Source organism: Semicossyphus pulcher, unplaced genomic scaffold (genome assembly GCF_022749685.1).
Source record: "Semicossyphus pulcher isolate SPU_LCO1_2020_fin unplaced genomic scaffold, fSemPul1.0.p SCAF_5, whole genome shotgun sequence".
NCBI classification, from domain to species: Eukaryota; Metazoa; Chordata; class Actinopteri; order Labriformes; family Labridae; genus Semicossyphus; species Semicossyphus pulcher.
Window position 1 is genome coordinate 28514527 of NW_027211726.1, and position 72089 is coordinate 28586615.

Sequence of the window (72089 nt, forward strand, 5' to 3'; positions counted from 1 at the left end):
TAAAATATAAACATATATCTTAACCCTCCTGTCGTGTTCAGGTCAAATCTGACCGATTTACAACTTTTATCAGTCATAAATATTGTGTTTTACATTTGATTGCCTCAAGGCCTCATGATATCCTCCACACGAGGCATTTGAACATATAAAATTGCTGATCACCATTTTCATTGATATTTCAGTGGTTTAGTCAACTTTGTAACACCTGTGGTGTTCCCGGTCAAACATGACCGCCATATAGGAAATGAATGTGTAACACTAGATTATGTTCATCCATCAGATGGAAAACATCCCATTCACACTCACACAACCCCCCACATGAACCACATATTTCAGACTGAACAACTGAACCAACTTTTTGAACCAGAGATTGAGGAGGATGTCTCAGACATGGAAGACAACAGCGATGGATTTTGGAAAACATTTATCTATTCTTTGTACATTCACTGCAGTTATTCATGTTAAACACCAGTCTGAAACATTATTTACAGCTTTAAAAGGTGTTTGGTGATGATTAATGGTTTTTGTGTTAATGTAAGAAAAGTTAAAACAGACCGGTCAAATTTGACCGGGAACACCGAAGTAAGGGGGAGGAACGAACATGACAGTAGGGATACATGTAAACAAACATTGCAGTGAGGTAGCGGTGTTAATGTATCACAGTCTTGTTTATAATGTAATGTAATGTGTACCATTACAATCACAGATGTAAATGTGCAATTACAGTGTATAAAGGTTGTTAATGTGCAGGTACAGTGATTCAAGGTTTTAATGTGCCATTACAGTGTACAGAGATATTAATTTGCAAATACAATGATGAAGTGGTACTAAATGTTCAAGATGAATATCGAGGTAACTTCAGGGTTAACTCCGGGTTTTCAGTACAACGATGGTGGTTCAGTTCTTACTGGAGTAGATCACCATGGTAACTTATGCTGAACACCTAACCTGCTCAGCAGCAGGTAATGTTTGAGATAAATGGTCAGTGGTAAAAATGGTAAATGGACTGTGCTTAGATAGCACTTTTCTAGTCTTGCGACCACTCAAAGCTGCTTTTACACTACATGTCACATTCACCCTTTTATACCCACATGTAAAAGGCTTAAGTGCCAATATCCAACCAGCTCCCATCCATACCCGATGGCTAAGAACGATTTGACATGTGACTGTAGCAGTCAGGGATCAAACCCCAACCTTCCAATTGAGAGATGACCGACTCTACCACTGGGCCACAGCCGCCTTGCTTATCCGCTGATGTCTTATCTCAAAGGACCACCTGCTGACCGATCAAAAAACTAAGAATGCTTCAAAAATATAAATAATAATTGTTTATTTTTAAGTGAGCGAAGAAAAGAAAAATCTAAAACAAATCAATATTTGGTGTTTCTACCCTTTGCTTTCAAACCAGCATCAATTCTTATAGGTACACACACAAGTCAGGGATTTTATAGGATTATAGTCAGGTGTATGATCAATCAATTATACCAAACAGGTGCTAATGATCATCAATTTCACATGCAGGTTGAAACACAGTCATTAACTGAAACAGAAACAGCTGTGTAGGAGGCTTAAAACTGGGTGAGGAACAGCCGAACTCTGCTACCAAGGTGAGGCTGTGGAAGACAGTTTCATGTCACAGGTCATACACCATGGCAAGACTGAGCACAGCAACAAGACACAAGGTAGTTATACTTCATCAGCAAGGTCTCTCCCAGACAAAGATTTCAAAGCAGACTGGGGTTTCAAGATGTACTGTTCAAGCTCTTTTGAAGAAGCACAAAGAAACGGCCAACATTGAGGATCCTAGACGCAGTCTCCAGCCAAGGAACCTTAGTGCAGCAGATGAAAAACACATCTTTTTTCCCTTCGAAATCCAGATCTCCACCTGTGCCATCAGCTCAGAACAGGCAGAAACCAGTGGGACCCAGGAACACCCATCTACTGTCCGGAGAAGTCTGGACAGAAGTGTTCTTCATGGAAGAGTTGCAGCCAAAAAGCCATACCTCCGACATGGAAACAAGGCCAAACGACTCAACTATGCACGAAAACATAGGAACGGGGGTGCAGAAAAATGACAGCAGGTGCTCTGGACTGATGAGTCAAAATCTAAAATTGAGTCTGTCTGGGATTACGTGAAGAGACAGAAGGATTTGAGGAAGCCTACATCCACAGAAGATCTGTGGTTAGTTCTCCAAGATGTTTGGAACAACCTACCAGCCGAGTTCCTTCAAAAACTGTGTGCAAGTGTACCTAGTGTACCGTCCCGGATGAGGCTGATGACCGTTGCGTGGTCATCAAACTTCAGTAGTTTAACAGAGGGGTCCCCTGAGGTGCAGTCAGTGGTGTAGGGTGAGAAGAGCAGTGGGGAGAGCACACACCCCTGGGAGGCGGTAGTTATGATTTTTTGGGTTCTGGATGTGATTTCCCCAGCCTCACATGCTGCCTACTGTGAGCCAAGAAGTTGGTAATCCACTGACAGGTGGGGCTGACACAGTGAGCTGGGTGAGTTTGTGGTGAAGGATTTCAGGGATGATGGTGTTGAGCGCCAAGCTAAAGTCCACAAACCTTGCGAAGGTCCCTGGAGAGTCGAGGTGATGCAGGATGTAGTGCAGTCCCATGTTGACCACATCCTCCAGCAACCTGTTTGCCCAGTAGCAAACCTGATTCTGTCCCCCCACACAGTTTAGTTTTTATTTTTTTGTTACGATTACTTTTATTATCATATAATTTATTCATTTATTTCTTCTCTTCACTCAGTTTCATTGTTTGGGAATACACCCATAGTGTCATTGTCCTGGCCTCTTTTAGTGTGCTCTGGTTCTCAGGGATAGCAGTGAGGGATGAGGGGTGGGTACAATGTAAATCAGTGTCTATTTTGTACCTTTGTACATGTGTGTATATAAATGCAGCAACTCCTGAAAGTTTTACAGTATGCAATGGTTTCCTGGTACTCCATAAGAGCTGGATTCTACTCCCCATCTCCATAACTGTTTGTCATTGGACCCTCCATGTCTCCATATCAAATAGAAGTAACCAATGTGATGTTACCCATTGGTTTCTCAACTGTGGGAATGAAGCCTTGAGTTCTGCATACCGGTCACCACGATATATTAGTTTTATGTCTATTAAAGCTAAACACTGTACGAGCTAACAAGCCAGGTATGGTGAGGGCCATACCTATAGGGAACAAAACCGGCTCCAAACATGTTTATTTCTGCTTTAAAAATTGACATTTTAATACGTATGTTATATTTGTTGCCACTATATTTGAACCACTTTAAAGTAATTTTAAATGTATTTATTGTAGTTTTCTACACAAAAGAAATTGATTTATATCAGGCATAAAGTACAAGCCCTTTCAGAAGACCACAGACCCAAAAGCTGAGGTCAATTGGGCCTTGACATTTAGCTGCCAGATGAGAGAAAAACCCATACTTCATGAATACAGTTAAACAAACATTTTATTTTAACATAAATGCAAACAATACAACACATAAAATAATGAGCAGACAAAAAAACAAAGTTTTCTGCATGCAAGTACAGGAGGTGATGTTTTTTTGTTAGAGGATCTAAATCTTTCTCCTGAACAAACGACAGAGCCAAGAGGTCGACCTGTCGTTCTTGGTCTTCTCTCCGGCTGCTGCCTGCTGCTCCTGCTGACGCATCTCTAGCTGGGTCAGCTCTCTCTCTGGCTCTGACTCCTCTCTTCGGATGGGGATGTTTGCGCTGAATGGAGTCTCATCTCCAGGCTTAGTGTCTGCTGCAAAGCTAACACTAGGTTTGAGGTGGCTCATGATTTCTGAAGCTATAACATTGCAGGCCAACAAGGCGACCTGAGCGTCCTCCATTAGGTCCTTTCTCTTCAGACGGGTGTTTGGCAGAGCCTCGCAGAGCCGGGCTTTGATTAGACAGCGCAGTTCCCGGCTCAGTTTGACTTCTTGCTTTGGGTCTTCAAGAAGTTTAAGTTTTTCCAAGAAGACTCTGTTTTTCCTGTACTTCGTTGCCTCCTTCCTCAGCAACATGTGGATGTGCTCTACCATCTCATCTTCAAAGTCCTGGCTCTTCTGGCTCTGAGGTGTGCAGAACTCCTGAGCTTTAAAAAGCTTCACCAGGACGCATCTTATGGTGGATTCCTGCACCAAAGCGCTGTGCGTCTGCACATTTTGTTGTTCAGTGCGACACTCAGCGGCAATGAGCTGGAGCTTTGGAGGTGGAGTCGATAGCCAACCGAAAATCAGTGAAGGTTTGTAAAAACAATCGTTAAAAAACAAAAACACAAGAAAACACTGGTCTTGTAGTGAGACAGGGTTTGTGTGGAATGACAGCTTTGACTCCTTCAGTCCTGAACTTAAAGACTCTGAATTCTGACTACAGAGTCACATTCTATGACGACAAAGTCACATTCTTATTCTACATTACATTGTGTTCTATTCTGGTCAGGTCACAGCTGATTGGCTGATAAGAATGCCCTAATAACCATGTTTTTTTTTTTACTGTAAATAATATGAAGGATAATAATTTAACATCTTAAGCTCAATCCTGCTCAATTATGTAAAGAAAAGAGCCCCGACATTAAAACCCAATGCACCAAATTCACACAGGAACAAACAGATGGAGAATAATAACACAAATGAACATTGTCTTTCATTATATGGTATAATGTCTTTAATTTCCTTTCAAAATACTTCCATTGTTAGTAACAGTTCCATTTTAAGGGGCATATCACCTCTCCAAATTGACCTGCGGTTTTATATAGGCACCCACAATGAAAATAAAAATATTACCAGTTAAGAAATACATGTTTCATTTTCATAATCAAGCTTTACATACCAATTATTTAGGTGAATAAACTCAACATTTATTGATTAGCATTATTCCAATAACTGTATGTCACAGGTTGGTTCAGGCACAATTTGGTTCCATTTGTTGTAAATAACAAAAGGACAATAATTTGGAATTTAAACGACTCAAGTCTGAATCCATCTGCCGTGGACTTAATCAGTTCATAAATCAGTAGAAACCATGTGTTTTTTAAACTCCAATTTATAACATACATAATGAGTAGTGAGTGATATGATATTAGAAAGGTCCTTTATGATGAAACAACAGTCTGTTATTTGAACAAGATGGATTTGTAATGTCATCAGCGAACTAGAAAAAGGTTGTCACAGGTATCAGGACAGACAAAAATCTACTTGATGATTTTCCTCTTTTTTGCAATCTGGACTGAGCTAAAATTAAGTGTAATTCTGGTGTATAACAACTTCTGTCTCATTTTCACAATATTGTCCATTTTTGCTATGTCTTATGATTACATCAGACGTTCACAGATGTGCAAACTTTAATGACTGTAGTGATTGTTTTAATTATGTCTCCTCTCGCCGATCATCCTCTACTCTGCTAATCCGGAACAGATCAACTGCAGGAGCCGTATTTGTCAACAGAGCTGTCAATCATCCTTTTAACAGCATCAATACACAGTATTATATACAATATACAATATTTATAGTCAAGGCACAAAACACTAGCTGTTATTTGATACTTCAGGTTGTACACAAGCTAACAGTTCAGCCAGTTTAAAAAGCTAACAGTTTTGGCAGACTGTCTGGGATCTTGACGTTAATGCTATTTTACAATTTGGAAACTGGTAAACATATGATGCTACATTACAGTGCCTTATATTTGCTATGTGCTTCATTGCTTTGCACATGTTGTGTCATAATGTTGCATTATAAATGCTAAAATGGTGTACAATGCAGTATTGTTGCATCCTCCTCTCTCCAGAGGACTCACGAGACAGATTGTGAATCAACAACATTTACACTCTGTTTACCCTTCAGTTAGTTCAGCACAGTTTGTGTTTCATCATGTGGGGTCCTTGTGGAAGGAGAACTCAGCAAAGCTTTGCTAATTAGTCTGTCTTAAGAGGCATGCAGCGGCATTCTTCTAATTACACTACAGTTAGCATCACGCCTGTTGGAGCAGAGCTCGCCTCCTTCCTGCTGCTCCCCTGGTGTTTTAAAAGCGGGGACAGAGGGGACCCATCAACAACGCCAAAATGCAGGCTGTTAACTCACACAGGGGCTCATGGGTAAAGAGTTTTCATATAAAGCTAATCAAAAGAATAGGAGCATAAAATTGGAGGTTGCTTTGTGAGAAACTTGGCGGGAAGGAAGCAGATGAAATGAATTGTTTTTTGTAACTTCTTAAATGTATTCAATTTGTACTGCAGGGCAACAAAGTGCTCCCTGCGTAATAACACAGCTGATAGGTTCTCACTGGAGATCCATTTTGTTTGGAGGCAGGACAGCCCTTAAAGAGAAAGGGTCTATATAAACACTCAGGCTCTCAGTGCTTCAGCCCACACTTCACTACTTTATTTCTGACCCCCATTGCTTTTCTCTATCTATCTGCAGCCCCCATTGCTTTTGTAACACAGTCATTTTTCACAAGTGCAAAGGGCTTTGCTGCAGCCTGATGCCGTATGGACCAGCAAATATCCAGCAGCCAGATGAAAGCAAATGGAAGCCCAACAATGGAGATGCATGCATGGAAGATATGGCTCTAGACTGGCTGCATATATAAAGCTTCAAATTCAGATGGGTCTGATTTTTGAGCCTCTGGCAATTTCATTTTTGATGAAAAGCGAAGGCTTTTTTAAGTGATTGGCTTAATCCCCACAATCATTTAAAGTCCGGTGTGTGACTGTGAGCAGAATAACAAACAGAATGAACAAGAGTCCATGAGTGAGATAGAAATCTGTTATCCAAAAAGGGGAATCTCAATATTCATCACACATGTGGATCACTGATACGCTTTATTTTCTTTCAACAGATTAATTTTAGTGACGTGAGACCCTGTACAGATCAGAGGTTGTGACTATTCCTTATGAAAATAAAAAATATGTGGTGCAAAATGGAGAAGACAGAAGATTTAAGCTGTAGCAGTGTGAGCTGTTGGGTCTCTCTGGTCCAAAAGAAAACAATGATGTTCACGTTTAGGATACAAGAAAATATCTTTACACCTGAGTATCTTGATGTTAAGTTTTGTGATAGTAAATACATTTTTAAAAGCATTATATTGACTTTTTTAATGCAAAGATTTGTGGCAGTGGCTCGTTATTGTGCTGTGTTTTAACCCAGACTACTAGAGAGCAGTGTTCCATCTTAAGCTGGGGGTATGTTGCAAAGTAAACCGTAATACCATTACTTCTTTGTCATAACCAGTAACATAATGCGTTAGTTCTGCAATTCAAGCAATCCGTTATTTGGTTAATTTTTCATAAAAAGTAATCTGTTCCTGGAAAATAAATTGCCATATTCCCTTTTTCCCTTTGTTTGCCACAAAAACAGAAAATCCCAGAAGCACTGTTTCTGTTTTCTCCTCTTTTTGGCAGGTAGCTACGTACCAGCAGAAGGTAAACACAGCTGTGTCAGTGTGCATGCATAGCTAGCTAACTCAAATAGTGAGATGGCAGAGAAGACAGCATTTACTTTGTGGAAATATTCACATTATGTAAGTTGTGTCTGGAGGATAAGTGCTCGTCAGCTGTGAAGAGCTCGACTTCAAATGTGAAGAAGCATCTGCAGCTAAAGACAGCTCCACAACACTGCTGGGACTAAGAGCCCGTGTTGTATTGTTGTCATGGAAACAGCTGTGCCTAATACTGTATGCCTCTGCCCAGTTCACTGTCACATCGTTAGCATAATAAAGAGCTGTAAAAGTTATTCTGCGTCTGTCATTCCTGTTATCAGGCTGCAGAGTTACAGATTATGGGCCGTAAACGAGGCTATGCAATGATGGTAGAGTCAATACATTCAAAGGTAGAATTACAGTATGCTACACCCTGTCCTGAGAACATTAAGTCGCAAAGTGGTGTTAATTTTTGGTAACACAAAAGTAACATTACTTTTGTCAGTCACTAACACAGTAACGTAACAAGTTGCTTTTAAAAGTAACGTTAACCAACACTGACCTTAAACTGGTGGAATTTTCTTTTCCAGCATAAAAATGTAAAGAAGAAGAAAGAAGGCACGCAATTAAGAAGAATTAACCCAAATAACACCGGATTACTAATATTGGAATATATCAAATGGTAATCCTTGTATCGTTTTGAGAAATCGCCTGATCTTGCTTATGCACGGCAGGAATTCCTGTTTGATTGTAATGCTTTGTATCTAAGGCTAATTATCTGATGTTTGACAAAGAATCAGGTGAATCTTGTGCCAGTTAAACATTAATTGTGTCATCCCAGTATCCCGAGGGTTGTACTTTTATTAAGATTATGAGCGATCAGACAAGAGGAGGAGTCTGGTTTATCAAACATGTTTAACATTGAGGATATAAATCTAGATGATTACATCAGTACTTAATGAACAGGAATGTAGCCAAATGTGTGTGATATTTACATATGTGCATGTATAGTACAGTAGATAACCTGTAACTCCCAATCAGAGAATCCACCTGCTAGAAGAGTACTTAGCATATAGTTAGAGTGATTCTTGCACAATGGGCTCTTAAAGCCCTACATTATCTCTTCACATCGATGGTTGTGGTGTGTGGGCACAGTATGGAGGAGATAGTAATATACACATGAGGGTGTACTCTATATACACTCCTCAGAGGGTTGAAGGAATAACCACTTTAGTAGTATCGTTTTTCATGAATTGTGGTTGATGAATTTATTTGACCTTTAAGAACAGATAACAATAACACCATACATCATTTTACCCCCCAGTTTCCCCTTTTCTGCTCTTGGTTTCCTTTAAGTTTAGCAACCGCTAAGATCTCAGTTTTGCTACAGCAAAACATCTCAGCACCTCTTTGAAATAAGTGTTGCTAGTCAAAATGAACAACTGTCGAAAGCCAGCATCATTTTGGGCCTTGAAACATTATTCAGAGCAGTGAAATCAATGTAGTTCGATCACAGATGAGGTTGTGATGGTGTCATGAAAGATCCAGTGCAATTACTTCATCATCATTCAGCTGTGGCACAGAACCGTGCTGCCTACCTCGGAAAGTCTGAACCCCTGCTGGGGAGGACATGATATAAATCAGTGTTTTTTGATGTTCTATCCTCCTCCATCTGCGCTCACCACAAAGCACCTCATCATCTGACAGAACGTATTCTCCTGATCTAAAGCACACAGCAGCCACATCCATGAGCATCACGGGCAGCGAGCACCAATCACCTCGCCACGATGGAGAGTGGCAGCAGGCTTTGTGATATGCACAAATGTAATTACAGTCCTGCATCAATGGGTCCCCTTCCCTCTGGATTCCCCAGAGGAGCGGCTGTTTGGAGACTCCCATGTTTCTCTAATGATTCAGTGATGCCCTGCAGCCTCGTTGACATCCATCTCATGCTGCTCGAGAGCTCTCCTCGAGTCTTTACAGGAATATCTTCTTTTGTGCTTTGTCAGCAGCAGAAGTTTGTCAAGGTGACATTTAGTGTTACTGTGATAACCTCGGGTTTAGTAATTGCAACACTGAAACTGGGCTGTGACTATCGCATGGAAGCTAATAAATCTCTTCCCTGTTTAAAATCCCAAATGTTGCATTGCAAACAAAACAAATAAACATGACGCATGATAGTCAAGCATAAATGTAACGTAGTATTGAGCTTGGATGATGAATCCCCCCTAATGGAGACTTGTTATCTGTGTAGCTGCCTGCCTTTAAACTCGATGCATCGATTAGTCCCCTGGAAGACAAATTGGACATAAAATTTTCATCGACCCAGTGCAGTCATAAATATTCAATGCTCATATTCAACATGAAGTCGAGCTCAGCTAACGGTTTCCTTTTTTTGCTGCAAGAACATAATAACTCACCGATATACACAGAGGCTGTCAACATTTGGAATTTGTCATTAATTATACATTCATGCAGGGCGGCTTTCTGAGTACTTTCTGATTTAGTTTTTCTTGCTTTGCTATTTGCAAGGATGTTTTGTGATGCAGATAGTATTCATATTATTCTGCTTTTACTTTGTTTCATATTACCTTGATTTTAAAATAAAAAATGCATTAAGTTTGACTTGCCTGTCTGATTTGAAATTAAGGATATGAATCACATTCCTGTCAGAATGGATCTTGGTTATGTATAAATTCATAAGACTTTCAAAGTTAGTATATTCAAAAGTAAAAAACAAAACAAAAATGTTATAAGACTACAACTAACCGATTTGGTGCCTAAACCTGATTAAACCAAGAAGCAAGGGAAACTCCTACTGTGTTGTATAAGAGTGCATATCACAAGACACATAAACTGAAGCTTCACTTGTATGTCTGTCAATTTGCTGCTAAAATCTATCAGTGTAACTTGAGCTGGGACAGAAGATATTTCTTTTTTATGAAAAATATTAGACAGAATCTCTAAAAACAAAATAATGGTGTAAGCAGGCCTACATTAAAGTTCCAATCTCCAAGATCTCAGCTTCGTTCTCTTTGGCAGCACCTATGGCGATAAACGATAATTGCGGGAGCACACTTCCTAGATATCCAGACAGTGTTGCATGTGTGACGTCCACGGTTGGCTCCGGTTGTAGCTCTTGATTTTCCTCGCTGACGTTTGCTTTCCTTTTTAGACTGTTTGCCTTCATCTGAACGTTGAATTTGTTTCTTTTTCTTTTCACTTAATTTTGAAGTTGTATCTGTAGTCATCCATCTTTTCTTTGTTTGTTCAGCCATAGTAGATTACCGTTTCCTCGCAACACTTGCAGAGACCGAAAAAGCAGCTGCTTAGCTCCGCCTTCCCCTCTCTTGGCAGACCAACCACTGCTGGGTGATGGAAAACGCGTCACTAACTGGGAGCTGCTTGTGATTTTTTCTGTGAAAGTCGCACCAGAGGCCCGGTCCGTAATACTGCAAATGCAAAGGCTTTCATCAGTGGGCCATAGGCTCAATAACCATTGTGTTACCTCATATAGATAGATAGTGACTTAACAGACATTTATTGAAATGAAAAGCTTCGAATTATTACTTTGAACATGAGAGGTGTTACCATAATCATTTACAGGAGGGACATAATACTACAGAACATCCCTCTTTCTCTCCGTGTTTCTCTGCAGACCATGAGTGGACCCTCTCACAGTGACACAACAAACAGGTGCATGAGGGGTAGAGCGAGCGAAAATTGTCCTTTAATCCATCGATCGATGATGTCGCTCACTTGTATGTAAAACAAATTTAAAATAAACCACATAAAAGTCCCTGAAGGCATCACTGACATTTTGTGTTTACGAGAATGAGATGGACGTTGAGGTCACACTGACCTTTGACCTTTGACTGCTAAAATCAAATCACTTCATCCTCGAGGCTATTTGGACATCCATAATGGTGCCAGATTTGAAGAAATTCCCTGCGGCTGTTCTTAAGATTCATGTTCTTGCCTTTGTTAAGAACGGGGAAAACTATGAATGTTAATAATTCAGTTCATAGCAATCCGTTCAATCGTTGTTGAGACATTTCAGTTGAGATCAAAAGGGTGAGTGACAGACTGACATACTGCTATAATAGCCATCAGCATGATAAAGAGGTATACAGCTGTTCTTCTTCTCTCGCTGACCAAGATGTCAGCAGCTCTAATTAGCTCCTCACACCTCCCACTAATGGTCTGACATGATGATAACTAGCTAACCAATTAAGAGATCATCTGACAATCTATAGGACCCTCAAGCTGAGAGCTCATGTAATACTAGGATTGGTTTAAATCAGACTGTGAACGCCCGGTAGCACCTTGTCAAACCCTCAGGACGACCAGGTACAGGTCGCTTCAGGTCACACAGAGTCATTTACAGTCAGTAAGTTCCCAGCACTGGTGACTCCATCTTTTCAGAGACGGAGACAATTCAATTCAAGCTGTAACCTTCAAAAAGAAGCAGATGACTCAGGTGTTGGAAAATGTGTAATGGATGGAAAAGACGATAGAGCGGAATCAAACAAGGCCTAATGGATTTGCTTTCTATCATCACTGCTGGCGCGACATTATGACTAACAATTACTGCCAATTGGGATCCAATATGTGCTCCAGAGTGGCTTCAATACTAAAGACAGCATCTGTCACTCACTGTGCCATCTCTTTTCACATGTCACAAGGTGGTGCCTTTGTCCTGCGTGAGTGCAGCAAACTGATAAGTCAGAAGTTGTTTATAGACTGAATGTTTGTTTTTACATCAGGGTTAAACCTGCAGGAGACCTCACGCTTAATTGTAACTTAGAGCAGAGATGATTTTTTTTTTTTTAGTTGTTTGTGAACTACAAAGAGACACTTTCATTTTTGCGTCTTGTAATTTAACTGCTGGCACGGTGACAAGCATGACGAGTTTTCATGCAGATCTTCAAAAATGACTTTCACCTGACTGGCAGTAAATTGACCATCATTAAAGAGGGGGTATTCTGCTGTTTCACATTTTAAGACATATATAATGTTACAGTGTTGGATGTCCAGACTAAACATGGGTGAAATTTCAAATCTGTAGGTAAAAGTATGTTGGAGTAATCCCCAGGCATCTCAGCTCAATCTGCAGGTTTCACGCTGTTTTTTTCTACACACTGCGCTTTGTGGCATCACAAATGCAGCCAATTAGAATAAAGCAACTGTGACTTATGCCAAGCTACTCTGCAGGTATCACAGAGTGAAATATGAAGCTTGAAATTAGCATAATACCCCCCTTTAACAATATACTGGAAGATATGTACAACTGACAGCATATACTGCTAAAGAAGCAAAAAGAAGGAAGAGCAAGGGGGAGAAAAAAGCTACAAAGAGAGCCCGAAATAAAAAGAGGGATCAGACAAGTTGGAGTGTAAGGGGCTGAAGAGCGATGCAGAGGTTTCCTTGTTGCTTCTCGACAGGTAATGGTAGCTCTTACAGTAACAGCTAACGGTAGCACTAAGCTCCGACACTTAGAGGTAAAAAGGTGGTCCACACCAAGAATCGTAACTATAATGATAACTTTACCACTTTAACACTTTGCCAGCAATAAAGTGTACTTTTTGGGATAAATAGTTCATGTAATGTTCATGTTGCTTACTGCCACTTTAAGACCCCAAATGCATGCATTTTTGGGGTAAAAATTAATTACAATCTAAGTGTTGGTTTTCATTTCTTTTTGTATTTCTGTTCAAAATTTGTGGCTTAGTATGAAGGCATATTAACTGACTGATCATTAAAAGCTGATGATGTAGTTTATACCTGAAAACATTAAATGCAGTTCATTTTGATATGATCATTTGACATTCAGTTGGTGTCCGAATACGATGCGAAACTGCATCACTGTAGACTATCTCCTTGTTTATTAACTGCTAATTAGCATCACAAGGAGGATAAAGGGACAAACATGGAGTTTGTTCAAAGAAATGTAAGTTGCACTTTTATGTTAAGAGAAATAAGAACCACAGAGTGCACAGATCTGTGTGGATGATCAATGATCCTGATGAAGGCTTTTAACTGTCATCACCTCATTATTGGACTTTGGCACTGGGGAATCAATCTGCACATTTTATATAGCACTGCCCTCATCTGGTCATTTTAAGAGGCAATATACTCATCATTGACTACTAATAGTGCTATCTCCAGCAAATGGTGAGCATAACAATAATGACACAAAGCTGAAATGAAAATCACAGGTTATTTTAATGTCTGACTTGATTGTTCATTTGTACAATGTGGCTTGCAAACACATGTTAAAGATCTTTGTATAAAAAAAAAATATTTTATACCATTACTACTTGGAAATAACATTTGAGAAATACTTTACAATTGAAACATGTCAGCATTACCGTTGATGTACAATATAAAGTCAATCAGATCCACAGAATTGATCTATACAACTGCAGCCAGCTATGGACTATAAAGTCGCATATATAAAGTACCATAAAACAGCCAGGAAAGGAAAAATATGTACATTTTCCTGCTTGAATAATTCAGTTATTAACATAGAATTAGAGGCTCAAAACTTTATAATTTTCTACACACCAATTAAGGAACATAAGGTGCCTTATGAGAAAAAAATGTAGTGATATGTGCTCCATGAGAATTAATTAAATGATCGACAAAAATAACAGTAAAATGCACATGATTGATATTAGGTTAGAATCAACGCTCTGAGGTTCATCATGATCATGATTCAAATAGAACTACAGGTGATTTTAAATAAGAAACACTGCTGCATGCACGTCTTTCACATTTGTCTAAGATCCTGTGAGGAGTAAGGCAGGTGCTGCGTGGCACCTTAAGATGGACCTCGTAGTATTCATATATTAAAAAAAAGTGTATAAACTCTATTGGGTGGTACCATCGACAGTGTTAGAACTACAATCATCTCTTTATGTGCATAGTCTCGTAGAAAATCTAACGTGAAGGCAGGTAAAGGCGCTGTGAGAGTGGTTTCCCCTGAGGGACACAGTGTGATATCGCTCCATCATCTCAGCTCAGGCTAACTCTTTCTCAAGTCCCAGCAGAGGAGGAGGACGATGAGGAGGAGGAGGAGGGTTTGTCACTCTTTTAGTGTTGGCAACAGGTGCCTCTATCGTGGATGCACCAGGAACAAACTCCTCCTGACCTGGAGTACGTCTGTGAACTGATTTGTGGCTTCTTCTTTCGCTTTGGTTCCAGTTATCAGCAGCAGCGGAGTCTTCAGCTGAAGCAGGTTAGCAGGCATTCAGTTTCAAATAGACCAAATGAGCCATGTTCAGTTCATAGTGTGAGAGTGAGACCCTGTCACTACTCCCAGACTAAGTGCTTTACTGGTTAGCATGGGCGGCTAAGGCCGGTGGAACCTGGAGGAAAGAGAAAGAAAAGGTCAGGAGGTTTTTCATGCAGTCTTCAAGTAAAAACCTTCAAAACAGAGCTAATGATGTATTGATGAGTGTGCAGAATAAACTCGCACACAACAGTTGAGGTGAATTATTGATGCGTTTATGTGTATAGGAGCCTGACCGGGTATAGATCCTGCTTTCTTCGTGAACCTCCATCTCTGAACTCTTGAATTCATTGAGCTCCTTACGGATGGCAGCCTGAGAGGAGACATGAAAGAAACAGCACTTCAGTGGGGGGACGGTTTTATCCATTTATAGAAAGGCTCAAAGGAAGAAAAGAAGTGTGTGATCAAAGCAACATTTAAGAAAAAAAATCATGTTTATAACTTTGAATAGATCTTAAATAAAAACCATAATATCTAGAGTATAACTCTACCTACCACAATAACCTTCAGGTTGTACAGGTTATAGGGATGTGAATTGTTTGAGGACACTCAGAGACTGAAGAATGTTCAAATAACTTAATAACTGGAGAGTTAAGAAATTAACGTTTGTTTTTGTTTGTTTTTGGAGAAATATGTTTTAAGTAATAATCAAAGACTTTTGAAGTCACTATCTATCGCTGAATGAGATAACACAATGATGATTGAGCCTATGACCCACTGATGAAAGCGTCTTCAGTGGAAAAAATCACAAGAGGCGCCCAGTTAGTGACGCGTTTTCCAGTGGTTGGTCTGCCAGAGAGGGTAGGCGGAGCTAAGCCGCTGCTTTTCCGGTCTCTGCAAGTGTTGCGAGTAAACAGTAATCTACTATGGCTGAACAAACAAAGAAAAGATGGATGACTACAGATAAGCCTTCAAAAATAAGTGAAAATCCAAAGAAAAAGAAACAAATGTGATGCTAAGATGAAGGCAAACAGTCTGAAAAGGAAAGCGACCGTCAGCCAGGAAAATCAAGAGCTACAACCGGAGCCAACCGTGGACGTCACACATGCAACACTCTCTGGATATCTGGGAAGTGTGCTCCTGCAATTACCGTTTATCGCCATAGGTGCCGCCAAAGAGAATGAAGCTGAGATCTTGGAGATTGGAACTTTAAATAAAAACACTAATATCTAGAGCATAACTTTACCTACCAAAATAACCTTCATGTTTTAGGGATATGAAGCATTTGAGATATTTTGTTTTTATATTCAGTGTGGTTTTGGAGCAACATGTTCAACATTGTTATTTAGCAAAACCTTATTGAACCGCAGGATTTTTGCATGTTTTATTTATAACACATTTTCAACACTTTCGTCAATTACTTTGGTTTTGCATAACCTTTTAACCTAGGTTGTACAGAATCTGAGGATATGAAGCAAAGATCATTTCTAATGCAAAGCTCTAAGGGTTAAACATGTACTTGAAATGTCTCTTCCAACATATATATAATTTTGGTTCGTATAGATTTTCCGAGCTTTACTGGACCAGGTAATTCACTTGCGTCTGTATTGCATTCCTGGGATTCCTTCTTGTTACTGAATCTGCTTAGAATGCAAATCCTCTCACAGTTGACCAAAGTAAAAGACATTGCTGTCAAAATGCACACAGCTTAGGCTCGCTCTTGCTAAAAAGCCTCTAAGCCTCAACATCCCTGTTGGTATAAAGAGAGGTGTAGATTGTGTGTGCGTGTGTGGAGACTTACCTTGTCAGCAGGAGTGAGCTTGGTCCATGGTTTATCTGCCCGCCGGTCGTAGTCGTGGGCGTGGGTGCTCTCAACGTACTCGTGGAAGCGGAGGATCTTCCTCTCCTGGAGTTCAGCCACAGTGGGTCGCTGAGACAGCTGAAAGCAGAACAAACACGAACATGTTAATTCTCAGGTGCTCTTAGAGTCAGCTCAAAGTTCAAAATAATAATAATAATGGTAATAATAATATGTAATACGGTTTCTTGATGGTATCCTGACCTTTCTTGTGAGCCTCCGTTTGATCTCACTTCGCTCTAATCGTCGATCCGTTTCGTTCTTGGCTGCAGGAAGGAAAAACATTCCATTAGAGAGGGAAACACTGCGGCCAGTCAGGTGGATTTCATCCGAGCTGCCGTCGGCACGCTGTGGTTACAGGAATCTCTAATCACTGGCTCGCTCGCCACAATGAGAAGCATTGTTTTAGTGTGGGCAAGAAGCGTCGCCTTGGCCGAGTCATTCGAGGACAAGTAAGACGCCGAGTCGTGGATCAAAACATGCTGACAGATTCTGACAAGTATTATATTGATACTCGATTCTGGGACCAATAACAGGGATGCTGCACTAGCTGTGACTTCATATATTAAGGTCGATTCTTAAAACACTTTGTAGATTTAAGCTTGAACAAAGAGAGCTTATGAATATTTAGACTTAAATCAGGATTTGTTCATAACTGCCACATCGGCAGGTCGCTCACATCAGAAACCCCATGAACATGGTTCTGTTCTGTTTAAACTACAGTCAATGTGCACAAATGAGTGTTGTAGTTTGTTGTATGGCAGACTTGCATCAAATAGGGATGCACCATAGGATTTTTTCTCTTCCAAAATTGATACCCAAATTATCAGCAGAGGCTCAGATCTGACCATCTTTCACTGTTTCAAATTAAAACTCTAATTAAGATTAGTCCTCTGCGTGTGAGCTAATGTGAGCATGTAATTACCCATTCATCCATAATTGGTTTTTAGGTTTATGAAAGTGCACATTACAATGAGTGGACCTCACTGCGTCAGACTCTACCTGTGTGTGTTTAGTTACACACACAGCTCCTCTGGGGGATTACTGGTGTTGTGTACTGATAAAGAGGGAAAGCGCATAACAAATACATTGTAAAGTAAATGTGGGCAAAGATTACAATGTGCATTTGTCATCTCGAAATTGAATGGGTTGCCTGGACTGCGCACAAACTTGATTTATACCTGGCAGCAGGATTATTGGGAGTACGATTTTCTGGAGGCATTTGGTATTTGAATTTTGCCAGCTTCCAAATCCAGGCATGTGTTGCCTGTTGCCTACATTATTTCAGTTATATCACTTTAACAAGAATATAAAAAGGAATAACCAACAACCAATTTTAAATCGTATGGGCTAATGCAAAATTACACTTTTTCCCTGAAATATCTTGATGAGTTTGACAAGTGGCATGCACTCATTTTCTGCCTTTAATATACACATATGCATCTACATTGACATACTGTGCCCCAGAACAAGTCTGGCTTAATTATATTCTACACAGTTTTTGGAATTTTTAAAATATTCAATAACTATGTTCCTTCATAGAAATGTAGAATCTGTTGGCAGGAACGTGGATGTTAGGGACGGCAAGTGCTCTGGTGTCTGTTTGAACTACGCTTGTAGTCTGAGTAATATTGATCACCAAACAGTCTGTGTGGAGAGCAAAAGAGGCAGAACGTAATGCGCCGTAATGGTGATTTAGCTTCTTATTAATCTCTATAAACATCTGCAGCAAGTTCAGCTAACAATCTGCTCTAGATCTAAAATTCAACTTGAGACTAAATCCCTTGATGATGCGTCACGAAAGCTGTTCAGCGTTTTGATTACCCCGACTTCCTCGAATGCATCATGAGTGCATCAGAAATGATGGATCCGACTTCCGTTCAACTAATGAGCATTTTAAAGTAGTTTTCTTCTCCTCTTGAGGACAGACCTGACAAAGCTTCATTTTGACTTTTTACAAATCTGCATCATGATGTTGAAATTTCGGTAAGACCCGTTAATTTACATCAGTCACAAGAAGAACTGCTTCTTTTTCTGTAAACAATGAAGCACGCGGAAAAGGAAGTCTTTTATCATCATTTGTCACTCACCGCTGGCTACACGCCCGACACGTTCACCGTTGTCCCCAGAGGTTTTATCGTCATCAGACTATGGCTGATAGGATCCGAGATCCGAGCAGCAACTGACCTATAAATCACCCCAGGCCGCCACACCTTAACGTCACCAGTTTTCCCCATATGTCACCGGACAGCCTGAGTAGTTGCTCCGTGTGCTCAATCACACGCTAAAGGGCACCTTGTGTGTATATACGAGACGCTGAGGGGCTTGACAAAGCGACAGTATATGTCAGCTTGGGAATGATAGCGAGCTGAAGGAGCACAGAAGTCCTTAATGCCTGCCATGGCACTGAGTATGAATTGACTCACAGCCTAAAAGATTAGTGTTTGAAATTTCATTTAGTCTCTCACTGTTTTTAATCCATCTTTTCATTGCAATATCACATGACCTCCCTCTAGAGAAAACGAATAAGTTTTGTCCTAATTTTGTCAATACCACCATTCTGACTGCACATTCCTCTTTATAAACAGTTCATGTGTGGTGGTTTGGGATTCTCAGTTATTCATATCAGAAACATCTTAATTAAGTCAATCCCGCAATAATATTGTCAAATGTGCTGTGTGTTTAGTAGCAATCAATATGCCCGAGGCAAGAGGTGAAATCCCCCCCCACCCACACATTAGCCACGATGAATGACTAATGAACATTATTGATTTCAGCAAAGATGAGAAAATGAAGCCTTTTGACCTTGAAGTGCAAAATAAACACACCTGAATGCAGAGCTGAGGGGTGGGGGGAGAGACAGATAAAAGGAGGGAGTGAAGCAGAGTCTTACCTTGAAGGATGTTCCTCTGCTCCAGCTCCTCTGCTGACGGTCTCTGACTCAGCCGCCTGAAGACAAATAACAGTGGTGACGACACATTTTTAATGGCTGATGTTGATCATTGTAAAAGGACTATAATTTGTCTTGAGTAGCAGCCAGGTCAGTGACAAACTGAAGGTGTTTTATCTTTGAAGTGGATGTAGAGCCTCTCAGATAGCACGACTTACTCTATCAATATGTAAGGAATGAGTCAAGCTGTGATGGATAGAGGGATGAACAATCATTTACCGTGTCAGTGTGGTGCCGATCTTGTTCTTCAGTGCCAACCACTGCTCCCTGTTGTGCCAGCTCATGCCGTCGTGGTTCTCCTCCCGATTGTTCCTCTCCTCCCTCTCTTGTCTCTCCAGCTTCAAAGCCAACGTGTCCTTTCTCTTGACTCTGCTCGCCAGCCCACCTGAAACAGAGATCACCGATATTATGCAATCACAAATTTCTAAACTTTTCTCATTGCCTTGCTAAGAGAGAACCTTCGTAGATAGTGTTAAAAGATGTAGTATAATGTTTAGTTGAATTGGTCCAGAGTGCTGGTCGACGTGCTCACTACAAACTAGGAGCCCATTGTACAATCATGTCTGATCCTGGACAAAGAAGCACTTCAAGGGGAATTTGTATATTTCTAAACCTGGTTGTGACGTATTGAACGTATTAGTCAGTTAGATTTAAAAACGTGAAAACGTGGCAAGGTTTGAAATAACTGAACTTCCCCTATAGGAGCAGGGGCACACTCACATTTTCACGAGTATGAACAATAAGCTGACTGTGCAGTAAACGGGCTACAGCTCTCAACTTGCTGCACGTTATAATTTATGTTTCTGGTTGGAAAATAGTTTTTATACGCTGCTCGAGACAAATGATACTCTAAGATTCATTTTAAACCAAAAATGAATCACTGATGGTTTCTACAAGCTTAATGGGAAATGCAGGTAATCTATTGTGAATGCCACACTCTAATATACAGCCCTGCTGTACATAAGCAGAAAAATATGCACTGTAAATGCAGATATTCATCTATTTTATCTGCCTTACAAAGAATCAGTGTTGAAGAATGAACTAAAGACTTGAACAAAAAAGTGTTTTTTTGTGTTTTTTATCATGAAATACAGACTTCTCAACTTGCTGTCCAAACTAAGGTTGTCAAAATGTTCAATACCACGTGTTTAAACCGATACAATCAGCGTTATTTTGGTGTGCGATAGTACCGAAAGCTTTAAAAAAAACAACAGATCTACAGTCAGATTTTCAACCCAAAGCTGCCACGAGGAAAAGAGAGGGCGCTATGGTCAAGTGACATAGACGGAAGGTGAAGAGAGTGAGCGCCTTTAATGAAAAGAAAGTAGTGAAACAGAAAAATTATTAGTTATTTCGTTTTACATCAGTTCCACTCTAAACAACAGAATTCGCTCACACCTCCGTACAATCCCGCAGGAAGGTACAGGCTTTAGTTTCAGTCTGTAGTTGCACTTCATCCTGCACAGTGTGTCTGTCTACTCCGTTCTCCGTCACACCTGGAACTCTAATACTGCTCACTATCACAGACCGGCAAATACCGACGTTTTGTAAACTCTTTTTACCGTCCCCATAATGTTAGCTTCTGCTGCAGACAGACCGAGAGCACAGCAGAGAGACAGCGCTGTCACCTGGTTTTCATTTGTTCCTGACCTGCAGAGCACCACTGCACAAATTGACACCAAGAAATGTCCCAAATGTTCATGAGTGATAATTGAGAGGGGAGGCTATATTTGAATATGGTCTTAACAATAGCCTATCAAATAATATGAAAAATAAACATTTTAAACATTGAAATCCTGCTCATTAGGCCTTTAATTACTGAAACCAGTTTGTCAAATGAGCTGGTATGTGTTCAGTCACTTTTCTTTACCAGCGCTTTGTGCAGGAAAACTTTAAAAACAGGGAAGATTACCCACTTTTTGGTACCCGACAGTTCTTTTATTGTTGCCATGGTATCGAGTATCTTTTTTTTTTTTTTACTCGTATTGTATCTAAGTTTAAAATTCTGGTATCATGACAACCCTAGTCCAAACCAAAAGATTCTATCATGAATGTATCATATACTTTATGACATATTCCGAGTGTTATTCTTGTATGTTTCTTGCTCTACTTGTTGGCACGGTATAAAATGATCTCAAGTTTAAATTCCTTTTGATTTCTCTGTGAATCCACACAAGAAATGCGGTGGTGGCGGTTCTGTCTTATGATCATTTACTTTAAGAGAGTTTGTGGTTAATATGTATGTTAATCAGGGTAGAGATCATTTTAATTTAATTGGCTTTACTAGAAAAGGCACCGTTTTCTTTCCTTTACTTAAATGATATTTCTTATCGGTAATGTAAAAACAGGGAATGAGATAAAGTCCACTCGAAACCCAGACTTGTATTTAGGTTTATTAATTTGCACTTTTATCTCCAGCCTCTCCCTTTCTGGATTATTGTATCTGTGTGAAGGAAAGCCCAGCTTACTCATTGGGGCATCTTCATCGTCATCATCTTCGTCTCTGTACAGGATGGGGCCATCAGAGTCAGACTCTTCCTCGCTGTCTCCAGGACCTCCACCCTCATGGATAACGCTCACTCTGGGGTCTCCGACCAACCCCCTCCTGCTGCGCGGCTCCAGCTCTGACTGGCGAGGAAGCCTTTGAGGGTGAAGCTTCCTCATCTCCTCCTCCATGTCGAAGTCATCGTCCTCTGGCCTGTAAACAAATGCAGCTCTGTTATTTCCAAATGTAGGGATTAACTCTAAAACCTTTTCTTGTAATCATATTCAGAGGATCTAATCTGGTATGCAGACGAGGACGATTAAAACGGTTGCAGGAATTTTGCTACCCATTTGCCAGGTGAGGAAATGAAGGCCAAATGTTTAAAGGTTAAACAAGGCACAGATCCATTTGATCCTTATTTGTCTGAAACCCAGATAATCTTCAGGCCAACAGCCACGAAAACAAAGTCCATGTCTTTTTTTAAATATGAATATATTTTTGAATTAGGTAGAGCTAATCTAATACTTCAGATAAAAATAAATCCAATAACAACATTCAACGTGAAATGATAACTTCAAGATCTTGTTGTGGGGCTTTTGGCTTTATTGGACAGGACAGCTGAAGAGAGACAGGAAATGTGGGGAGTAGTGAGTGGGGGGATGACATGCAACAAATGATCGACAGACCGGGAGTCGATCCTGTGTATAACACAGGGAGCCAACTGTAGATGTCTGGTTAAATTGGGTGTCATCCCGCAATTACTGATTATCGCCAAAGGTGCCACCAAAGAAAACGCAACTGAAATCTTCGAGACCTTTAACAGAATAAAATGTATTTTAATTAAAAACACTTAAAAGCTCTTTTTGAAAAATATAATGAATTGTCTTTTAGTTAACGATCTGTTGTTTACACACTAACCCCTCCTGACCATGCGTTGTCTCTTGAAAAAAACATTATATTTGTTTAAAAATTCTGAGCAGCATATGATAAGATGCTCTTGAAAATATAGAAAAACATCACATCTTCCAAAAAAACCCTGAAACTTGATCTTTCTATAGCTGCCTACCTTGCGAGTCCTTGTGACTACACTGAAGAGCCATGCTTTACTCTAAGTAAGGTTTAATGGATTTAAAGTGAACAATAATTATTTTCATTTTTTCTTTTCAGGTACTTTATCTATTTAATTTTTTATTTTTTACACCGTAGTATTTTTTTACATATACCTTGAGTTCCTTGTTTGTTCTGATTGGAATTTTTTTCGTACAGAGAAACATGTATTTTAATATGCACATGAAAATAATTGCCTCTTCTTGACTAATGAAAGCAACAAAATCAAAAATTAATCTAAAGAGGAAAAACGGCTCTCCCACTTTCTCAGCTTCAATCTGTTATGTGCGATTGTAATGTACAGAATGTAGGACACTTACAGCTTGAGAGGTTCGATGGTGATGGGGAGAGAGTTACGCGAGTTACCCCCTGCCTCAGTGAGGAAATCTGGAGGAGACTCAAACAGCAGCGAGTGAGCCCTCTGGGAGCCGTCTGGGTTGGGTTGAGCTGGGCCGGGGCTGGCTAAGGCTCTTTGGATCAGGATGTGCAGGGGGATGGCTGGAGGCTGGTTAGGAGGCTCTGTGGTGGGGCTGGGGGGATCAGCTTGCACAGAGGGCACAGGACCAGAGGAGGAGGAGTTGGGCGGCTGGAGTGACTGAACCCTTGGAGGAGACGGAGGTATGTGGGACGGTGGTAAAGGCAGAGACTCAATGAAGGCCTGAGCAGCTGTGTTCGTCTTGTCTTCACTTTTTTCTCCTTTCCTGACAGCAGGGGGCGTCGGCAAAGAAGCCGGGTCAGTGGTGGGAGACTCAGGTGCCTGACTTGGAGGAGAAGGGTCCACAGAATGGCGCTTAGTGACGGGGGTCATCCTCTTAGGTGGTGTCGGTGGAGAGCGCTTAGCGGGCACTGGCACTATGATGATACCACTGCCAGACTGCGATAGCTCCGCTGTGAAACAAAACAAAAAGAAACAGTTACAAACAATATTCAATTAGTGTTTCATCAAAAACAGGGGTGTCACGATTCTCCAAATTTAAGATTTGATTGGGCTTTGCATTTGTACACAACTTCGTAGAAAGTGCAGGAAACAGGAGGATGTTCCAGTTCAGTCATCAAAATCATCAAAATTGAAAACTCGTTTCAACCAATTTCAGATTCAGATTTGGAACCGTGACACCCCTGAAATCCACAAAAATACGACCTGCAATCAGACCATGAAGAGGCACATTCAGTCTGTAGGAGGGTGAAGTTAGTTTCATTAACAAAAACAAGCAAACATGTCCATAACAGCTTTAGAGGCAAACAAAATAACATGTTCCTGTTAATGCTGAGTTGGTTGCTGAGTCAGTAGAGGGTTGACACACAATATTAACACACAACTGTATCAACAGTCTGTAAAGAGCATTCAGTTTTCATGCTTTTGTCTTTGCAGAGTTAGTCGAGCTGAGAACAACTCCAATAGCTGCAATACACATGCAATGCACTATTGGTGTTAAAATGGAGGGTGAGGTATTCCATTAGCAATGAGGGCGGTGAATCTAAACAAGCAGTCTGCAGGCTTTATAAAGATGCACCGAGATCTTGCACCCTGCTGGGTACCTGAGCAGGTCTGGCAGGCGCTGTGCCGCATGTATGCTGGTAGGGAAAGGTAGAGGCCGAGCTCGCTCTGCCGTCTCCAGCTGGTCCAGTAACAAGGCTGCCTGACCCTAGAGCCCCTGTTCAATGAGGAGGCTGGCAAAAATGAGTGGAGATGTCAGGGATGGGGCTGGGTTTACATTCCAAGCTGGGAGATAAATTTGAGAGGGGGTGTTTGGATAAAGTCTGTCCTGGTTTGATGCTCTCCAGAAGCAAAGTACACACCCGAATATCCCCTCTGGGGATCAATAAAGGATTATCTTATCGTATCTTACACCCGTAATTAGAACAAAAAGAACTTCTGTGGAGATATAACTTAAGTTTCTGAGGAAAATAAATAGTTTTGTTTATCATTCTGATCACACATCGTGACACTGCTGCATGGCAGGTCCTGTTGATAAATAGTTTGTTTTTAACATTCCTGCTCAATGTGTAAGGTAAAACGTGTCTTTCAAAGAAACAATCGTCCATAGTATAAATAGTCCAATTGCGCATGGCCAGAAAAAAAGGTAAAAAAGGATGTGCTTAGTTGCGATACATTTTTTTCATTGTATTATTTTTAGATTTACAGTTTACATTTGGACCACCAAAACTCGACTTAAGTCGCCAAATTTAGGGACTTGGTGGCCCAAGCAGCCAGCGCTTAAGAATTTAAGTGTCTACCATTGTTACATATCAGCCAATATGAGGTTATTGCAGATAGTTCTTATCAGTGTTTACACCGGCTGATAAATAAGTATACATTGCAGTACAGATTGCCAAACTAGGTTTGCAGTAATTTAAAAAAAAATGGGTCACAATTATCTCCACCAGTTTCTCCACCAGGAGGCACTGACAGGTTGATTTTTATACTGTAAGATGACACACGCATACAGCATGTTCAGTCACATATATGAGGGATTCATATAAAAATTGCTTTTGATTTGCGTGGATGTTAAAAAAAAAAAAAAGACAATATGCATTTATCATTTTCTAAATATCAGGGTTGGCCTAAAAAATACAATTTTTGTCGCGCTATGGATTAAACATCAAAACATTTTCATTTTCTCAAATAAGCTTTTATCCAACACATTGGAGAGAAAGAAACAAATGGAATACAAATAGAAAATAGATGAAAAAGATGCATTCTACAGGGACTGCCTACATGAGGCACGTGTGTGTGTGTGTGTGTGTGTGTGCCCATTCACGGTCACACAAACATTTTCCAGTCATGTCAAAGTCCATTACCAAGTAATCTCTGACTGCCAATAAGGCAGGCTGCTCTGCACAGGCACAAAACTGCGGACTGAAAATGTATCAGTGTGAAATGAAATCCACTAACATATGTATGGAAACCTCGCCTAACAAATGGTGGTGGAATGCGTCCCTGCCACAGATACTGTTACAAAGAGACAGCACTGGGATGGGCTGTAAACAAGAGCAGCTGTGGCATGCTGGGACAAAGGATATGAAATACTAAAAGCCAATCCGTTTCTATCTAACCTCCAGAGAAGTGCTGGCGTTGCATAAATGGTGCAAAGACAAGCCAGTGCGTGTTCTCTCCTCAGAGACCGTGGGCTGCACGCACTGAAGCTGCACAACAGCAACTTATTGGAAAACACCTCCACAGCACTGAGCTGCAGCCTCTCTGAGACTCAGCTTACACATGTGATCAAGGTAACTGTTAATACCTAAATAACCTTGAAAACATACTACATTAAATATTTGGTTTTCTTTACTGACAAACTATACGTTTTGTTCTTTACATCTCTAACCAACCACAGACGAATAAGTCTGTCAGGCCAAAACAGCCACACAACAACAGACAAAAAGTGAATATCTGCATCTTTGAAATAACGCGCACACCCAAGGTACCATGTAAATCCCAACCTGAGCAACACAACGGTTTAGTATGAATGAAACTGAACAGCCTTTGCTCTACTAGAATACTTCAGGCAAGAGGACTTCAATAATTAGAAATAAAAGGCCAGAAATGCAGAGCTGATATACACCTGGGATAGAATATAAAGAGTAATACCAGCATTTTAACACCTGGACCCTATTATTTTGGGGTCTAAAGGACCGATGAGGAAGACCCTTAAAGTACAATCACTAGAAGTTCTTGTTTCTGTCACTGACAGGCTCAGATTCAAAGAGTATGACAACATTACAGAAAGCATCCCTACAGAGATAGATATTTTTGTGAGGGAGTAAACATTGTTTTTTACCAGCAGTTAGTGGTTTGCTCGCTCTCTTGAAAAAAAACATTAAAAAAACAACAACAGTAATTTTGCCTCACAGAACATGGGAGTCGCTGGTCCAGCACTGCTTTGATCAATATGTTTGTTTTTATTGTTGTGTGACTTCAGTGTTTTAAACACATAGCTCACATCCAATACACCACATCAACACAAACAAATTAAACGGTTGATGCAGAAACTCTTGTGTTTTGCAGGGTGAAATTACTGTTTTTGTCAATGGAGTGTGGTGGCTTTGAAGAGAGCAATGTAGCCAACTGTTGTTTCTGGTTAAATAGGAGGTCTTAGCTGAACAAAAAGGTCTGTTTCCATTGAGATTGTTTCGCAAATGTTGTCAGAAACATACAGTTAGAATCTGAGCCTGTCAGTGGCAGAAACAAGCACTTAAGTAGAAATTCTTTGATCTGGTGCATTTCCACCGAGAGATTTTGTTGCACCTATTAAAAAATCTATCTGTGTATATGTATATGATCAGGCTCTCACCATGGCAACACTAAATAGGGAATGACTTGACACCTGTTCTGGGGAACGGTATCCTACAAGGGAGTATTGGGCCACGTTAAAGAAAATAATCTGAGATTACAAGTTGTAATGTTAGGAGAATAATGTCTTAATTTTAGGCTATGGTTAGTCTATATGTCATATTGGAGGGGAATATCAGAAGAGCAGCCAGTCGCCTGCCGTAAAATGACTCAAATCATGACTAAAAGTTTTTTTCAAATGAAATCACTTTTCAGAGTCCCAAAACTGTTGTGGTGCTGATGTGCCAACAGATTAAGTATATCATATTTGGGAAACCTATATTAAATATAAAGCTGTGTAATGTGCTTGCGCATTACTACGTGTTATACGGTAACACAGTCTGCAGCGAAACCTAGGAGACTAGGAGATCTCGTTAGGTACGCTGTTTCCACGCTACCATGTGTGTTCAATAAATGTAGCTCTGGCTTAAGTGGTATTAAGCCTCCTGTGCAATTATTTACAAGTATAACTTCACTAGATGCTCCACGTTTCTCATTTTAGCACAGGTGGATGGCTGCTCTTCTATTTCTCCTAATAAGAACATATCTGCTAACAATAGCATAAAATTACGATCTTATTCCCGTAAAATTACGACTTAATTCTCTTAAAATTACGACTTAATTCTCTTAATATTACGACTTAATTCTCGTAATTTCAGATTTTTTTCCTCTTTAATGGGGCCCTAATACTCTGGCATAGTATCCTGTAACAAAGTGCTTTTACTAATTTAGAGAGCATCACACAAGTCCATTAAGCCCCCACCAATACATTTTCAAACTCATGAGAAAGACTGTAGCACTCTGTAGAGGCAATTGTTCAATCCAGTATTTAACATGCAAGTTTATACTATTGTTTCTTTACTGTTTCTCTGCCTTATTAAAATCCTACAAAGCTAATTTTGGAAGTATTTTGTGTCTTTCGTCTTTATTTGTACTCTAAGATCAAAGCAGCTGTTTATAAAGAATCCTATAAAACTGCAGAGGCAGACGGCAACAAACTCACCAAGCAGTGCAGGGTTGCTGTTGCGGTTGGAGGGTTTGGGTGGAGGGACAGGAGGCTGCTTGGCGTGGGGAGGGACAGGGGGCGGCGCTTCAGAGTCAGCTGAGGAAGGAGCAGCGTGGGGAGGTCGAGGTGGGTCTTCAACTATAAGGGAGACAGTCCTGGGAGGCTTTGCCACAGCTACAGCAGCAGAAGAGGAAGCAGAGGAGGTGGAGGAAGAGGATGAGGAGGAAGAGGAGGGGGTTGGACTCCTGCTGGACTCGGTGTTGGAACTGAGGAGAAATTTAGGGGGAAGCAGGGCCTGCTTGGGTGCGGGAGGTTCCTGCTGAGAGTCTTGTGCTGCACGAGAGTCAGGGACGAAGCGGACACCAGCAGACTCTACACACAAACACAAACACAAAGGAGGGGTTACAACAACAACAAGGCGTTTACTGTTGCTCTACTGTAGGAGAAACACAAAAAGATGGCAAACAATTAAACACTGAAAGAAAAGCTGTCAGAGCTTACCCAGAGGGCAACTCTGATCAAGCTTCTACAGTTGTTAGAGAACAAAAAGTAACGTGAAGCATAAAATATAAAGTTAACAAACAGCTGACGTGGAGAGAGATCAAAGCAGCAAAAACGGGTCTGATGTGTTCTTCCGTAAATCCATGAATCAAAGCTTCATGCCAACTGTTCTAGTTTGTTCAGGATTTCAGACAAGATTTCAGACAGTTATTAGCCCCATATTCCCTGTCAGATTTACGGTTCTCTCATCATTTACCCAAAATGCCTTCACAGTACTATAGGGGACTTTGGTTTGCACATCTGTTGGTATTTTGACATCAAAACACACTGAAAATTGTTTGCAGTACCCAAAAGACAGAGCGTATGTGTGTTGGCTCAAGTATCCACCTGAGACAACAAATACAAGTTCAAACAGCGCAGAAATACTTCAGCTTCTCTCACAAGAGAATCATGCAGTGGAAAACAAAAGGCGTTCATCTCTCAACCTCGAGGCTTTGGATAATTGTTTTTTGTTTTTTTGGTTGTTGCCCATCAGACAAAAGAGAATGTTGCATCTAAGGTGATTACAACTGTTCAAAACATGTGTTATTATGTAGATAATAATAATTATATCCCTCTTCATTCTCTCTTTCTTTCTTTCAGAATCTGAAATAAGAATAGTCTAAAGTGTCCTCCAAAGGCTTTAAGCTTAGGTTGTTTCTCTGATTACTTCAGAACCAGACATCCAATTATATACTGTAGTTAAAAACGATGGGGACGTGGCATTAAATGCAAAGAAAAGTTGGCTGGAATTTTTTAAATGGCTGACCAGGTGTGTGTGGTTAAATACTGAGGCTTATACTGGAGTTTGCTTCAGCCCCGAACTAAAATAACAAGGAACAAACAGTTGAGTCTCAGTATTGAATCACCAAGTCTGATTCAGCTGAAAAATCCTAAGTCGGGTATAGCCCTTTCTTGCACATTGTACTCGCTGACCCAAAGCTGGTCAAAACCCATCTTAGCATTTGGATGATGTCACTGCATTAAGTTACCACTTCATACACCAAGTCACGGTAGAAATGAGACAGGCTGAGCATGTAGTTATTACGCAAACCTCTATCATGCACAAACATTGGAAAACATCTTGAACATAACCTAACGTTAAACATTCTGTCACATACTTTGTGACACAGGGGTATGATGTGCTACTGTGCTACTTAGATCACAAGCACAACTGACAAAACAAGTTCCTGGAAAGGTAACAATGGCTCTGCAATCATTTTATACCTGAAATGGTTGTTATCATTCTTTTATTGACGATGAGAGAGGGCAGGATTGTCAAGGGAACATTTGGTCTGAACATTGCTTTGCTAGGCAGCAAATATACATTTTCATAAAGTCCCAGAAGAAAGAAGCTCACACAGCATTTTCTCGTCTTGCTCTACCGTGCCTCACTATAAACAAACAATCTCCAACAGCCCTGGAAAAATGGAAGAAAACTCAAGGCCTTTATAGAAACCAGATTAGCTTTGTGGAAGTGTTGCAGTTTCGAAAAAGGTCTGGGCACCAAACACTTGGTATGATGAAGAATGGAAACTCATTGTGGTTTGGTTTGGTTTTCTTTGGTTTAAATTAAGTAATATGGTCAGTAAAGTTACATACATAAATAAAGTTATGTAACCTAGATGGTGGAAGTAACTTAATATTACACCAAGACAAAAAGTTGACAAGACGTTGATTTTGGATCTAGCAGGGCTCCTGTTTCCTGAGTGAAAGTTCTGTGTTTGTCTGACCCATCCATCACCCCCAACCAACCCCGTAAAGCAGACTTTATCGCTCCTTTAACTACATCACCAGACTTTCTAGAGGATTTACTTTCTCATTATTTTGCATTGCCATTTGTTTCTATAAGCAACACATCATTTATATCACATTTTTGCAATTGACATGTAATGCAGTGATTATTCAGAGCGACTAGCCTGAATAATATGACTCCTTGATTTTCCATTTTTCTTTTGGGATCCCAGTGACCCAGGTTCAACACAACCATCAACTTTTTTACTAGTAGTTTCTTAAGTGTCATTGCCCTGTTGAATGTCACAAATTGGCAGGTGGAAAGCAGAAAATCAAAGGTTAGGTTTCGCTACAAAAGTCAACATGAGAGGGATTCTTACCTGAGCGTTCTCTGAACTCTGCAGCTGGCATGTATCGGGGCAGAGTGCTCCTCCTGTCAGACTCTGAGGCTGGACGAAGCTTCTTGTTGTCCTCTGAGGAGCTCTTCTGTAGAAGAGGCCTCAAGTCCATCTCAGACACCGGCCTGACTATAGGCCGCGAGTCCTCCACAGGCCGCTGAGACTCAGGCTTTTCTCTCCGGTCCTTATCCTCCCTCTTTTCCCGCTCTTCTCGTCGTTCTCTTTCATCTCTCTTGGCCCAGTCTTCCCGTCTGTCCCTGTCCTCTCTTCTCTCTCTGTCTTCTCGCCTGTCTCGGTCATCCCTCCTGTCCCCATCATCTTTATCTCCTCGTACATCTTTTCTTTCCCTGTCTTCTCTCTCTCTGTCATCTCTCCTTTCCCTCTCAGGCCTTCGATCCCTATCTTCTCCCCTGTCTCTCCTTTCCCTGTCATCGCGATCCTTACGTTCCCTCTCGTCCCTGTCTCTCCTTTCTCTTTCGTCGCGATCTCGCCTTTCCCTATCATCCCGATCTCTGCGCTCCCTCTCGTCCCAATCCTTCCTTTCCCTATCGTCACGATCTCTGCGCTCCCTCTCGTCGCGATCCTTCCTTTCCCTCTCATCACGGTCTCTGCGCTCCCTCTCGTCCCTATCCTTCTTATCCCTATCATCACGATCTCTCCTTTCTCTATCATCTTTCCATTCTCGCCTTTCTCTGAAGTCTCTGTCTTCCCTCCGGTCAACTCCACCATCCCTTTCTCTATCGTCTCTCCAGTCTCTTCTTTCCACGTCTTCCCTGTTCTTCCTTCGACCTTCTTCCCTGTCATCTCTGGCATCTCGCCTCTCTTCCCTGCGGTATCTATCATCTTGCTGAGGTCCTCTGGGTAAAGATCCAGCTCTTTTATCAACATCTGATGGCAGACGGCTTCTTCTGTCTGCGTCCACAGAAAGCCGTGCGTGAGAGTCCACATCCAGAGGTGCCCGGTTACTTCGGGAGGCATCGGACGGGGCTCTGTTTCGACGTTCATCTTCCTTGGGCAGCCTGAGGGCATTCCCCTTCATGTCAGATTCCCCACGAGACACTCTCGTACCTGCTTCCGACACCCTGTCCATGTCCATTGGCACTGGGTGCCCATTTTTCACTGGTGGAGCTTTAGAGTGGTTTAGATCATTGCTCTCTGTCCCAAAAATAAAGGTTAACAGATGTAGTTAGTGTCACCAAAGATGGATACATTTATTTTTAAATCTAAACTAAAACTAAAGCACAACCTACCGTTTTCTGGGATATCCTTTAGGACCCCTCTGGCAATCAGCTCTTGGCGACTTTTTCGAACAGAAATCTTTCTTTCCAAGGCTGAAAAAAGGAAAAATATATCAAAAATCCTGCATACATTAATGTACACAACAGGTAAAAATAGTAAGCCCAGCATACCTATTGATGTCTCAGCGAACTTTTCACTTTGCTTCTTCTTCCTCCATTTCCAGGGCTTGAAGATCCGTCCCATTTTGGAGAACTTGCCTTTGCGTTTGGTTGGAGGTGATCCCCCACCAGAGTTTCCTTCTTCACTCCGGGTTGTGCTGTGTTGCAGGTCGACCTCATCATCTGCAAGAACATGACACAGTGGAAAACAACAGATGAGTCAAAGTATGGCTTTTGTAAATTATTATTTTGATTGAGAGTGTTATTGAAGATAATTTAAAAGTGAAGAAGTACTCCAGGAAGAAAATGGGCATTGGGTCTTTGGGGGATTAAAACCAACCCATTGGCTTGGTTGTGGAAATTCTTCCAGAATATGTTTTATCATGATTTAAGAAAATGATTTAACCATCAGATTTTGTAATGCTTTCCCTCTAAACCCTGCCTTTGCACTTGAATAGTCCCTGCTTGCACTTCAAGCACAGCAGAAGGCCAAAGTAATCTCCAACAATATATGGGTCAGTACACACTAGCAGATGCTCTCTTACATTTAATATACACTTTTTCCAGCAGTTCATTGTGCAAATGTAAATGTTATGGAGAAGTTCCTGCTATGCTGTGCTGACTAACCCACACATGCTTCAGGCTTACTCCAAAAATTCTCTGCAAACCTCTATAACAAATTGGCACAATGGAATTCAATCATCTGCGTACTAAATGCCCACATCTGGATGACAACTGCTAGGGCCTGTGACTACAGTTCAGTCCAGTCAGCCTTTATTTGGTGCAGGATTAGTGACAAAAGTAAGGCTGCCCCGTAAAAGTTGACTAATCGAATCATCAGTAGAGAACACCCCAGGTTTACTTGCATTTGGCCAGACGAATCTCTGCACTTGCAATGCAGGGGAAACAGCACGGAAGGATGTAATCTTTATTAAGCAATTAACAAAATTACCCTTCACAAAAAAAACAACAACATAAAAAACACTCAATAAAGCAGTTTAAGGTTTAAAATCTGTATTTCTTTGACGCTCTAAGGGGGGGCTTCAGGGGCTGCTAGCTGTGCTGTGGCTGTGGTTTAGCTTGTGTCTCTGATAATTTAAGACAAGAGCCTGACGAATATGGGATCATTAAAACCAATTTGGATTATGATGGGACAACTCATCAAATACTGATATGGCAGCTGATATTAAGATTTTAACAATTATTACCCTGTAAAACTCTGAGATAAAAATGAAATCGTCCCTCTTTTCATGCTGCAACCGATGCATGGTTAGATTCCTCATAAGGCATGCATGTCCACACATTGGGCAGGGCTGAGCTCTAAGCTGCTGCTTCAGTTATCTGTCATAATAAAAAGGACCAAACCTCAAAACAAGGTTGGCCCAAATTCCACTCCTGCTTAGCCGTCTGAGCTGTAACCATAGAGCCAGACAGTGAAATATGGGCACAGCTTTTCCTGCTATTATTTACATGCTGGTGTGAATGAATGCGACTTTTGCTACAGTAGTGATGGTGAAACTATTGCGTAATAACCATCAATATAAAAAGTTAAGGTATTTGTTTTAAAACAAAGTAATGATAATAAAACTGCAGTTGAGAAAGATTCACAGAAACCATGACTCAAAGTACCCAAGTGGGTTTTATGCCATTGAAAATCCTCTGACAGCAGCAACTGGGTGTGAAACCACTGTAATTCTTTGGTGATGAGTCGTGCAGCAGCAGTTGCACAACTGAGAGCACAGAGCTGTGCACAAGGTCTGTGGTGCAGGGGCAGGAAAGAGGGAAGGGGAATTGACCACTATAACCTAAAGGTCATGTGCAGGTGAGCTCATTTACTTATTATACTACAGTGTGGATGTAGTATACGTGACAGGAAGATTCACTAACGAAAAATAATGTGCCGAAAGAGATCAACTCACTGTCACAGACAATTTCCAAAAATGATGATTAAATCAAGACACACCTCTAGTACTTAGATCGTCTTATACACACATTTTATGTTATCAGTAATCAGTCTCGGCTTGTGCACGTCTTGAATATCAATAACACAAACATTGTCAACAACCAGTAGGTGCTTTCACCGTGTCCTTGCTCGGTGTGATAATTAGACTGTAAGGACAAGGCGCTAGCGTGGCAAACAGCTTCTGTAAACCTAAAGAAAGAGAAAGTAGGGAGGTAGAAAATGCTTTGCTATCTGCCTGTTAGCTTGTAGGCAGGAGCAGAAACATTACATTACTACGAGGCGAAAAGATTGGATCCATGATTCCGTTTAAGAAATTCCAGTACTGAGTGATTTCAGCAGAGCAATATCTGACTTACCAAACACTGACTGATGGTTTACCACCGGTTTTTTCACACATGCATCACTGACGGATTAAAAAGTGGATTGAACCCTTTACAATCATTATAAAAACCCTGCTCCTGGAGATGAAATTTCCAAGGTCAGAGATAAATGTAGCCTGTATCAAGAATCATAAAGGAAAGCAAAAGGAAAAGAAAAATATTTTGGATTCGTAAATGATTATTGCAGGATGATTTAATCAATCATGAATATAAGACCTGACAGTGTGGATCTTCAGGCAGTGGCTCTGTCTGTGCGGGGTTGTTTTGGAGATAAATGTGCTGTACGTTCAGTGGGCAACCCCAATCAGACCACATGCTGTGGACACAACGAGAGTAGTTTTCCAAATGTCACATAGGATAGAGTTCACCCTAACTTTTTATTTAACCAGGCTAAAGTTGCTTCTTCCATTCCTATCTGCAGTATTTCACAAAACTTATCTGCCAAACTTTAATTAACGGTGAGTCTCACCCAAATATAAGGGGATTCTGTTGGCCATTTTCTTTGTTAAATAATCTTGCTGGATTCTGTTTTAAAGTGTCCATAATGTCCCTTGCTAGCTGGCCAGGGTTCTCTGTCTGTTTCTGGGCAGAATTTCTAATTTTATCATTGCGAGTTTGTGATTCATAATCTGCGTTAGCAGGTTTGTCAGCTTTAGGTCAAGGTGGATTTATAATTCTGTGTTAAAGATGTCTAATGTAACTACAAGTTATGGCTACATAGAGCACAACTACTGTGATTGGCCTGCTAGAAAGCTCTGTGTCAAACCTATGGAGGATACGAGTGTTGTTGCTAGTTTGTAGCTAGCTGCTAGAGCCTGTTGGCTTTCACATAAAGCTTAAATTCAAATGGTGATGGCCAGTCGCAATGTCCATAGTCGTATTGTGTGTGCATATTTTCGGTGTTATAAGCAACTACCTCAACTTGATCTGCTCAGTTTGGGTCGCCATTTTTTTTTTATACACAAAGAAGCTGGAAAAGCTAAATACTCTGGCATTGACACTGAACAGCCAACTAGAACTTTAGGGGTGTAACTGCAGAGCAACGCAGACAAATCAGCTCACAAGTGTAAATGCTCACAATGGCTTAGAACCCTTGAGCAGGCTAGGCCGTAGGCTCCATTTGTTTTCAATGCCGTAGTATAGATCAGACTTTATACAGAAGTTTAACATCAAGACTGCAATTTTATTTCCAAAGCCTGTGGCGTTATAGCCTGGACAACAATGGATTTTTAAGAGAAGGTACCAATATCAGTATGGGAGTTATTAAGATCTGATAATGATACACTAACTCATAGTAACTGGTTTAAAAATGTGACACTGAGTGTGACATTTTAAAGAGTAAAAATATACGTGTGCTATCCAATGGACATGATATGTCATGGCAACACTGTTTCAAATGATTTTAAACATAGTTTATTCTGTACAATGTTTTTTTTCTTTTGACGTTCTGACACTGTCACTGTAAAGTTGCCACAGCAGCAATGGGGGCATCACTGGAGCATCATTATCTGGTTTATTAGTTACAACTTAATAGACTGTGTCACAAGAGAAAATGTGCAGAGCTACACTGTGTCATGTGTATCATGGCAGGACAGAAAGACGTGTACTCTTCAGCCTTGACCTCCTTTTTAAATGGTCCTTATGTGTTATTATCTCGACTGGAGCAGATAAAAAAAACCACACACTTCACACTGGCAGGTCACATTCATTTGTCAGTATGTCAAAAAGCAATATGTTTCACATTCCTTACTCTGTGTGTATCCCAGTTTATTAACTAAAGCTAAATGTGTGATCACAGTCTTTCCGTTTGTCAGTTTGAAATACAAAAAGAGGAATCTCTTTTTTTTTAAACCGGGGCCCTTTTTGACATTTTGGGTACAAAAAGTTTTGGAACTGCCCCAGCCGAAGTCCTAGCTGGTAGCTTTGATACAGGCTTTAATGGCTCAGATAGTTATACTAAGGGTCTAGCAACATTACAGAAAGGATCCCTTGATTCTTTGCAGATATAAACCTGTTTTCTGTTCAGAGTACACTGAACACATTATATATCTCTCTCCTTAAAGCCACCAGACTACATTGACAAAAACAGTAATTTCACATGGCAGAATATGGGAGTTACTGGTCTACCACTGCCTTAGATCAGTTAGTTTGTTTTGTCGTGTTACTTTGGTGTTTTAAACACATAGATTGATTCAACATAACACAATAACACAAACAAGTTTAACTGTTGAGGCAGCCATACACCAACAACTCCTGTGTGTGGCGAGGTGAAATGACTGTTTTTTATCTCCATGGACAAACAACAGTCATACTACCCTGCAGAACAGGGAGTTGCTGGTCTTTTGCTGCCTTTAATGGTTTGTTTGTGTTGCTGTGTCACTTGGAGATTTAAAGGGTCAGCTAGGATCCAATACAACACAATAAACTTAGAAAAACTAACCAAACTAATCAGTCTGTGGCTGCCTGGATCGGTTTACTAACCCTTTAAAACACCAAAAATGGTCTCTTTGTAGCGTTTCTTTTCATATTGTTGCAAGACACTTTGAGTAAAGATCTGAGACTGTCAGCAGTACGAGACGCTTGACTGATTCCAAACCTTTTTAATTATTAGTCAGTTAGAGCTGAAAAATGTAAACATATTGCCAAGGTTAAAAAATATAGGATTTCCCTTCAATGAGTTCAGAATGATCAGATAGACATATATATTTTATTAACTGATATGCCTGCAGTTTACTTTACAGATAATTTGGAAAATACATACAAGGCTGGTTAATTGGCATTCAATGTTTTACCATAAAAAGTTTTAGTGTATCTGCTGTATGAACTAGAGCAGGCTGTTAAATGCATGCGTTAAATCTCGTGCTAAAATGCAGGCAACAGAAGTCAGTGAACTCCCAGCTATTCCTGACAGATAACACAGACTCCACTGGCTGTTAAACTGGGAAGGGTGGGGTGGTAGTAAACTGGGAGAGCACAGATGTGGTTTAGCTTAGATTGAAGCTAATTTTGATGTGGTAACCTTGTGCTAACGAAGAACATGAGTCTAAGATGGCTGATTTTCACAGAGCAACTAGAGTATTAAAAGGCACAGCTGTCAGACCCAAGCTGAAAGACCCAGTCCTCTGGTATGCATTTATACAGTGACTGTCAATAGGAGAGTTTATTCAAACAAAACCTGGGACAGTAGTAACAACATGGACTTCTGTAAATGTTCAGCCAGCCAGACTCATAATCATGAAACCTGCGCTCACCGCCCGCCACTAATGCAATACTCTGTCGTCCTTTGGTCAAGCTGTCCATATGACTCATGCCAATCACATGACACCACATGTTGACACCAGCTTCACAGAGTGGCACTTCAGAGGCAAAAATACATTTTGGAAGACGATATTCTCATGTTACTCGTGCATTTAGGAACATGTCTTAGAACAGAAACCCTCAAGTACTACATGAAGCACGCAAAACAGACAAACAGAGCTTCTTTATATCTAAAATGAAGAGAGGGCAGAGCTGTAAAACAATCTCCATACAGGGTGGTGATTAAATTCATGTTGATAACGGTGACAGATCTAACACACAGTCCTCTGGTTGCTTCCGTCATCACATTTTTTGCCATATCGCCCTGCCTTACAGCAGGCCATGACCTACAGCTTAGTGGCAAAAAATTAAAGGCTGTGAAATTCTGCAGATAAGAGGTGACAGACAGCGGGCGGCCTGTGTTACATAGGTGCTGAATTCCAAAAGCTGCAGGCTGTGTTATTAAGAGGAACCGTAGGTGTGTAAAGAGACAGGACCCTCCTTTTGACAGCAAAAACAGGTTCTGAAAGTGTTATTAGCTTAACCAACAACGCGGGGCTTCACTAGACAACTTTAAGGAATACACTGCAATTTAAGAAATTAGGTTTAAAACAACAAGAATGGGGGGATAGCCTGTGTCAGCCGGTGCCTTGTTCCCCACATCTTGTTTTGAAAACAGCCTCCACAGGCACATGAAGCTCTGCATGCAGACAGAGAGAAGTCTGTGTATTTCACAATCACCACATTCCATCTGCATACATTCTTGTTCACCTGTCTGAGCCTGCCGACCTCCAGGTTTCTCTCTGCTTTTAAAACACCTGCGCATGTTTCCTATACCCCCTGTTGTTGAACTAAGATACAAATGCAAAATCAAATGTTCACAGCAACCATTTAGTGCTGAGCCTTTGGACTTTGACTTACCCGTGTTGTTTTGGGCTGGTTGCTGGGCCACTGTGTCACTGCTAGCACTCTGTCCCATGCTACAGATCCTGTCCCAGCTGGCCTGCCGGGCCCTGCCTCTCCTGAGGCCCGCGGCAGAAAAGGAAAACCAAATGCCACTTCGCTCGTTACCAACCAGACATCAGAGCTCCGGTAACTTAAGACAGTCTGGACTGCTCACTTGTGTTGTTCAGTCTCACTTGTGTCTGTAGTCTTGCCCTCCCCCTCTCCCCTCAGCCCGTGTGATTTGGTCTCTCACTCCCTCTCTTCCTCCCTCCTTCTTTCGCTTTAAAACACAAACACACTCACTGGCTAAGTTCTTAGGTCCCTCCCTTCTTGCAGCTCTGACTTCATATATGAGGTACGCCAATAAGGTAATCCTGCAGTCTTACATGCCTTTCATTCCTCAGAGCAGATTTTTCAGGGGCAAAGTTCACAGCAGGCAGGCTTTGAGGTTTGGCCAAGCCAGCCATCAATCCTTGAGGGATGCGGTGGGCCCCCCGCTTGCACCATTTCACACACTGGCAAAACACTACTCCCTGAAGGGCTAGGGGCGGGCTCTGAGGGAGTGAAGTAACTCGAGAAGTGGAAGGTGAGTCCAGCCAAGGTGGAGCTCAAAGCCAGAGAAGAGGAAGTGACACAGCGGAGGTGTCCAATGACTCTCTAGGGATTGTCCTTTTAATCTATGAAATGCTGTGCCAACTATTAACAATCTTATTAGATGTAAGCAGCTGTTTTAAAGCTACACCAATTTCTTGACTAAACCTCTGTGAGCTATAGGGACAAAATATTGTATTTCAACTTGGACATTGGTTTTTGAAAAATAAACTAACCAAATGTGACTTCTAAAGTGGAAAAACTTTACTTTTTCAAATTGTATCTTTGAAACATCGAAATTGAACGAGACTTGCCAACATACTTCAGCAGTAACAAAGGTTGAATCTTGTCCAGGGTCCTTGATCTCACATACATCCCCGTGCAGGACAGAAAGAGGGAAGCCAAGCAGGCTGGGCATGAACATTCCTATCTGAGCACTTTGTGATTAGGTTATATGTAATCAGTGTGAGGGAGTAAGAGAAGCTCCTCCACGCATGTTTGAGATAAGTGGAAAGTAAGAGCAAGGCTGTTAAATTCTCTTCCTGCTTATCAGACAGAATTTGGTTTATAGAAAGCGATACACACCAACTCAAGATGACAAGACAGTTCAGCCAACTGTTCTCCACTAATGGGGTGAGAGGGACCCATTAATAGCTTTCTACAACATTTTATACACCACTGTTACTTCAGTAGGATGTAATGGAGCGTAACCAATGCTCGTTTTCTTTTTAAACTTAAAAAACAAACTTCTTTCATTGTTTGCATTGGCCTATTAAAATTGATCTTAAAGAACTTAAAGAACTTAAAGAATTTATTTGAGTAAGTTTTTAGGGGAATGAAGAAGGGCTGAACAATTAATCGAAATGTAATTAAAATTAAACATTAAACATTTAAAATGAACATTTCTTAAAGGTGAAATGTGCGTCAAAATAGTATTTTTATTTAAATATTGTGCTGCTGAGATGTTCTAGCCTCTGATCATACACAGAGGTAAGTATCAAATATCTTTGTTTGGCTACAGAACCCCGCAGAAATCACACCATAATCATTTTAATGTTTTACTATGAAAATGGTGTAAAAACAATCATCATATCGAAATTGCAATAACTAAACAAAAATATTTGCTGCCAAGTTTTCCAACAAAATGGACAAGAAAAAATAAGACAAAGACGTTAAACCTACAAATCCTATTTTGAAATTGCATTATGAATAAAAAGAACATTAGCAATTAGATTTGTTTTCACAAGCGTTCAGCTTTATCAAGATAGTTCAAGGAATACAATCACAATAAAGCAAATCAATATCAGTATAGGCCCTGTATTTCTATTGTAACCATCAAAACACTCATGGACTCAAATCATTAAAATAAACATATCTCAAAACCTTAAAAATTATATACACAGTTCAACTAACTTTTGGAGTGTTAAGCAGTATTTGGTTCATCTTTCTACATAGAGAATTGTTTTGGATCAATATGTTTGAGTGTTTATGAAAGAAAATGTAATGAACAAAAATGTCATTTTTTTGTTCCCGACAATTTCAAGACTGTAATCTAGTTTTATGTTGTATTGACTTATATAACCTTTTAGTCGAGGATGTGTAGATTCTAGGGAGTTTGAAGATACTCTATGTTATGATATCACAATAGGAAAAACACCAGTTAAAACACTGGTTGACGATTTCTTAGCAGAGTGCTAAGGGATAGGTCAAAATAAACAGTGAACAGTGACTGAGCAAGCTACCCCTGTGAATTCAAGACATCAACCGCATCATAAGAAGCTTACTTCCTAATACCCTACATATATAACCTTGTATATATTGGATATAACCTCACTGTTGCTCCCTCTGTAGTCCAATTAACGCTGCAGCACAGGAGACAAACTCAGACAAAGGAATGTGTGGAATGCAAAGACCACAATTAGAAAAACCAGGACAACAATCCTGGAATTTTCTGGTAATGACAGTCAGGGATCTCAACCTTTCACAACTCCTATCTTATGACTCATCATGGCACCTAAATCCAGCTCACTCCTTCCACAGAGCAGCAGCAGATGGAGACAAACACAGACTCTTAACAAGAGAACATGAAACCCAAGTGAACAAAAAAGATCTACTTGGTGACTCACAAAAATACCCCTCACACTACATCACCATGACTAACCAAAACATACAAATACTAAATATAACATGTAGCCAACATGCGGATGACTTTGCCCTTTCAGGTCAAAATAGAAGGACATGTTAAGCGTTTCTCTTCGCTCAATCCTCATGCCTTTTCATCAGGTCATCATTTAAAGAATAGAGCCAAAGAGGAAGTCCGGTTTGTTTTTACTGCTTGGCCATGAGTCAGGGCATGGATGAGTAGATCAAGCTTCCTCAATCTGTTCCTGCCATGGCCTATTTGCTTATAAAGTGACCCTGGAGGCGTGCCCTGACCCATTTCGGCCTTTCAATGATTTAAATCCATAACTGATGATTAGTTTTTCATTTTAAAAACAGTCTCACTCTTGTTCATGTCAAGAAAGATCATTCTAGTTTCAAAGGAGATACAACAACAAACAAAAATCTGGTTTACTCACGGATATATTCAGACTGAACAGCCATTGCAGTTATTTTCCAAAAGAGGTTGCACTTCAACAGATCAACCTAGGAACAAAGATCCTCCGGGCACGATGAGTGTAAACTGTTCGCTGTGTGGTCACTGATCAGGATCAGTGTTGAAATAGACACGAGGCCATAAGTGGCAGTGAGAGAAACCGGCTCTCCTGACACACAGGTGTGTCCTCTGGGTGATGGGCCAATCAGATGGCTGCAGTGACAACAGCACAATGCGTCACAGGGCCAGCCCCTTATGGACAGCTTCATAACCAACCATCACTTAGTCAGTTTGTTGACTCAACACTTTCTGTCATCATGATACTGTGGCTGAGGTTACATCAGTCTCACTACAGCTGATATAAAACACGACCATTATGACTGATTTTTCCAATTTGAAGTGTTTTCCAACGCAATGGACGAGAAATTAAAAATTAAAAACATTAAACCTACAAAGTCCTTTTATAAGTTTGCTTACCAGGATTTTCCATCACAGTGTGTAAAACTCAGAAGTCAGCAGCTCCTGAAACAAAAGCACAAATAAGATCATTAGGAAATGTATGAGAAAAATGTATAATAATAAAACACACTGCAATATAACTTAATTATGAGCCTGTGGTTCTATTCTAATTCACAGGTAACACACACAAAAAGAAACTCACGGCAACTTAATCAAAACCCTGAGCTGCTGACATTCCAGTTGAACTTTACAGGAATTCCCAAAAGTAATTTCAGTGAGTGAAGACTTGAGATTCCCATTATTACTCAGTAAATCAGTGAAAGACTCTGTGGCACGGCAATAGACTGGCTGTTGTGTGCAGCTAATGAGGGGGCAGAATGAAGCTGAACAAAAGCTCTGTTGTGTTAGCCAAGACAAAACACTGCATTAATTAGCTCGCACTCTAACAGAAAATCCATTCTGAATCCTCCTTAAAGGGCAAATCAGCTGGTCTGATTCAGAACTTCTCTCAGAAGAGTCATGAGAACAACTGAGTAGAAAAAAAGTTTATAAAGCAATTACACAACAATGTTTAAAAACACTCTTTTTATTAGTGTGACTCAGTCATTCACTGAAGTGTTGAAATATTGAGGACACGTTCTAGCCCACAAGAGTTGAGAGACAGAATCCAAATAGACTTTTCCTGTGTATCACTATGAGTTTAAATCTCTCAGAAGATGGGTGTTAAATAAGATCAGGCTGAGAAGAGTGGCTGTCTATTATCTTCTATTAAGAGATAAGTACAATGCTCAAAGATGAGAGAAGGATTAACTGTGCTTGAGCTGTACTTTCTAAAGTAAATAAAACTACAAAATGTAACAAGAAATAACTGCCACTGTGTAAAAAAACACAGTCAATCATGAGGTTATTTTTCTCACTGTGGCCTAATTGTGATATCTACTTATTTCAAGCGACTCTGAGCATCCTCTGGGTGGGGCTGTCAAGGGACAGAATTTTTGTAACCGCGGTGAAACACCAACGTCCCCTTGCATTTCGGCGGTTAACCGCCGCCCCAGCCCGCTGCAGAGTATGTGTTGTTTATTTAACTACAAAGCGTGCCCCAGACGGTAACACTTCATCGACATGAGTGAACACAGCATGAGTTTATCTACTACTAAGTTCATATCCTTAATTGTTGAAATGAAATCAGTGGTGACGGCTAGTTGTTGTTGTAGCGGCTATACTTGCATGTTGCGAGACTGCACACAGGCTCGTCTGCGACAATTAAATGCGCAGAGGGTTGAAACAGCAGTGCTCTGACAGCCAGGTTTCTTTAGCTGATTACTGTGATTTTAACAAGTGTGTTGTTCATAATGTATCGTTCTGTTTTGGAAAGATGAGGTGCTTCCCTGGGACGCATGGATAGTGAGTTTACCCCGTCCCTTTGGATTTTAATGGATGCGTACCGAGCAACATCACAGGGTCTATGATATTAAAAAACATAGCTGTGATGACGGTCACTGGGTCCACCCCACGGTTGCCGTCACATAACCGCGGTATTGTGATCATGCAGCTACCATGACAGCCCTACCTTCGGACATTTATATTATGTTTTAGGGGTCTTATTTTCAAATTGTATTGTAATACTAAAAGCACATAAAACCTGGTGTTTTACATGACAGAAAAACAGATTTATGCAGATGGAAAAACTTTGAGACTGCTTCAGTAGAAAAATGAAGTTGTAGAAAATCAGATAAATAGCAGATAATCTAAACACACACCAACACACACACGCATACACACACACACACACACACACACACACACACACACACACACACACACACACACACACACACACACACACACACACACACACACACACACACACACACACACACACACACACACACACACACACACTTAAAAGGTTGATGAGTAGAGACTTCTGATCTGCAGGGCAGATGGAGCAGTCAAGTTTTGAGTCTAAACTCGTAGATATTAAGATTTAACATTCCTAAAGATTTGAGTTACTCAGCAGCTAGAAGTTTAATGATATACTGCTAGGCCAATGTAGCAGGACTCCCAAAAATCATGATGATCCTCCAGTTCATCACTGGCAGCTACACAGCTATCAAATGCTCTTTGATCAGGTAACAGTCCATGTTAAAAGGACGCTTGATCTTGTATTCTGTTTATATATGCTGGAACATTTGTGATGTGGTGAACATCATGTGTCTTCTGAAACACAAAACCTGGTGCAAAAATCAAGCTTCTCGTTCTTATTGACAAACAGACACAGGTTGTTGCTATTGTACACAAACTGTAACAAGAACTGCATGTAAATAATGCAAATGACCTGAGGATCCCTTTGACAACTTATACCGCAGAGAAAGCATGATGCCTTCGTCAGCCTCTCCCAAGATGTATTGTTTGTGCTGAACAATAAGAGACTATAAACAGACCGCAGAGACATAACACAAATTAACTTGCAACTGATCGATTCAACACAACCCAATTAAAAACAAAACAAGCATCAGCCTGGGCTGAACTGAGCGTGTGGTTGAAGCCGAAACAGAAGAGACAGCTGCCAGTGGTGCCGACCTTTAGCATTATATCTTCGTCAAGCTACAGCTCTAACAGTGAAATATGTGACAAGTATCAATACAAATTTAGGGTTGTTACCAGTCAAGCCAGGATAAATTCAAGAGGCCAGGCTTATTTCAGTCTGTTTCAAAAAGGAGGTTTAAATAAATCTGGTATAAGTTACAACAAAAATATATCTATGCGTAATATATTGGGAGGCCTGAACTATGCAGCTAGTTTAACATACATCCTTTCATTATCTGGCTTCACTAACCCTAAAAAAAAGTGATCGTAGTAAGTGGTCAAAGGACAGTGGATATTCGAGCAAAGCAAACACTGGGATACCTTTGTGTTCTGTGATATATTACTGTGATATTTACCTCTCTTGGTTCAGCGACTCTGACACCATTATGAAAAAAAAGAGAGAATGCAGGAGGAGTGCCACGGTTCTTTCTAAAATAAATACAAATAAATCTGTGGGCTACAGTTGTGTTACTTGCACAACATGTCATATCATTAATGGTGTTCCAATTTATGTTTAATCAGCGTAATCAGCACGGTGGCAGTCACACCTCACGGCATGTGTGCGCTGCAGGTGTAGCCCATAAAAGTAAACACGCCGCAGCACGTCCGCTCCGTGAAGTGTCTGTTGATGTAGCCGCAGCCAGTTAATGCCTTGATCATCCAACTGACATTGCGTCTGACAGTAGCAGCAGTTTTCCTCACTGTTGCACATGCACGCATGGCATTATCGTTCAGCCGTAGTGGATATAGACTTGATAATCAACCCAGAGTAGTCTACTGACAGTAGAGCGGCATACTTTACAAATCGTAAACTACAATATTACACATGTATGAACACACATAACAAAGCAACAATACAACAGCAGCTAGACGTGCTTCAGTTTTCCTCACTGTTGCACATGCACGCATGGCATTATCGTTCAGCCGTAGTGGATATAGACTTGATAATCAACCCAGAGTAGTCTACTGACAGTAGAGCGGCATACTTTACAAATCGTAAACTACAATATTACACATGTATGAACACACATAACAAACATTTGATGTAACAAAGAAGCCGCCGCCAAGTGCAGAATGGATAACCGGCAGGGAAAAACAAATCACCCTCTGTGTGAATGCATTTATCAGTAGGATTGTAACATGTCTGCCCCATAGACTGTATAAAAAGATGGAAGACATGACAGCTCCCTTAAAGTGAAGCCAAAACATTTCTGGCGCCCCCTGCTGACTGGCTGCAGTACAGGTCATAAAGCCCGCCTCCTCCATGTTAACAGGTGGGACATGCGTCAAACTATAAAATCAAAATACACGCCCAATAAATGTTTCTCAAACATGGTTTCTGTCATTATAGCTAGTTATTAACATGGTGATTCAAGTGTTCATTTTTCTGACAAGTTTATTTTTAATTAGTTATTTGATGCTGTCAAAATGATGATTGACAGCTCTGTTGACAAATTCTGCTCCTGCAGCCAATCAGTTCCGGGTGAGCAGAGTGGAGGACGATCCGCGAGTGGAAACGTAACTAAAACAATCACTACAGTCATTGAAGTTTCCATACCTGTGAACGTTAACCTCAGACCAACACAGAGAAGCTATTCTGCTGTTAAGCAAGCTGGTGTGCAGGAGCCTTGCTGTTTTTTCTGTAAGTTATGTGTGTGTTTGGGTTAACGGAAGTGGCTACGGCTGCTTCACTCGCCGATCTCTACTGCGCGGACTCTGGCTCCATATGACATCACCATCGCAAGATGGCAGCGCCTATCACAGGGGCTATTTTGGCATCAACCTTGTACAATGGGAGCAGATAAAGACGCGTTGTCCATCTATATATACAGTCATCGGTCTGCCCTATCATGAGGCACGAGACAGAAATCACATCTGTGTATTACAACATTCTTAAGGTGTGTATGACAGTTTTAGACTTATTCTATTATCTGCAGCCTTGGCAGAGGCAATGAACATGGCAGCAAATAATTCAAAGTGCTAAGTGGGTTTACTTTTATATCTTATGGGGTCAAGCACGAGGCTTTTGTGCTTAATTCAGTCTCTGCTGTAGGATGATTTTGGTAAAAACTATGAGTATTTTTCACATGAAAAATCATGGTTTTGTCAGTCTCTTAACACTCTTGCCGTTCCCTCTTACAGTGCACTAAGTTTAGGGATCAAGGAGGCAGAGCTTTAAAAAGTGTTGATCTCTAACTGGATCAAATCCTGCTCCGGAGAAGGAAAGGAGTGCAGCATTAGTTACCGTTAATGTGGTACCCTAGAAAGAAGTGAACTAACGTTGTAGCCCTGAGTTAACCCTAAAGCGGTCAGTGAGTCACAAAGTAACATGCTAATTTATTAGCTGTTAATCACACATCAAAGCTGACACCTACTGAAGAGCAGTACTTTCTAAACCCTGGAGTCAGTAATAAACGGTTTCACGACAGTCCAGGCCGTGGTCTTTTTCCAACAGCAGGGACTTAATTAACTTTCAAGGGACTAACGGCAACAACATCAACACTATTTACAGGTTTGGCAGGGGGAGATGAGCACAGTGTGTAGATCAGGATCACAAGCACAGATAAGCATTAGGCTTGACAAACACAGACAATATGTGCTCTCTATCCTGGTGAACTTCACTGTGACTATTCAAATGATGGCCCTGCCCCTTATTGGTGCAGCTAAATGATGACGCTGACAGTGGGAGCAGTATCAGGCTGCACTTTGGAAGGTCAAAAGTCCCTTTACAACAAACTAGTGCAACCAAGCCTGTGTGACTACATATACACTAAAGAATGTGCACACATTATAAAAAAAAATTGTTGGCATGTATTTGACTTTCTTATCAGATGGACTTAAGTTCTAATGGTGTTTTGATAAAAACACAGTCTCTCTTTAAATTCAGCTGCGTTCAGCTATTAAATGTAGTCGTGTTTGGCCAACTTACTTCTACTGAAGCTCATTGATCACTGATAAGATCTTCCCCAGAAAAGCAGTGCCTGGAGTTTGTCTGTGACTTCTGGTTCCAGCAGGACAACTTGGCAGCAAAGCAATTAGGGGACTCCTATAAAATATACAAACAGACATAAGGACATAAAACAGGAGGTCATCTTCCTACTCGTGCTTGACTTTTCCCAAAACTTACCTAGAAAACGTGATGTGTATAATGTGTATAATAAGCTTTTAGTGGAGTGTGTAGTGTAGTGCCTTTTTTTTGGATTGTACCACAGATCCTTTTTTTCCCCCAGGAGTCATCACCATTGTCTAATATAGGCTACAAATATTTGTAAATTACCTCACATTCAAACTAAAGAAGCAACTCTGCCTCAAACTTGTAAATCAGCTAGTTTTAGCTTCTACAGCAGACAGCTCTCTGCCTGGTCAGCTTTGCCTCAGTCCAACTGGTTTGACAGGTTTTGATCTATATTGTCCACACAGTATGCTGAACAGGTGCAGGCAGGTCTGAAGTCTGAACTGTACTACACTTTAAATGGTCCATTTAATAAGGTTATGTCCACTTGACTAGTGTGCATGTTACTGTTGCAAATTGTCCATAAAATTTACATGCAACGGGTAATCTACAGCAGGGGTTTGCGGACCGGTACTGGGCCGTAGGTTGTTCTGTCCCAGTCAGCGAAACCCAATAGGTGTCTGTGACATTCCAAACATACACAGAATCAGAACCGTCGCGTGGGCTGTGTGAAGTGTGCAACTGCACAGCGCCTCGCACCTCTAAAGACACTTCAAAAGTAGCCTAATTCAGCCAGAAAAAGTGCAGACCTGGCAACCCTGGCTTCGCATCCCATGAAACTTTGATGATGAAGCCTGATGCCCCTCTAAAGCTCTGTGTTTATCAGTGAAATATATGAACTACACAGCATATGGGCTTATGACAGCCTGAGGAGACAAAGTTTATACTTTGAGCATCAAAACACACACGGGTCTGCGTCATATCTGCTCCTCTCCTGACGTCTGTCTCCTTCCCGTGCGGCATGATAACTCTGATAAACTACGCGTAGATCACCTCCGGCTCATCTCAGTCACAGTGTGAAGACGTATTTTATGCTTTATAAAGGGTTTTCATGGTAATACGGGACCGATCGCAACGCTATTAAGTCAGGGGCAGAGCCTGAGAAACACACCGATCAGTCACTGTGCTGCATGATTACAAACTGCTCACTGCTGGATCACAATATAAATTTGAATAAACTGCTAGGATCACACTACGGATCACCTGTCTCTGACCCGCGCCGTCCCTCTCATCGGCTCGTCCCGTATTAAAAACTTAGATGCAGTCTCCTCACTGAATAAATACCGATACGATCTGTCTGTATTTCCGTGAGTGTGACTGTGATTTATTTTATCCATCTATGCGCATGCGTGTCAACGCCCCAAATCCAAGACTCTGAGCTCCAGGGACAATATAATTAATCATCACTGTGACTTGAAACGCATTAAACACAAAGCAAAAGACAGCCTGAGACACAACGGATGAGAAAAACTTTTAAGGAACACACACCGTGCATTCGGACTTAGCTTACATTTAACCTGTCAGAAGAAATCCTGGATACACAGGCCTTGAATATACATCTGGGTCATCAGAAAATGTGCTAGCTTCCTGTCAGCTACCACCAGATTAAAGGAGAAGTTCAGTATTTTTAAACCTGGGCCCTATTTGTACAAAGTTCGTGCTTGTTTTTGCTCCTGACAGGTTCATATTGTTACCCCAGGTGTCCGACAACATAACGGAAATGATACCTACAAAGATCTTCCTTTTTTTTACTGAGTAAGATCCTTTTTGCCGTCATTAATTATAAATAATAGCAGCAAATTTTGCTTGAAAATGATTGAAATAATCAGTTAACAAAAGATTACTTTTCTTTCAATCCACTGATTGATTGATCAACCAATTGTTTCAGCTAAATCTTAAATAAATACACTTACTTAACTTAGTGCATGTGTGAAAGAAAATGTTTGCAGTAAAAATCATGACAGCTGTTTGTATCATTCAAAAAAGTCTTCCATGTATTACTCATTGTTTTTAACCTTCCCACAGACAGAGAAGTTGATCCTCCCTTGAACTAACAAATAATTCACTAGATAAAGTTCAGCACCGCTGCAACCCAATGCTCTCAGATATCCTCCCTGTGCACTGGGCCCAGGTGAGCTCAGGCTCTGAAAAGCAACGACTAGCTGGTTCAGGCTGGCAGCAAAGCAAACACAGAGCTGAGTTAATGTGCAGCGCTTTGTTAGCAAACAAGCTGCTAAAGTAGAGCAGCTGAGCCAGTAGACTCAGTCCCTGCATTGTAATGCTGGAGAGCCCCCAGGACACCACGTGAGCATGTACAAACACGCACCAACACACACAGGTTCACGCCCAGTCCTGTCATTATTTTACAGAGCATCAAAGGTTCAGGAGGAGATAACCGGGCCTATAGCTTTTGAGTCATTGCTTCCAGTTGTCTTTGGAAAACAAGCCCACATGGACATTCTCAGCATTAGCAAGCAGTGAGTACAATTTGTAGATCAGCAGGCATATTGCAACCAGATTTTCAGGTCTGGTAACAGGATCTCAATGCGGGATTACAGCTGTACATACTTTCACATAAGTGCAAGTGTATGCCTTTTTGTATTTATAATGGAGGTGAGCCCTCATACTTACACAACTACCGTCAAAGACAGTTTTTGACTGACATTTTACTATGAATAAACTGTAAAGTAAAATGTTCTTTCTTCTGGTTTTTTGAAGTATCGCAAAGACGACATAATGAGGTTGAAAATGTTGTTTCATATGTTTGCATTACAAAGTTTAAAACGACTTAACTGGAAAACATTTTTCTCCACTTTATTATATACATGCACAAGTGATCTTACAAGGGCTGAGAATCAGAGTCAGCGCAGATGGCGTTAAATGTAAGGGGGAGACAAGACCCTGTATTCGCAACAAAGTGCAAACCGCTCATTGTACATCGCTCTTTCTTCAAAAATTATTTTATTGATTTAAAATGATTGATTGAATGATTTATTATGACTTACAACAAAAAGTGTGTCTGATTTTATAGATGAAACTGTGTCCACCCAAAAACGTACCTACTTAGCCGTTAGCTGATGGTGAAGCATGTGATTAAGGTTTTTTTGCCCTGTAACTGTCAAAGTCTGGTATCGTTTCCCGTTTACTGATTCCTTCATATCTGTCCTCTTCTATTTTGTCGATTTCTTTGTTGTCCAGCTCTCTGCCTTTTCACCTCTCTTGTGTTTTCTTGTCTTTTCGCCTCACTATCAATCAGCTTACAGTAGGGCTGAACGATTTAGAAAAATATCCAATTGCGATTACTTTGACTTATATTGCAATTTTGATATGATTCGCGATATTAAAGGAAATTGTGATTTTTACATAATTATTCTCAGTTTCACTATGCTGGAAAAACATTAAAATGCTTATAGTGTGTTTTTTGGGGGGATCTGTACCAAATGAAGAAATTTGATACTAGGGCTGCATGATTTTGAAACAATATCTAATTGCGATTATTTTCACTTGTATTGCGATTTCGATATGATTTGCAGTATTAAAGGAAATGATCATTTTTACATCCTTATTCTCATCTTCATTGAAAAACATATTAAAATGATAATGGTTTTCTGCAGAGATCTGTACCAAACAAAGATATTTGATACTTTCGTCTGTGTATGATGTGTCGGATGTTGAACATCTCAGTACACAATATTTAAACTAAAATGGTATTTTGACACAAATTTCAACTTTCAAAAATAGTGCATCTCCTGCGATTTGAAATTTGCAGTAGGCCATACGTGATTTTGATTACATTTCGATTAATTGTTCAGCCCTAGCTTACAGACATCTTTCTATGGACAAGCTGAAGTAAATCAATCAGCCCCAGCTCTTTTAAATACACATCCTCCTGCGGACTGATATGATCAGATGTGATCCCAAAGTGTCTATGATCAGAACCGTAGCAACAGTTCATTATTTGTAACAGCAGTCTGTTTAAAAAAAAAAAAAAATAGCTTTAAAAATTAAATTACATATAAAATTAATTGTAACAAAGCCATCTGTATCCAGGGTAAAGCTATTCAATGCCACACATCAAAGCACACTCCATAAAGCCACAGAGGTTTGCAAACCACCATTGTCAATTGGTATGGTGCTTAGTGGATAAGCTTTACACACAAAAAATGCTCCTCATCCAACACTGCAGCAGCTCAGCACATCCTCTAAATCCAGTGTTTAGTCACATGAATATAAACCCAAAAGCTATTTCTTTGTTATAACATTAGCATCCAAACTGTAAACAGGTCTTGCTGACTTCTATTTTGTTCACTTCTATCAGACCCACAGTACCAGTGTTATGACAGAAGGTTGTGGTGCCTTAGTCAAGCAACGATAACTACTGTGATTTATGAATCAAGGTTGATCTACTTAGACAAATGGCAGAGACATAGCTGACATGCTTAATAGATTTGGTTTCTCTGGAAAGTCATTGTTTAAAATCAGCTGAGCTGTGACTGTACTGTAATGTTGTCGAAAAATTGAACACAATCCTGTTTGTTCACCTTAAGCTCACAATTAGCTTATTAAGAACCCTCAGTTCAGCAGATAAAGGGACAGAGTCCCATCAGCCACCGGGCTAAGTTCATTCTGCAGACTCAGCAGAAACTAAATGAGGAGCTGAGCTGGAGGATCTCAATGAGCCACTGTCCACAGATAATGGCACACACAGCTGATTATATAAGTCCCACAAAGACTCATCTACAAATGCTCAAACAACTAGGGTACATTTGAATAAATCTCTGTATTCTAGTTGTTTCTATTCACCAAACAATGTCCAGGGCAGGGGACAAAACCAACAAAGGATCGTGATCAAATATATTTTGACAACAACTATGGATGATCAGCTTTAAAGAATTTTGATTGATATGAATGGATCACATAGCACAACATAGTGACAACAGCCAATTAGTCTGCAGTTTTTTCTTGTATGTGAAGTACATGGCAGAACAAATGTCCACTCTCCGCTGCAGAGCATTGTTTGAGTGACCGATGAGCGGAAAAAGACGTATGCATTCTAGGAAAAGAAAATGAGTGGAACCACAGGGGCACCACGAGAGTGAGAACGTGAGCGCCAACATGTGAACTCGTTATCCTCCAGAGATGAGGAAAAAACAGTGGAGACCCTGGGTCTGCCAAACAGCACTGGAGAGACACTGATTCTTAGCCTAACAGTTATATTTTCCTGGTTTAAATACCCTGGCTTTGCAGCATCTCTGCTTGAAGCTTGGCTCGCAGGACTCACATTAACTTTTTTTTCTTTTGTTTGAATCCATTTTAAATATCTTTACTTTAAAAAAAAAAACTTTGCTCAGGTTAAAGGGATAGTTCAGATTTTTAGAAGTGGGGTTGTATGAGGTACTTAGCAATAGTAAGTGAACCATGTACAGTATATAACAGGCACGGTTCCTGTTAAGAGAAGCCAGCTGGAGTTCCTACACGGAAGCTAAGCTAAGCACCACTGCAGACAGAGTACCACATGCTTTAGCCACTTAAAAGAATCATAAACACTTCACTATAAGTCTACGCTGTGTTTTACTTTTTATTCACCGTTCACATTGATGTCAACCAGCCAGCCGGCGTGGTTCCCTTTCAGATTACACCGAGTTCTGTTGAGTGATAATGACGTTAGATAGCGGTGACTGCTCTGCTGAATGTAAACAACACTAAGACAGTTCCACGTCTGCACCGATCTTCTAAAGAGGATTATGCAAAACCAACGCCGAATTTTTGGCCATAACATCCTACTTTTACAAGATTGAACAGACAATATCTCAGCCGAATATTCACAATGCTGTTTGCTTTGGCTAGTTTAACAAGAAAAAGTATTTAAGTATTTAAATTTTTCCTCGAATCAGAGTATATGTGGCAGATTTTTCTTTTTGATGTCTTAACAATGTTAAGTTCTGGAAAAAGGTAAATCTTGCAACTACATTTTTTAAACACATTCCAAACAATCAGTAACTGAACTGAAACATTACTTCCTTGGCTGAGGTTTAAAATACCTAAAGACAACTGTTGGATATCTGCCAAGGACAGTGTCATTGTAAACAAGATTACAGTTAAGAGCCATGGTAGGCGTCTATTTCTCACCATTTTAATCCTGTGAAAATCAATGGCAATTCCCTGCAACATGCACCGTCACCACCAGTCTCTCAACCTCATTCCAGAATGCTACCCACCTTTTTGTATATTGATTTAGATGAAAGTTTCCAACACCTCCTCTGCTTGATTAAAAAAAGTGTAATCCCTGTCAGACACAACAATCTACGGCTATCTGAATACGAAGCATAATAACATGACTGACCTGATTAAAATGCTGCCTATCTAGAACAAATACAATAAAGCAGCAGCTCCTTTTGTGTTCCCTCTTTCTGTGAGTCTGTGTCGTCCTGTAGGGCGTATTTCGGCTTTCAGCTGGTACTAAAAGCACTGTGTGCTTGTTAGAACAAGTAGACAGGCCTGTGAATGGAATGCAAAGGAATGCAGAGAGGAGGTAAGTTGTTCCCTGGAAGCTAAATATTGTACACCTTGCTCTAGTCATTGTAATTCAAGTTACAGTTTTTCACATTTCCTAAACACGAAACCCCATTCCCTGAACCAAATGCTCAGTGGCCTAAACCCATTTTTCAGATCAGGTAGTTAGACACCATTTGCAAATCTCATCCAACTCTAAACACGTGCTCACTCACTAAAACACATTCTGCACTGTGATGCACGTGTTGCAAAATGGTTAAAGTCGAGCTGAAATGGCATTTCGAGAGTATCTAGCTTCCGTATTGTGACGTATTTCCGAGTGAAACAGGACGTGCAGGCGGGACATATCATTAGAGGGATTTTTTGTTCGTTGAGAAGTGGGCGAAGACAGACATTCTCCACAGCGCAGTAGCTAGCTAACTGACCGAGTGTTCTTGTCGCTCTGCGGCTAAATGTTGCAGATTGATTGGTTGAAATTGTTTGGTGCTAACTTACATAAGCACGAAATTTACTTTTACCGGAAGAAAAAAATATTATTATTTTTTTTTTTTTGATAGAAGAATACGAAGAAATTGATTTTCTTTATTTTTTTGGCCTATATTGTCAAATGGATGCACAATATTACCGGGGATGTGATCTAAAAGGATTAAAATTACATTTTTCATTTCACCTCGACTTTAACAAGGGCGGCAAAAGTTAAACACAACTATCATGATTTACACACAACTCAAAATTGTTCACACTTTCTAATGATGTGATCAAACCAACTGAGCAGAAGATATAAAAGCCAGTTCAAAGTGCATTGAATGCTGATACCAGCAATGGATGGAATCAATCCGAGAGGCAGTATAAGACTTAACGTATAAGAGGTGGTGGCACGGAGGGAGGGGAGGAGGATGAGGAAGAGCTAGATCAAGAACTATCATAGACCATGTTCTTGGTCATGGGATGACAATGAGGGAAGCAGCACAAAGTAATGATGGTGAGAATGAATGAGTCCCTCATCGACTTAAATTTTGCAGTTGCACAACATTTTTGAGTGTACTGTAATGTGCTTTTCATTTAGAGTTTCCTCTGGGTTTTCTGTATTTTTTACTGTATGCAAGTGGTGAACATGACTGTGATCACTGTACGATATAGGCCTACAATAAACTCTTTCTGTAACTACATGCCCTGGACGCTGTGTTCTCATTATTTTTTGATGTAGTGTCTAAATGAATGCTCTGTACTGTTTATATATTGACTCGCTTTGTGTATGATCTGAAAACATTCTTTCATTTTACTAGAAGAATCGGGGTTTGTGAATGTAGTTTGAATATTTGGTTTAGTGTTTAAAGTTTTGACAAAATGGGTGAAGGTTTAAAGAAATATGTCTTAGCAATTGTGAAAAACTGTAATGCTACAGCGGCATTGCAAAGGTCCGACGCCTCCAGTGCTAATCTACAAAGTTTAACAATTCAAAAACAATACAAAGTAAACTGATAATAGAGGTTTGTAACCTTTTTGCAGTAGTAATGTGAACCGAAGACAACGAATAACTGACGAACTTCCATAATAGGTCACAAACAAGGTATTTTCAGTTGCATACTTTCGCCCTAGCTCACGTTACTGTGCGTACACTGACAAGCTCACGTCAGACAGGTACAGGTAGCGGCTAACAGAGGCTAATTTGGCAGTTGGTAAATTTGGCAGAGTTAAACGAATTGTAACAGCCTGTACACAATCTTTTACACTGTTTTCAGCCTTCCAAGCTATTTATCCTTCTAATGCGACCTATGAGTTAAAGATAGAAATGATTACAATGAGTGCTGCCATAATGCTAATCCTTTGCTGCTGCTAGCCAAAGTAAACTAGAGCCAGCAACAGGTGGCTAACTTACTATCCCTGTAACAGTTAATAAGACTGTAGCATTAGCTTTGTTAGCTTACATAAATACGCTCCCACTTTACGTTCTACTATAAAAAAGACCCATACAATATGTTGTACAGCGGCTACTTACCTTTAAACGTGATTGAAAATATATCCGAAAGTCAGGCGACGTGTTTTCCTGTATCTCGTTGACCCCTGATTACTTTTGACACTTGTCGCTGCAGTCCATTCAGGAGAAAGCGAGGCGGAACTAGCTTCGTTCACTACCTTTTGACCCAAATAAACTTACTACAGTGACTTTCTGAAGAGGATGATAGAAATACAGCGAACAAGCACCGCCTAAATTCAATACAAAATGCCAACCGAGGCGTTAAATTATGTATTAAAAACTTATTTGTAAACACTTTGCTGTCAAAAGGTGTTTCAAGTCAACTCGGTAGGAAGATTAAGTACTGCCGCGCATGCGCACTTCTTAGTAGGCTGCTGCTGCTCCCCCCCCCACCTGGAGAAACAACACCCACAAGAATCACGTGACTATGAGCGGCCTGAGTCTCATAACAAATGACATTTCTTGGTTAAGGTTTGGTAAAGATTGTGGCCATGGCACAAAAAAAACATAATAATTATATCTCTTCTCTTACAGGTAGGAAAAACAGCCTTTGTGGTTACAGTGAATTCAATTAAACTGCTTTATTAACAGTAATCGGAATCAGAATTAGCTTTATTGGCCAGGTACTCATAAGATAAGATAAGATAAAACTTTATTCATCCGTAAGGAAATGACAGTGCCAGACAGCTCCAAAAATACAGTACAACAAATAATATAGAATGCAAACAACAACTCAAATATAAGTGAAAATATAAAATATAAAGTGTATGGGTTAATGCAAAACAGACAGTGCTTAAAAGAAATAACAATATTACAATAGTCATCTATAAAAGTAGGCAGGAAGTAATAGTGGTAGTTAAACTGACAGTAGTATTAACAGTTATTACGTAGTAAGAGCTGCTATTGCACATTAACACAAATTATAAGTTATTAAGAACATATGATATTGCTTGAAAATATTATTTTGCTACATATTCCTACAAGGACTCTCTCTGTACAAGCATTAAACATTAAATATTAAACTAAAAACTGCAGGCCTACCTTAGACATTAAATATTAAACATTAAACTAATATGTACATGCTACGAGAAACAATAGTGCAATTATGAGGAGTGCAAAGGATGCTGAAATAATATGATGGGGAAAAACCATGTTATTGTGTTACAGATGGGTTCATTTACATGAGGTAGATAGTTCTAGAGTCATGTCAGATTTTTATAAAAACAATTCTGCAGAAGCATTGAAGCACAATTTGATTCGGAATTTGGATAATATAGAAGAGAAAAAACAGATAAAAGAAAACAGTATATAACAGTATATAGTATAAGTACAAAATGATTGCACAATACAAAAAAGCAACATTACATCTCTAGTCATCTCAGTATTTGAAAAAAAGTTAATGTAGATTAGATATTGTTTGTTAAATCTGAATGCTAAATACTATATTTCTAAAGTGAATTTGGCTAATTCAATCAAAATATGGCCTAATCATAAATCATATAGCCTAATTTACTATATCAACATTTGTATTTTTTTTCTCCAATGCTTATTTTTCACCTGGTCAAGCACAGCCTTCATAAAAAATACACTGACTCTGCTCTATGTGAAACATGAGTGTTTTTGACACCATCAAAAGTTTGGTAACTGTGGTCTCTACTGGTTGTTTGTTGAACTACAAGTGCATGTTTTGGCCACCGTGCACCACAGAGTCATGGCACAGATTTGTCTGCCATCTACTGGCCTGCTGCAGACTCTGTCAGGGAGCGAGGACATAAAGTTGCTGCAGACGCCTGGAAGCAGAAACTCAATCCAAGAATCATCTGAGCAAAGTCACTGATTTAATCTAACTACAATTAAAGCTATTGACAGGTCACTTTGTTCTTAAAATGACTTTTCCTAATCAAACTAAAACAAAAAAGGAATAAATAAACATTGCCAGACATTCCCTTTATGTTTGCTGTAATCTAAGAACAAAGCACAGATGCCAGAGCTGATCCTGAAGCAGTTCAGCTCATGTAACTCTAATAAAATTTATGTGCCCTTTGTTTTACTGGTATTAGGAAATAAACACACCATGAAGTGCTGCCGGCTGTGAGAATAGCAGCCACAGACATTCCCAGTCTGGAGTTGTTTTTGCTGCTGAGTGGAATCGCTGAATATAAAAGAAAAGACGCACAACAAAAAGTCTGCCACTGACCTTTAAGTGTACCCAGTCTAGTCTGACTGCCCCAGACAGGGTTTCCCATTCCCACCCTTTTACTGTTTTTAATTATAGAAGCCTTTTATCCCAAACTATTTCAGCTGGGTCACTCGTCGAGGCCAGAGGAGGTTCATGACAGGACAGATGTCTTATTGTTTAAGTGCTGGGATATTAAAAGGAGGTGATGAAGTTGTAGCTGTTGAACATTTAAAGGCCTGTAATGGTTTATCTAAAATTGGCAAATTCCTACTGAACATATCATTCCCAAGCAGAGAACTCAAATATCACATTACCTCTATCACATTCTCTGGGTACACATTTCCTAAACGCATTTTAAGACTCTTCTCAGCACTTACAAACCATTAAATGTTCTGGCTTTGTGTAGACTTCTGAACCTTAAGGCATTAAATTACGCTAGAGTGCACCCTCAAATCACCCGTTAAGTGTTCTCTTTGGTTCCCCTTGAAGAATTCTTCTGCTAACACGGATAGTACCACCCTTAATATACATAAACCGACATCAGTATGATTTGATATTACCCTAATGGAACAAAACAATAAGGAGGAAAATAAATAAAAACAGAGATATCTGTTCTTGCAAATAAACAGCTCACAGTTAAAGAGGAAAACAAGCTCAGATAAAGTCCAGAACTGCAACCAAACCATTTATGCTTACCAAGTCAATTTCTACTCCTAAACATTTTCTTAAAGCCAGTTTTTTTTATTTTAAATAATATACTTGTTTGCATTGTCATATCATTTTCTAAAGGTTTTATAGTATCATTGCCAGTTTTTTATTAGGCAGGTTCTTGTTTTGTGTAGTTTTATACTTTCTAACAGATGTTTAAACAGGGTTTTTTTAAACAATAATAATAATAATAATAATAATAATAATAATAAATAATAAATTGTATTTGTATTGCACTTTATATTTGAGCAATCTCAAAGTGCTACAGAGAAGAAAAAAAATTAAACAACCCAGAAACAAACACCAGAAGTAATCAACATTATATCAACATAAACACCTTATATGAAACATAACACAGCATAACAAAAATAATTAAGGGTTAAAATAGATTATTCATTCCAACAAAATATATGATTAAATATTCATGTCTTTTCTACTTTATACATCCATGAACTGGTTAAAAATCAGCATGAAATCCTTCATGAACTGCAGCAGCACATGTGTTGTGTTCATGCTGGAATGCCCCTGTGGTCTGGTTCACAAAATTCATTAAAAGGTTCTCTTGCACGACAGTCTGACCGGATCTGCAGCATCATGAAAGTACTCATCCTCTCCTTCAGGTGGCGCCATAGTGAACTCACTGTTACACAGGCACACTGCAGCGTTTTGGACTGTTGTTTCCTCTTATCGATGACACTGGCTGGTTGGTTGCGGAACGATTATGTACACCTCTGTTACTCTGTGCATATGGAACATGGGCTGTGGAACATTGCATACATTATCCAATAGATTTGAAATCCTGAACACCAATTATCCAATGACAGCGGTCCAAATATTTTAGGTTGACAGCTATGAATGTTTATCTTCTGTCTTTATCCATTCCACTCTGATAAGAACACATAGTATTGAAACATTGTTCCCTGTTTGCCAGATGAAGCAATGTTCTCCTTTCCCTTTTTCTCATCAACTCTCAGCGGTTCTCCTTCTGTTTAGAAAAATTGGTTGTTTCGTAAATATATTTTTAAAAAATGAGATTATTGTTACTTTTTCAGAGGCGCACACCTTAACCACTGAGCTCAGCCAGCACCCCAATCAATTTAACCTTTGAACTATTAACTTAAACCAAAATGTCTGAACACATCCCTCCTATTTTAGCTCTCATTAAAACAAATAATTGTCTTAAAAATACTTCTTCTTGTTTTTAAATCTTTGGTTTGGCTCGTTTCTCTCTGACATGTTCACTATACACACCGGACAGATCCCCTAGATCAGTGGCTCTAAGCTGCAGCCTCAGGACCCACCACCACCTCCTTAATGACAAATCGCAACCTAAAATTTCTGACAATTTTTACTGACTCAAATTTATAGACCACAAACATCACAGTATAATAGTCCAACAAAATGACAAGCAGGCGGCAGTGCATAAGATTTAAATTTTCCCTCTCCAATTCATTCAATTAGCCGCCTTTTTTCAACAGAAAAACATTTAAAAGGTGAAATAAATGCAACTCCTGTTGGGCTCATCAAGTTTCAAGAACGTAACTGTAGCTGGAATTACCCAATCAGTGGATACATAGAGTGTGAAAAAACTGCACTACTACTGCACGCACACCATAGGAAACCCATGTCCTTCTGAAAACAGCACCACGACCCACTTTTGGGTCCCGACCCACCATTTGAGAGCCACGTCCCTAGATCATTAAGTGAAAGTCTCCTCATAGTGTGTCAGTCATTTCGGTCCTTTGCAACAACAGTATCTTCTTTAAAAGCAGACTATAAGAATGCAGTTAGAGGGTAAAACATATTTTTTCGACCTTTTATTTTGGAGCACACTGAGTTTACATAATATAGAATATAAAATGTGCTATACAAATACATTTGACCGGACTTGATTTATGGAAACGACCCCTAAATAGATCCTTTCCCCATCTAAATAATACTATATTAAAATACTTTATGAAATAATTTCTTCAACGTCAACCAGTAGACTGAATTGCAGTAGTGCTTTCACTTCATAACATCATAATCAAAGAGATTCAGAGACCTGGAATCAGTCTGTGAAAACTCAGCTCCAGCAAAGATTTATTTTTAATTATTATTTGTTGAGGAATAATTTCACAGCATCAATACTTCCTAAATGACCTGACTGTAATTTCCCATAGGTGGTGGTCACAGAAACATGTTGTTCTTGAACATGTTGTCCATGCTCTCCTCTTTCTAGTAATTTTCCACGAGACATATTCAGTTTCACAACATACTTCCCATCATGGCCGCGCTGCCAATACGCACTGTGCTCGTGCATGGAACAGCCTCATAATAAACTTAGAAACAGGGAACAAACAGAGGAAACCTGTGTCTCTGAACCCTGAGAAGGCTAACTATAAATATGCTGGATAGTCTGAGCATTTCATGGTGAATAGAATCTGCACAATACATGTGCTGTTTGATTAGCTACACCCATGTCTTTGTGTCTATAATTAGTCAGCAGGATTATATTACAGCTTTTGTCTTGTCTCTTTTTCAGACGTTCTCATTTCCTGTGATACATTTTGACGATCTGACACTAAATTCTATGGATTTGAAAGAGGGAGAAAGGCTTGATTCATATCAGATCAACTCACTCAAGCAAACAGTAATAATATTATTAGATAGAGTTCTGTGCAGCTCTCCACACAAAGACATTGTAACAAGGCTGGCAGAAACCAACTTTTCCCAAGATAAAAATGCTGCGTGTAGTGTGCAGGAAAAAAGTAACATTGTTGTTTTTACTGCTGCTGTGAGCATGAATGTGCTTATTAGTTGTTCTAACCTTCTCATGAATGTTCCTGTCAGGGGGGCAAATAACAAGTAATCTCTCCTGTTCGGGTCGCAAGGGGCTGGAGCCGATGTACACCCTGGACTGATCAACCTGTCACACTCACATTTACACCAACGTTCAATTTTATAGTCACTAATGAACCTAACAAGCATGTCTTTGGACTGTGGGAGGAAGCCGGAGTACGCGCAGGAAATCCATGCATGTACGGGAAGAACGTGTAAAATCAACACAGAAAGGCCCTCTACACAGCAGTGCTAACCACTGCACCACCTTGCAGCTCAGATTCTGTAATTTTTTTTAATCATAAATAAGTTCTTTGTGTTTGTTCCTTATGAGCGCTTGTTGTTGTTTTTAATGAATTCCTGTATGGCCTACTTTCACTGTAGAACTATTACAAGTTGTGTAGCCTATAGTGTCAACTGCGTGTTAACATAATGACTTCCATTCTTACTGGGCTGTAAGAAGTTGTACTATATAAATATATATATTACACCATTGTAAAGTATCATTACTGGTGTTGTGTTAACTTAAAGCAACATGTCCTGGTGTGGGGTAGCAACATAGCTACATTTGAAATAATGACGTTTTTTTCTAGAACAATTAATCTTATTTCATAAGATGAAAGTTCAATGAAGGTGCAAAAGCTGTCAGATCAATGTAATGTTGTAAAAGGAACAAGATTTCCTTTTAATGAAGAAGTAGAAGAACAAAGTAGCCTTAAAGGAAAATGCTCAAGTAATGATGATGTATACATTATACATGATGTTTTTTTGTATACATTAAGGTACACAGCAAAGCAGGAGCAAGAAGTTTAACACTAGAACCGCCAACGCATAAAATTTACCGGCAGCTGTCTTTTGATTGTATACAATATGTGTTCGGTAGCGCCCCCTATTGTTAAAAAATGTCAACATGAAGCCAGATTTAAAAAATGGCTACTTATACCTATAACCGCCAGCGGGTCAAATTTACCCATATGTAGAACGGCGTCATTTTCACGCTGTTCATTTTGCGCATCTCGATTGATACATTGTATGTTGCTATGGCAACGCCCTTTATTCTACTACTGTGTGCCATCAAGTTGCTCATCAAGTCATAAACTCCACTTCAACATGGATAAGAGGAAGAGATGCATGAATGTAAATCAGGCATTCGATTTACTCAGTGCCTTGAGTGAAGGTGAGTCTGATGTTTGGGAGCTCTCTGGACTACATGTGCTGCTCTTTGGTTTGTTTTCTGTGAAGCACCTTGTTCACAAAGTGCTTTGCAAATAAAGTTTATTGTGATATTTCATTGTCATGTTGTCATGTTGTCATTGCATTTTACATTCTGATGCAAATTTATTTTCATTGTTTTAATAGTAATAGTTTAATAGTTAGTGTAAAATGACTTTTAGTACCATGAAAAGTGCTATATAAATACAATGTGTTTTTATTATTTTATTAATATACAACTTTGTGTTGTAAAATGATAAATAACTTAACCTTGTACCCTTGAAAATCAATACATTCCAATAGCGGGTAAATTTTACCCATTGGTGATTTTAGGTATACTGTGACCCCTGGCGGTTCTAATGTTTAAGACTTAGACTTAGACTTAGACTTAGACTCAACTTTATTAATCCCTTTGGGATGACTCCCTCTGGGAAATTCAGTCTCCAGCAGCTTATACAGTACAATACAATAGGAAAGAATCAGCACACAGAGGGTAAAAAATAAAGATCAAAATATATATATCTATCTATATAGATATATATATAAAAAGTACAAAATTAGATAACAAAATATATAAAATATAAAATATACACTCTTAGAAAATATACAAGTAAACAGTGGGTAATTGACCTGGTATTTAGTTCGATTAAACTAAATTAGGTTATTGCACTGTGGTTGAGAGATTATTGCACATTGACAGATTTTTATTGCACATATGACCCTTTGAGAAATAAATAAATATTACTATTGAATAAAAGAAGATAACTACTATTAACTTTGTGAGGTGAATTAGTGGCTACCGCTTGTGAGAGAGTCTGTCCCTGTTACCTCCTCCCCCTAAGTGAGGAGTTGTACAGCCTGATGGCATGAGGGACAAAGGAGTTCAAAGGAGTTCTTCAGTCGGTAACCACAATATTATGACGGTAGTGGGCTCCAGTTGATGGACAATGTCGTCATCTATGAGCCTAACCCCTGCATGTTATGCCAGTTGTCTGTGGTTTTGTTTAGTGATGCTCAGCTATAGACTTTTATTTACATCACAATATGTTTTATGTTGTACAGTGGCAATATGCAAGACTGTGTATAAGAGGTAAACTTGCTACCTGCTGTCTTTGGCGGGCAGGAGGCAAATTAAATTGCAAAAAGAAGTTTGTGAGGATTCCCACTTGATTTGTTACCTTAGTAAACATTTTCCTAACAAGTTTATGGTGTCAGTCTCTAGTTCCAAGTCCTCTTAAAGCTGATGTGAGGAACTATCGGGGGTTTTTTTTATTGATTTTGGCGCCCCCTGTGGACAAAGCCGTACCTCTTATCTCATTGCTGATTTTGTCCTGTACATGCTTAAGTGTTGGTTTTTAAAAGAAAATTTCATCCTGCTTTCTTTAACAGTAACATGTATCACTCTCTTGAAATGTTTGCCCTGGAAAATGTAAACAAAGGCAGCATGCAGTTAATCGCTTCATCTGACACCTAGACATTAAAAATAACTATATAGAAATAATCGATCTTGTCGCTGATGGTCTGGTTTGCTTTTGTAGGTCATATAGAGTAATCACAATTAATTTCAGTCTGTTTCATAACCAGCGAAAAAGTCTTCACAGGAGCTTTAAGGAGAAGAAGAAGACATACTCAATTTGCTCCACACACATTCGGTGGATTCGGTGCCTTGCTCAAGGACACTTGCAGGAAAGGAACTGGCACCTCTCCAGCCACCAGCCCCAATTCCGTGCTTTGTCCATACCGGGACTCGAACCGGCCACACTCACACAATGCCATAAGCTTTAAAGCAGCAGTCCACAAACCAATGAGTGACATCATGGTAGCTACATCCACTTCTTATATGATGATGATCTACACTTCAGTCATGTAGATGCTAAAGTCTCTCTTCAAAGACCTGCTGTGCAAAGCCTTTAACTGTGGATGAAGCACAAAATGTTTTCACTTGTTTGACCAAACAGTCGTGAAATTATTTCCACCACTCCTGCAGAACGGTAACAGAAGCATATATATACTTGCAACTAATTTATCATTCTGTCCCAGATTAATACTTGCCAGTAATATTATAGTGTATACTGTAGCGTTAAAAAAGGTGCCACTTTGCAGACAAAAAAAATGAGTTTGCTTCCTGATTTAGGTTGTGTGTAACACTAGACTGAGGCATAGACATCCTTCACTGGGAGGTTCTCTCATAACAATAACAACAACCATTCCTAACCCCACTAAAAATATGGAAAAAGTGAAACAGCAAAAACACAAACGTGGGTTTGGATTTGGTAGCAAGGGTGAAACCACTTTCCTGATAATAGAGCCGCCTACGCTTCCCTGTGTCACTGTGCAGGAAGCAGACAGGAAAACAATACGCTCATCTCTGTGGACACAAAGGCTGATTATACACTGCTGTATCACGGTTTCACTCAAACATTAGATAAACTCATGCCAAGCAGTCCTGACAAACAGATTATGTGTGACTCATGATTATAACTTTCATTACTGACCTTTAGAATCTGAATGAAAACACCAATCCATGGCAGATTACCGCTTCCCTATCAGTCACCAAACAGCTTCATTACTGCTGTAATGTAATAATACAAGCTGTCCCAAACAAACTAATGATGCAATTATCCAACACAGCAAATTAATCTGTTGGTTATTTCAGTGCAAACTAGACAACCTTCATTTTACTGCTTAAATTTGATGTTGGATCAAATTCCAAAATGTTGCCTACAGTTACCATTATTGGAAAAGGCAACAAGACATGTCAAAATATACACCTTACATATTTTAACATCAAGTCCCTTTCCAGTCTTTTACATACACATGAATGAATATGCATAAAAAACAGGGGGTTCAAGAGCTGCTTGGACTGTGAGTAACCACTCTGAGGAAATCCTTCAGCCCTGCTTTGACACAGTCCGTCAAGCTACCAAAGATCATGTTTTTGCTTTCTTTATATTAATGTTGTTATTTCCTGTTTTATTTTGAAACATACCCTTGTCTCTTGCTGTGTTCGAAATGCCATACTACACTAGCAGTACGTACTGATTTGACCAAAATGTAGTCTGTAGTATGCAAACAAAACAAAATGTGCAGTATGCCAAAAATGCCCAGATGTCGTACTGATTCAGAAAAAATCAAGAAAAAATCTTGACTGCTCCTTTCGGATAATTTCCTTTTGATTACCTATGTATCGAAACTGGACATTAAACTCCCATTGATTGTGTCATCCTTCTTAGCTTCCAGGTGAATACATCCATTAAACATCCAGAGTATCTTACTCAGATACATGCCGATGTTTACCAAACCCACAAGTATACAACACACCTCCACTTGAACTGTAAACATTTTATGCATAAGTATGCCCATCATGCAAATAATTAAAGATGTAACTCCATACAATAGAACTAGGGGAGCCTACTTTTATATTGTTCCTGTAAAGAGGGGGAAGGGAGGCAAGGCAAGTTTATGTATACAGCACAAGACAACAAGACAGTTAAAGACAAAAGCATCATGACAAAGGGCAAAAGAAACATAAAAGAAGACATTAAAATTCAAAGTGAAGATAAAATATAAACAACTAAAACAGAAGCTATAAGACAGTTACAAAATATAGAGTCAAAGTTGCAGTGATAAATAATTAAAATAGTTAATACATGAGCATGAATGATTGTTGGATTCTGCTCGCATTGGGGTTATAAATTTGATCCATTTATGCTAAATTTGATAGAATTTGTTTTTTTGGATCCTCAAAGATTAAGTCCACTTTTCCATTTTAAATATTTCCAAAATGATTCCAGTCATCTAATAAACGTGTTACTGGATTTAGCCACATGATAGTGATTGTTACTCACCGCCAAAAGGACCAACAGTTTTATATCCGTCCCCTCTTTCAGACACAAAATGTGACCCATATAAATACTCTTTACATTCAGGGGCATTAGCCTACAATTTTAAAGATAATTCTGGACCACTGAATATAAAGCAGTTACCACAACAACATTTCAACATTTTACATCAGCCTCCATTTAAACAATATACTGTAGATACGTATAAGAGCCACACGTAGGATATCTTTGCAATCAGTACTGTTAACTAGCTTTATTACTAACCCTCTCCTGTCTTAGCCTCCATTGAAAGAAAAAGTGAGCGGTTTCTAACGCACGCAGTGTGGCAGAAAGTGGTTTATCTCAATTAAGACACACATTGTTCTAAGCAAAGCATCTAATTTTTAATCACAGAATAATTTCAGACTTAATTGATAAAAATACTGGGCTCTGTAAATGCAAATGTAAATGCTCTGTGGATCAGAGGGAAACAATTGACACCATTCACACACTCATTAATTGTAACTTCAAAGGGCTTTTAGAGAATGACATTGTACGTAAATAGAGGATCTGAATACTTATTACATAGCATGAGAACAGTGATGACTTTTGAAGCTGTGACAAACATGCTGACGAAAAACTACACAACAAATTAAAATATGAGATACGAAAACACAACGAAAGAGAGTGAGATGAGCATTAAAAATCAATCAATCAAACTGTGTTTATATAGCGCCAAATTATAACCAAAGTAATCTCAAGACGGCCTAGACTGTACTCTATTTAGAGAGACCCAACATGAATCCACCATGAGCAACATTTGGCAACAGTAGCAAGGAGAAACTTCCTTTTAACAGGCAGAAACCTCGAGCAAAATACACGTTGAATAACAACATGCGAGAAACTTTAGATTTAAACCGCAGATGTTATTTAGTAAAAATAGAAACCTGTGACACCTAATCTGCATCGGTTCAACTGAAAACTTTGTGGATGGAACACAAACAAGGTATTATGCCTGGTTTCAACACGTCATTCGCACCTCCCACTCATGTCGACTTGTTGGTGGAATTAGCACATTAATTTATCAGAATGAAGTAGAGAGGTGTGGTGTCTGAGTTTGAGCACCTGGTGTCTGGAGGATAAAACACTCCCTCATACCTGTGGGAATCACATGGGCGCTATTGTTGGAGCGGCTGCAGTTGCCTTAAGATCCCTACATTGAAGCTTTCTTGTTCTGGGCATCTCTCTTTGCCTTCTTACCCAAACCACTCAAAAAAAGGCAGCAGACTTGTTGGTGTTTAGTTGACAATACTGAAAAGAAGTGGGGATTGAGTTCATTAATAGATGTGTCTTGTATAGATAGAAGAAAGTGACATTTACAAGGAGAATGGAAATCTGTCAGTGTAGCAGCTTAAGGTCTGTTTGCTTGGATTGAAAGGTATGATATTAATCACACATTAGTCTCACCATAACTGTGACTTCTTTTGTTTTGTCTATTGTCTTCATTTTTGCAATTAGAGTGAGATTCATTATTGCTTTGCAGTGACTGATAATGTGATGACTGACAGGAAAAATCCAAAACAAAAAGAGCATTAAGACGAGACCACAAAACATCAACAGAAGAAGTTCCGGAAAAGTTGAGTGCATTGATTTGACAATGTATCGCTTATGTTAACTGGAATCACCACCTTGTGGTTGTTTGCCTCTGCTAACCAGTCAATTAGCAGTTTACATCCTTCAACACAACGACAGTGTAACTGTGGCATGGACGAGGAGTCATGAGGCCGACATTAAAGTAATAATCTCAAAGATTTTCATTTAAATAAATGTCCGTTAAGTCACTATCTATCGCCAAGGTAACACAATGGTGACTGAGCCTATGGCCCACTGATGAAAGCCTTTGCGCCAAGTTGGTGATGCTTTTTCCATCACCCAGCAGTGGTTGGTCTGCCAGAAAGGTGAGGCCGAGCTAACGCAACAAACACACTTGTGTGTAAAGCGGCTTCTTTTCCGGTAAGAGTTGTGAGTAAACAGTAATCTACTATGGCTGAACAAACAAAGAAAGATCGATGACTACAGATACAACTTCAAAAATAAGTGAAAATCCAAAGAAAAAGAGACAAACTCGACGCTCAGATGAAGGCAAACTTAAAATGCAAAATTAAAGCGACCGTCAGTGAGGAAAATCAAGAGTTACAACCGGAGCCAACCATGGACGTCACACAAATTGTGTCTTTCTCTCTGATGGATAAAAAATTAAATTAAACTAGATTAAATTCCCTCCCAGGCCTTACTGAGCCATCTTGTCCATGAGAATGTGATTAACGTGAGATCACAGTATCCTCGACCTTTGACCTTTGCCCAGTTTATCAGGTTATCCAAAACCAAGCGGATGTTTGTTCTTAATTTGAAGATATCCCCTTCAGTTACCGAAGATATCACTTTGACAAGAATGGCACGGGAGAAATGGCCATAAAAGTCTTTTTCCAGGATATTATGATGTTACAGTTAAGTTGACCTTTGACCTTGGGTATAAAAAATCCCTCACTCATCAAAACATTATATCTTATTAGATATTTGTATGAAATTGTGTCATAGTTAGCTAATCAATTCTTGAGGGAAGGCCAAAACCAATTTTTGGGATCACAGTGACCTTTGACCTTTGACCACAAAAATGTAATAATTTCATCTTTTGAGTTCAGTGCACCCTTGTTAAAAATTGAAGCTATTCCACTACTCCTTCCAAACATCATATCTTCAGACTTCAGTCTATACTTACAGAAATTGCAAAACTCTCATTTTTTCAGGCTTTTTTTGACCCGGGAGCTCAAACAAGAGTCCAACAGGAAAATTATAAACGGTGCTTTCGGGAAAAATTTCCAAGCTTGTAAATGTGTTTAGGAAAAGTACAAAAACCTTATCCGACTGAAGGCCTGACAGGTAACAGAGAGGTCACGTCTCACAGGGGTGTTCTCTCTGTCTGCAGTGATGACACATCGTCTGTTCGTGGACTCACAGACTCAAGAAGCAGCAGTGTGACTGAGCAGAACAAACACAGTTTTATGATGGCCGACAGGTGGACTGAAGATTTATGCACTACAGGCTCAGACACAGGGAGCATTCAGAGTGGCACACTGTCTAGTCATAACATTTAAGTAATAGTGTTTGCTTGGTTTCTCTGAAGGTCAGGAGGGTGCTTTTGTTGCAATGCCAGAAGGTTCAGAGAAGTTCACAAAATGTGATAAGTGGCCAACTAACTAACTGTTGGCACACGTTCCCACTCCAGACTTATCAAATATGGCTGCTTGGTCAGGGGCCCTAAATTCAAAATATAGAGATCTAGCTTTTTCTCTGGCGTCAGTTTTGCTTAGCAAGAAACTATGCAACTTCCTGTTAGACATTCAAAATACAGCTTGCCTAGAAACATTTTAATTATTTGAGTTTTTGACGTGCAACCATAATTAATATGAGGTAAACTTTGGTTTGGCTAAATAACTACTAACGTACCTTACATAACAAGTGTACCACTTTTAAACAGATAACGTCCGTCAGAGGAAGAATGAAGGGTAGGGGTTAGGTAGCCTGGGTGTGTCCAAAGTTACAAACATATGTTATGCACTAATATAAAACTACAGCTTGTCAATATTTTTTTATTATTTCCACAAGATTTAAGTTATTTACTTAGCAGTAAATGTGCTGGTAGAGGTATTTTTAATATATATATATTTTTTAAATCCAAGTGCCGTTCATCGTTTCTTTTTCTTTCTGTTTTTAAAGGGGCGCTGGTTAACATTCAGCTAAAAATGGCAGCAGTGTAGCCACATAGGCTGTGTAAAAGTAGGCTTAATGATATGACAACTGGAATGGCTATTTCTTCTTCTAGTGCCGTTTCTAGAATTTAACATGGAACTTGCAACAGTCACATTGACAAGATGCACTAAACAACAGAAAAAAGACGTTTAATGTAAGTTAAGTCAGGTTTATTTATGGAGCACATTTAAAAACAACTCATGTTGACCAAAGTGCTGTACAACAAAGAGGATCCACATAGACAATATTATACAAATGTATTTTTATGTGGATAGGAAGGCTATTCCATAGCTTAGGAGCAGCTTCTGCAAAGGGATGACCTAAGTGCTCTAACTGGTATGTAGTAATGCAGTAGATCGGCAAGCTAGGAAGGAGCCATTCCATTTAACCTTAAAAACAACCAACAAAATGTTAAAATCAATTCTGAAACGGACAGGGAGCCAGTGAAAGGAAGGCCAAAATTGGCGTAATACTGTCATCATTTTTCCTCCCTGTTAGCAGACGTGCGGCGGCGTTTTGCAAAAGCTGAAGGCGCCTCAGAGATGATTGTTCTACACCCACATACAGAGAGTTACAGCAATCAAGCTGGGATCTAATGAGGGCATAGATCACTCTCTCAAAGTCGTCTGGCCTGAGATAAGGCTTTACCTTAGTCTGAGCTGAAAGAAGCTGGTTTTAACAAATGAGGTGATCTGTTTCTCCAATTTAAAAGAACTGTCAAAAACCTTTTCAAAATGTCAAAAAAAATTGACATTTTGAA

At 39.8% G+C, this 72089-nt stretch overlaps 1 protein-coding gene across 2 annotated transcripts; it reads right to left on the reverse strand.

The window, feature by feature from the left end:
* Positions 1-13619: 13619 nt before the first annotated feature.
* Positions 13620-39260, reverse strand: phactr4a (phosphatase and actin regulator 4a). Of its 2 annotated transcripts, XM_069681492.1 has the most exons (14): positions 39017-39260; positions 32468-32638; positions 32309-32389; positions 31041-32213; positions 28384-28758; positions 24587-24718; positions 23368-23935; positions 21924-22153; positions 19675-19840; positions 19399-19454; positions 16710-16771; positions 16449-16586; positions 14944-15020; positions 13620-14783 (listed from the first exon to the last, which is right to left on the reverse strand). In XM_069681492.1, exons 1-14 carry the CDS (start codon positions 39072-39074, stop codon positions 14768-14770), a joined length of 3303 nt encoding a protein of 1100 aa, XP_069537593.1. In that variant the 5' UTR covers positions 39075-39260; the 3' UTR covers positions 13620-14767. The 2 variants fall into 2 exon arrangements, with proteins under 2 accessions (XP_069537593.1, XP_069537594.1); XM_069681493.1 differs by lacking the exon at positions 24587-24718.
* Positions 39261-72089: the final 32829 nt, after the last annotated feature.

What these genes read in the sequence shown, in the direction of transcription:
- phactr4a (XM_069681492.1), bottom strand. Translation starts at nt 39,074, where the DNA reads ATGGGACAGAGTGCTAGCAGTGACACAGTGGCCCAGCAACCAGCCCAA. An exon ending in AGAGTTCAGAGAACGCTCAG is followed by an intron (nt 28,759 to 31,040) that starts GTAAGAATCCCT and finishes GTTTGTGTGTAG; the next exon opens with AGTCTGCTGGTGTCCGCTTC. An exon ending in CGATGAAGATGCCCCAATGA is followed by an intron (nt 19,841 to 21,923) that starts GTAAGCTGGGCT and finishes TCTCTGTTTCAG; the next exon opens with GTGGGCTGGCGAGCAGAGTC.